Here is a 72,089-nt window from a genome sequence, read left to right as displayed (position 1 = left end):
GCAAAATTGTTAATCATATGTGTCATAACCTTGAAAAATGTTATCAAACCAGATCATAATATCATTGAAAATCCCAAATGACTTATTTTATAATAAATAGTTGAAATATTTTTAAATGAATTTTGTAACATTTTCGCGCATGCGCAAACCCTGTATGTGTCAAATATTCATGTCTAGTGAATTATTCACATGTGAGGAAGGTAGCTACCAAACCTGATAGTAGTTTTTCACTAAAAGAAGGTAAACGAAAAGTTTTCCAGAAAAAATCAGTATTTTCAAACTGAAAAAACAGCCATTTTAGAAAACGGCGGTGGCCATCTTGAAAAAATGATTTTTGTAATGGCCAGCAGTTGTTTTTTTAAAAGTATATAATAATGATGCTTTGTGGTAATTTTCATGCTTGTATGATCCTTTGCACAATTCCCTCGATTTTGCCTGCTAATATCTTCCACTAGAGTGCCTAAGAAAAAATTAAAATCCAGATCAAAATGTCATTCCACTGTCAAATGTTAGGTTATTGTATGTCAATTACATAATTCGTTTCTATACACTTTTTATAAATAAGGAATACACTTTGGTACTTGCGGTAAAAGTCCAATGTCTTTATTATATAGTAATATGAAATTAAAGCAATGGTCAAATCAACTTTGTCCTTGCCATCAATGTCAAGATCATATTTTTATACGGGAAAAAGCTGACAAAAAAATCTTTGGATTCTTTTTCTTTAAATCAGTAATGCAGATTGTTAATATTCGTATACAACATTTTAAAGAACATTTTAATCTTAACAACATCCATAAAGACCCTATTTCGCGTATCAAACATAAACTAGCAGAACTAGCCAAGGAATTTGTTTGTGTCCCGGCTTATAAAGCTGCTAATAATTTCATTATTGTTTGACGTATTTACCGGGTTTGCAATAATATGAGCAACACTCTAGGTGACCCATGTGGAGCAGGATCTGCCTACCCTTCCGGAGCACCTGAGATCACCCCTAGTTTATGGTGGGGTTCGTGTTGTTTATTCTTTACTTTTATATGTTGTTTCTTGTGTACTATTATTTATCGGTTAGGCCTTTTCATTTTTAGTCATGGCGGTGTCCGTTTTTTGATTTATGAGCTTGACTGTACCTCTGGTATCTTTTACCCTCTTTTACGGCATTATTATAAATGAGACTTTCTATCTAAATTAGCAACATAAGTACTGTTTCACTTCATGAAAATCGGAGGGCACTCCTTTGTTTTGTTACGCAGTTTTCTATTGATTAGTTTAATTTCTGTTTAATGTATAAGCTCTTCATTTATCTTTAAAACATTTGGAATTTCAAATATTTTGGACTCACTTGAGGACCTTCCTTGTCGAAATGTACATCTGGTTCAGATAAATTGGTATCGATAATCTAATTTTAAAGAATTTTCACGATGTCATAATTTACAAAGTTCGATTTATCCACTACGTTTGACATTATCAAAGAGATTATGTATTATAAATTTTTTGCAAACGAATGAACTTGGTCATCAAGGTTTCAACATTTTAATATTTGTATTAGAGCACCTACTTCTTTTTCTTTTACTTATAAGGAACAACGTTAGAACCACTTCTATGTTTTTTTTTAATTCAAAGTTTATCAAACTTCAAACAGTTATGAACGTTTGAATAGTAATAAGATTTAAAAAGTTTAATACGAAGATAACAAAATACCTTAAATCAATTTACAACCTCTTTCCGTGTGTAAACAACATTTTATGGTATCTTAGTTTTGATAGTCACCATATCTAATGTTCATGATGTAATATGGTTTTTAAGTGCAAATAACAAAGCAGTGCGTAGGTTTTATAGATATGTTTAATTTTATTGGAAACGAAAGCCAATAAAACTATAATACATGTTTTAACAACAACTCTATAGCTGGAATTAGAAGATGTCAGGTAATTAATTTAACTTTTACTTACATAGAGATCTCAAATATAATGTGATGAAATAAATTTTGATTCCATATTATCGTTAGGTTTTTGTTTAACGTTTACAATAAAACGAAGTTGATGCATATAAAAAAAGATATGTATGCATGTCAATGAGTTTTCAACTCTCAATCCAAGTCTCAATGTTTAAAAAGTAAGAAAGTATAGATTAAAGCACGACTTCTAACAAAGGCCTTGGGTTCACATATAACAACAAGCTAAACACGGACCCAAATTAAATAACTACTAATATAAGAATAACTACGAATATTTTCCAAATGACAGTAACCACTATCATGACTACTTTTATCGATTGCATTATCTCTGATTAAGTAGTTACAATGAGTAACAGACAGGTTTTTAAAGGTGGAGAGAAGTCATAGATCAACCCAGTTTTTGTGGGTTTCTAGTTGTTGGTTTTGTCTGTAGCGGTTGTGAACTTTTTCATCGATTTTTGTTTCATGCGTTGGCGTTGTCAGATTTCAATCAGTAGTATACTGCTGTTCGAAAGTCATCAATCGATTGAGATTTAGTTTTTGATCTGCCTTTTAAAAACCCAAAACAGATATTTGTTTGACTATTAAAAATTCAAACAGCTTACGCACATAACCTTTGTTGTACTAATATCGATTAACAATTGCCATATCTTCCCTTTAAATTGAAACATCACAAGTTTGATAAATTATGGTATATTATATCATAAATCAGGCTTATTGATAGTAACATTACACGTTACTTGGTGCTGATTAAGAGTGCCTACGTTTCTTCTTTTGATTTTACTAAACGGAAACGGCGTTCAACAATGTACAAGGAGCAGTCATGATATCTGAAATAGTTTGTATAACATAAATGTTTGCTCCGGTTCATCTGTATACTTGTAAAAATGTATCGTTTAGTCAAATGGTCTGTTGATGAACAAACCAAAGTAATCGAGTAAAAGAATACTCAGGTCTTTCCACCCGCAACGAAATCGTTTGATAAGAAAAAATTAAAATCCAGATCAAAATGTCATTCCACTGTCAAATGTTAGGTTATTGTATGTCAATTACATAATTCGTTTCTATACACTTTTTACAAATAAGGAATACACTTTGGTAATTGCGGTAAAAGTCCAATGTATTTATTATATAGTAATATGAAATTAAAGCAATGGTCAAATCAACTTTGTCCTTGTCATCAATGTCAAGATCATAGTTTCATACGGGAAAAAGCTCACAAAAAATCTTTGGATTTTTCTTCTTTAAATCAGTAATGCAGATTGTTAATATTCGTATACAACATTTCAAAGAACATTTTAATCTTAACAACATCCATAAAGACCCTAGTTCGCGTATCAAACATAAACTATCAGAACTAGCCAAGGAATTTGTTTGTGTCCCGGCTGATAAAGCTGCTAATAATTTCATTATTGTTTGACGTATTTACCGGGTTTGCAATAATATAAGCAACATTCTGGGTGACCCATGTGGAGCAGGATCTGCCTACCCTTCCGGAACACCTGAGATCACCCCTAGTTTATGGTGGGGTTCGTGTTGTTTAATCTTTATTTTTATATGTTGTTTCTTGTGTACTATTATTTATCTGTGAGTCCTTTTCATTTTTAGTCATGAAGGTGTTTGATTTTTTTCTTCGATTTATGAGCTTGACCCACATCTGGTATCTTTTGCCCTTTATAATTTGTCATCTAAATTAGCAACATAAGTACTGTTTCACTCTATGAAAATTGGAGGGCACTCTTTTGTTTCGTTACGCAGTTTTCTATTGATTTGTTTAATTTCTGTTTAATGTATAAGCTCTTCATTTATCTTTAAAAAATTTGGAATTTCAAATATTTTGGACTCACTTCAGGACCTTCCCTATCGAAATGAACATTTGGTTCAGAAAAATTTAAGTCGATAATCTAATTTTAAAGAATTTTCACGATGTCATATTTCACAAAGTTCGATTTATCCCACTACGTTTGACATTATCAATGAGATTATGTGTTATAAATATTTTGCAAACGAATGAACTTGGTCATCAAGGTTTCAACATTTTAACATTTGTTTTAGGGCACCTACTTCTTTGACTTTTACTTATAAGGAACAACATTAGAACCACTTCTATTTGTTTGGTTTTTTTTTCAAAATTCAAAGTTTTTTATACTTTAAACAGTTATGAACGTTTGGATAGTAATAAGATTTAAAAAGTTTAATATGAAGATAACAAAAATACCTTAAATCAATTTATCTCCGTGTGTTAACAACATTTTATGGTATCTTAGTTTTCATTGCCACCATATTTAATGGAAAATGATGTAATAGGGTTTTTAAATTCAAATAATAAATCAGTGCTTAGGTGTTCTTAGTATATTTGATTGAATTGAAAAACGAAAGCTAACATAACGATACTACACGTTTCAATCACAACTCTATAGCGGGATTTAGAAGATGTCAGGTAAATAATTTATCTGTTTACTTACATAGAAATCTTAAGTACAATGTGATGAAATGAATTATGCTTGCATACTATCATAAGGTTCTTGTTTTACGTTTACAATAAACAACAGAAGTGCATACACATACAAAAAAGTGTATGAGTGCCAATGAGTTACAAAACTCCATTGAAGGCATAATGTATACAATGTAAGAAAGTATTAGATTAAAGCACGATTTTTCTAACAAAGAGCTTGGGTTAATAACTAACATATGTTTTTCAGTAGTAATTGTTGGAGCTCCTCATAGCTTGCTATTCGTTGTGAGCCACGGCTCCGTGTTGAATTACAAGAAAAAGATAGGGTATATCAGGGTAGCGACTGACGTCTGACTGAATAGTAGAATGGGGCTGAATATTGAAGTACTACTTTTACAAAAATATCCCTAAAGTAACGAACTAGAGAAGTTCTCGCTCGGACACACACTGCATAATCTAGTATATTATAAGAGCATAAACCTGAAGCACGGGGAGGCACTACAAGTAATCGATGCTTTGTTAAGACTGTTTTAAAATAAAATACCAGATCCCTGGGATTTTATTTAACAATACAAAACTATCCAACCAATACATTCAGGGAGAGATTACTCTAATAGAAAAGATATTTAAATTAATTCAAACAAAATAGGAAAATTTTGCGCGACTTTTACAGTTTGAGTATGAAAAATAGTACGGTCACTCATACTTTAATAGGCGTTTTGTAGAAAAAAATCTATATTATGCAAGAGTTTGAAGGAAATATGTTTTCACTAACGTTACGTTTAATTTGTGTCTCTTATTTCTTTGATTTGATTTGTAAGTCCACTTATGTATTTAAGAGCTTTTTCCTGACGCAAATTCATTTATTTTGAACTTTACTCTACGAATATTTTTATTATATCACATCATCTGCATATTCAAATCTCGTTGAAGTTTAATGTTCAAAACAAATGTACTGCAGAGAACTTAACTGTCAATAACACAAGTAAAGACATTATAAATGTACAGTTTTGGATATATACCTTGAACAATGTTTTTACCATGTTTGTTTTAATTTTCTAATTACAGAAAATATAACACCAAACATATCACTAGCTCTGTATAACTATCTATGTCACAACATCGTAGGAACAGAAGAACATGTTAAAACAATCAGATTAATGAACACGGTGAAAGATATTTTTTTAAGTAGCAAGTCATTAACATTTGTAACTAGTGGAAGCTATGGAGAAGGACTTGAAATGCGAGGAAGTGATTTAGATATAATGCAAGTAATAAAATCTATTAAGGTGAATGCGGATAAGCAACCCGACTTTGATACAAGTATAACTTATCTGTCCATGGATACAAACGATGTAAAACATGGTTTTACTCAATTAAGGCTAGAAGATAGCAGAATTCAGTATCATTTGGAATGCTGTGAAGAACATAATGGTAAACATTATTTTTCGAGTGCATTATGGAAGGGACATTTGTTATTGTTTGGGGATAAAGGCAAACAAATTCATGGACCATGTATAACTGACAAAAAAGGACATTATGGTGTTGCCTTTTCTTTACATTGTAAAACGTGGATATCTTCTGCTGTAAATTGAATAAAAAGATCAAGTAGCTCATGGCCTAGTCATAACGTCATACAAAGTATTTTAAAACACGGAGTACTTTATCTACCGATCGGAGTTAAGGGCTCACCAAAAGAAGATCTAGAATGGCGAGTATCTTTTTCAGTGGCTGAAAAACTTCTAATTAATACATTTACTCACACCCAATTAATGTGCTATGCTCTCTTAAAAATAATTTTGAAAGATGTTATAGTAAATGATTCTAAATGTAAAGATTTACTCTGTTCATATTTCCTTAAAACAATAATTTTGTGGATATCTGAAGAACTACCATCATCTGTATGGAAGCCTGATAATCTTATTCGTTGTTTTATGCGATGTTTTAACAGGCTGGTTTATTGTGTCGAGCATTCAGTTTGTTTACATTACTTCATTCCAGAAAACAACATGTTCGAGAACAAAATAGAGGGCCGTGCCCGTGATATACTTTTAAAAAAATTAAACACGTTACACAGCTATGGTTGGCGAGGCATTTTATTTTCAGATCAGATATGTAACTTTGATGTATCGATGTGGAATTTTCCAATTGAACCACTTACATTATATGTGAATGACGTTAAGAAAATATTGCAATCCAGTATTTTGTATTCTGCAAATGTTTTTTTAGAAATTTATTCTGAGTTAGATATATTCAACACAGGATTATTACACAACATACGGTGTCACAACTTTTCACTAAAAGCAATTATATGCATACTACATATCACAGTTGTGTAATATTCTAGCTCAGCGTTTACCACTTGATGGTGCAATTATCAACAATAAATACCAATACAGTCAATACAAAACCTGTTTTAGTACTCTGCTAACAAATGTCTATCATGACGCTGTTTCTGGATGGCTTATGGTTGCTTCGTTGTTTTACAAAACAAAGCAATACAGAAAAGCTTTATACACCATCAGGTATTCTATATCAAAATGTACTCCCGATAAACTGTTCTTTGGAATGAGTCTATCAGATATCAACTACCAATCACTAAAACTGCAAACATTTGACAAGAAAAGTGTTGCTTATCTGCTGAAATTTATGTTCGTAGATTCTATGCGATTTACGATAGATTCAACTTTAACACCAGATGAACTTTCAATAGAGGGAAGGACTATAACTCATTTATTTCCATCCACAGCGTATGCATACTTCCTTAGTTTTCTTTGTCATCATCACCTCAATAATGTTAGACCGTGTCAGGATTCCTTAGAAGGTCTAGAACTTGTTATAGCAGAAAGTTATTTGATACCAAATTGTAATACAGTCAATACCTACACTTTATTAGGGATTGCTTTAGAATTACTTGGCGACAAGGAATCCGCACGGCAAGCATTTTTACAATCTGTCGAATTATCCGAGGATTTATCTCATAGTTTAGCCGCATGGAGACTTTTGTCTTTCAATTGAATAACTCATTTGTGCTTTTGTTGATCTGTCCAACTGATGTTTGTGTAGTTTTGTACCTACAATATACTAGACAAAACCACATGAGTTAGAATATGCTAAAGATATGCATGTTGCTGATAAATTTTTTCAAATGCCTAGCTCCTTTATCTTATGGAACATGAACTCGCTGCTGTAAAATTTAAAAAAAAAACATTTTTTTTTACAGAGGTTTAATTTTAATATTATTTCTTTCTCTTGTAATTTTAATTCTTGTAATATGAAAAGAAAAAAAATCGATATCTCTTTCTATCATTCTCTCATATTTTATATTTCAGTTTTATAGATATCTTTTTCTAGACAAAACAAAATTAAAGCAAATCGTATTCATCGAAGGAATTCAACAGTCCGTTCCATTGTATTGCATGCAAATGACTCAGTTTTGTATATAGATTTTGATATCAAATGTATCAAAATATTAAAACATTTTGATCATTTGTAAGATCTGATATTTGTTATGGTGCAAACGGGACTTCTTCGTCAGTGAATTGAAGAATGTTTACTAGTCTTCTCAATGATGAAGTCGGGGAATTGAAATATACACTCCACAATGTGGTCCTGTTAATGATTTGTATGAAATTGTATGAAGCATAATTAGATGTACATTATCCGACACACTGCTTAATTATATGCCACATTGTTTAATTAGTTAACAAATTCCATTTCTATATTGTAGTATAAAACCAGTTTTTAAGACGTTTCGGCCTTTGCTTCTTCAGTTCCTTTATATTTTTTTCAACTACCTGGCAGCCTTTTTTTTTATTTTCAATCATTAAGATGTTATATCACATTTCGCTAGTATATAAATGTTTTGGCACTCTTAATCTCCCATTTGTAAGTACGACAGTTACTTCGTAAAAACACATATATATATGTAACCCTTCAAGTGATGGTGTTCGTCAATAAAGGGATTCAACGATGATGAAAGAGGGACGAAAGATACCAAAGGGACAGTCAAACTCATAAATCGAAAAAAAAAAACTGACAACGCCATGGATTAAAATGAAAAAGACAAACAGACAAAAAATAGCACACATGACACAACATAGAAAACTAAAGAATAAACAACACGAACCCCACCAAAAACTAGGGGTTACCTCAGGTGCTCCGGAAGGGTTATATATAACTTTTTCAAGATGTAAGCTATTCATTCATATATATTAAAGGATCAACATCAGATTTAACTTCCCTTTTCAGAAGTAAAGATAATAAAAGGAAAAGAACATAATAAAATCAATAATAAAAACTTACAAGACAGTTGAAACACCAAGAGGATATTTAGACGTATAAGTGAAAAACAACCATCATCTTTGAACGAGTATACATATTCGTTTAGGGGCCAGCTGAATAAGGCCTCCAACAAATTTTCGCTACATTGAAAAGTCACTGGTGGCTGTTGTCTGCATTATGATCGGGTTGTTGTCACTTTGACACATTCTCCATTTCCATTCTCAATTTTGATAATGCCAAGACATAGCAAAACAACCAATGGCCAAATAAAATATACAACAGAACAAGCCCCACCAAAACATACGTGTTAAATTTTCGGGGCACGAAGTGGGATTACTTTTTCCGTAAATTAGCATACCCCGAAATCCTCTTGTGATGCAGCTCCTCGTTGAAAAAAATCCTTTCATCACACAATACGTTCTTTGAAAATTTAACACTTTGGATACTGTTAATAACTCAATAGTTTTTACACATTTATTATATGGTCCAAATTAACACAAATGGTTAAGTTTTCTAAAATAGTCTAAGGTTTCAACTCCCTCAGGCAAAGTTAACTTTAGATGGATTTGTCTATTTATTTTAGGTATTTTATTTTATATAGCTCTTCAATGGGTTCGGTACTTTTACATCTTCGGATTTCAAATGTTTGGCTTTGCGCGATCTGAGGAAGGTAAATCAAGTAATCCAGAAATCCAAGAAATTATTTAACGCGTAGTTTTTAATTTTTTTTCAGGAACTTCTAAGAATAAAAACATGTCCAATATCACTACACAGAATGTGTTTGTTTACACAATTATAGATGCATTTCGATATTTTTATCAGTTTATGCAGAGGGTAGCCTATAGGGACATAAAACAGCTTGAAATTCCATTAGATAGAGAATTAAAACATATCACAGATGAAAACAACATTTAACCTCTCAAACCTTGATTTCCAATTCTTATAGTGTATCCCTAGTTATATTCTTTTTATAATTTTTTTTACATTCGGAAAGTCAAATTAAAAATACATATATATGCAATATGAAGTACGTTTAAAACATAAAAATATTTTTTTTACACAATTGATTACCTGATTGATGAGGAAAACATCCAGTAAATCGGACTCTGGAATAAATTGAAAAATTATGTCGAGTTCAATCGGTTCGACATTGTGAATTTTGGTAGACAATCGATTATAACTATAGATTACGACAAGTTTTATATATTATATTAGCCAAATGCGCTTTGTTTAAATATACTTTTCACTTTTTTGGTCTTTTGAAAAATGTTGTTTGTGCTGTATTTAGACCCATCTACAACGAAACTTTTTATACATGCACACGTATAAAAATTACGGTTTTTATCCAACGCAATCATAGGTTTGAACGTAGTTTTCAGTTTAGACTTCTGCATATTTTTTCGTTTGGGCATGAATCATAGTTTCCCTCTGGTTTATATGACCCGTTCATCCTATTGACTCTTGAAATTCAAGAGTTTATCAAAAAGTGAGGGTAAATTATATATGGCCTTCCAAATACCGTTTCGATCTCTAACATCACTGAAGAGACATTTATTGTCGAAATCCGGATCTGGTGTACATAAAATATATTGACACCTAATGTTTGTGGTATAACATCTTGGCCACTAGTTCATTGTTTTCTGTTTAGTATTAAAGTTAATATTAAGATCCATTTTAACCGCAATTTTTATACGTGTGCATGTAAAACAAATTTCGTTGTAGAAGGGTCTAAAACAGCACAAACAACATTTTCCAAAAGACCAAAAAAGTGAAAAAGTATATTTAAACAAAACGCATTTGACTAACAGGTCGAACAACTGATGTTCTTTAACCCTGCTGACTGCCATTGGCGATTGCCAAATAAATTTGATCACAAGATGTAACAAAATGGATCTTAATATAAATTTAATACTAAACAGAAAAAAAATTTAACTCACGGTGTCAATATTTTATTATACAACTTGTCTAAATATCAACCCAACAATATTAGATCTGTAAATTTGCTTTCGCAAGTTTTTTGTTCTTCCCTCGCCGGGATTGATTTGAACCCATGCTACTGGGATGTCGTGACACCAAATCGCCTGCACTGTAGCTGTCCCGCTAGACCACACGACCACTTGAGCTAAACATTTTAATAAAGCTTCAGGTGGCCGTGTGTTACCTTTCCTCGTCAGTTTTACTCTAGTGTTGTACAACAGTTTATTATATAGAATACTAACACAGAGGTTCCTGGTTCGATTCCCGTCTGGGATGAAAATTTCAGGAACTGAATTTTCGGCTCTCCCTTGACACCATTTGCGAGTATGGTCTCGAGGAAACGATGATAGTCCGTCGGAAGGGGACGATAAATGGCTGACCCGTGTTAAGAGAGAGCCATATCTCTTCCACGTTAAAGACACCCTTGTAGATTTTGAAAAAAGAGCAGGCTAATGCCGCTACAAGGCAGCACTCGCACCCGAAAATTGGACAGGGATTAATATAAGTTGCAAAACTTGTTTCCCAATCCACTATAAATAAATATGTTTAAACTAAACTAAAATATAAATATGGAGATGTTATTGTTACAGACCAGCTTAATTATCCAAAGTATTTATATGTATATATTTATACTTCTTTGGGAACGTTGAAAGTTTGGGATGTCCTTAAATTGAGAATCATCAATCCCTAAGGAAAATGAAATTTTAGATTTCACAACTTTGATGTACTTAGTTATATACTAATCAAAAAAGCAAGTTTATCCGATCATTTCACATAAGAATGTTTACTTTTAGTATGATCCAAAACAGTCAAAAGTCTGTATGATGCTTACTTTTTTGTATTATTATACAGTATTTTAAATTAAAGTGATTTATAATGACAAATATATTTGACGTATAAAATTTTCTGATGTCAGACACGCGTATCAATGAATGTGTTTGTGTTCTGTTAAATTGTTTCCTTTAAAATAGTTACACGATGAGTACTGCTGTAACCATATTTTGACTATTTTATTTAATATGCCTGTTTAGTTCACGCATCATTGTAAATATAACGGAATTTGATGAGACTGTCATCAAAGTGAGAGGGTTAGCGCTATCAAACCAGGTTTAATCCACCTTTTTCTACATTTGAAAATGCCTGTACCATGTCAGGAATATAACAGTTCTTGTCCATTCGTTTTTGATGAGTTTGTTATTTAATTTTGCCATGTGATTATGCACTTTTCGATATGATTTTCCACTAAGTTCAGTATTTTTTTTATTTTACTTTTTATATCCTTTCAGACTATCATTCGTCATGATGTGATTATGTAACCAGTTACTAAAATGTATTGCTACTTAAAAAATTCAAATATAAAAGTTATCGAATAGAAAATAACACAAAAAATAATATAAATTATTGTTACCAAAATAAAACAATTCCAAAGATATACTTACTGAGTTTCAAAATAAATCTATTAAAATTGATATTGATGTGTTCGTACATCTCGATAAAGTCTAAGGTGTAATATCCTATTTGTTATAAGTCTTCCAAAGGAAAAGACAAACTTCTAAACCAAAATGTTGATCTATGAAAGCTTTTATAAAGGTTTATAGCGAACTACGTGTATACTATATTGTCTCACTGTTTAGTTGCGTCCGGGCAAATAACAACAATGATGGCTTTGAAATTATAGATTGAAAAGAACTAAATCCTATTCTGGTGGTAAATTTAAGGGAAAGCTACTATCACACTGGACATAAATAAAGGCAACAGTAGTATACCATTGTTCGAAATTCATAAATCGATAAAGAAAAAAAAATCCGGGTTACAGACTTAAACTGAGGGAAACGTATCAAATATAAGAGAACTACGAAACAACAGAAACACAACACTAAAATGTAAAGCAAATACACGAACTATAATACAACAGTGGCCATTTTCTTGACTTGGTACAGGGCATTTTAAGAAGAAAATGGTGGGTTAAACCTGGTTTTGTGGTATGCCAAACCTCCCGCTTTAATGGCAATGTTACATGTAATTATAACACTGCAATAACAATATTACATGACAGGACTACAATACAAATTAATGAGAGAAAATATAGGGCAGAGAAACAAACGAATAATTGCAAAAAAAAGTACCAGGTTAAAAATTTAATACGCCAGACGCGCGCCACGTCTACACAAGACGTTAAGAAGAAAAAAGTTTGAAAACCAAAACAAGCACACAGCTGAAGATAACAGAGGACCAAAAAGTCAAAAAAGTTGTGACTAATACGGCCAGGGTGATCCGCCTTGGACAATAACAGCCTTATTATTAAGAATAATTCATACTTTTGCAAACGTGTTAGCCAAAGCCAGTGCTACGCTAGAAAGTGACGTCACATTTGAATTTCTGAATAAAGGCAACAGTAGTATACCGCTGTTCAAAACTCATCAATCCATGGACAAAAAACAAAAACGGGGTAACAAACTAAAACAGAGGGAAACGCATAAAATATAAGAGGAGAACAACGACATAACACTAAAATGTAACATAAATAGACAAAATCCAACGAGAATAACAAATATAACATATATATATATATAACATCAAAACCAAATACATGAATTTGGGATAGACAAGTACCGTGACACGTCTTATCGCAATGTGAATTTACACTAAAAAATAAGAGAAAACAAACGAGTTCCCAAAATTAAGAAAGAATTTGTATGAAATTCAAGATAAGATTTGTATGACTTAACCAACATTTATTAATGACAGTGAACACTACAAAACTAATTAATATCAAATTGTAGTTCTGTAGTAATTAAATAATTAATTGTATTATCTAGCTATGTCGGTGTTTTTATAAACAATTGAGATATAATGCGAGATTATGTAGATACATTTTTTTAATACAGAAAAGATCTTAAAATGGAATGAATTCCATGTATGAGTGTATAGAAATGGTGGCATTCATTTTAACCTGTATTTTAGTTGTTAGTATTTTATAACCTGATATATAAAGTAATGATTTACAAGTTATATATGGAAGTAGTGTTTGAATAGGTTAAATACAAAGAAACGCGTTTAACTTCACCTATTCTATTGAGCTAATATTGTATGCAATGAAGTAACGTCCTTTTAAAATGCTTAATCTATATAAACAGAAGCATATGTTTTGTATTTTACAATAAAGCATGTCTGTCGTGTAAAATGATCTGATACATTTTTCCATAATATAAACATTAACAACTAATTAATTAAGAGATATATTGATAAAAGTGTATCTTTTCAAATGGGCTGTATTCTAAGTATTTCTAAAAAGATACCTTAATTAGAAAGACCTAATTTTCAAGACGAAGTATATACGATAAGAGCAAAAAAATAGATATTGCATCAATAGTAAGTTTATTCAAGGTTTACGTTTTTAAAATTATGATAATTTTATTGAACTGGTTAATATGATCTCGACATCTTTAAACAATTGTATATAAGCACTTTATCGACAACGACGTGTCACCTATACTAGCATACCTTGTACAAATACATTTTGTGATACATGTTTTGATATGGTTAAATTGTTCCATATACCGAAGAGCATAGCTAGTATGATTCGAATATAGTTTTGTTCATTCCTTTGATGAACATAGTGTTCATCATGTTTCCATTATGACCGTGTACGTTTTTTGATATTTTACTATAACTACATATGTTTCTGACTGACAAATTTAAAGCAATTGTGCAATGTAAAATTTTAGTTATAAAAGTTTTGAATTGTTTCGATTGAAAAGAAAACTGTTGACGACACTGGTCCTCAATAACGATTCATTGCTTGATCTAGACATTTCCAAACAATAATATTCTTATTTAATGTGTCTTTTTTACGAATTTGATCGTTTGCGTCTAATGACATCATCTGAAGAACACATTGCGGTATTTCTGTTTTTGTTATATTTTTCAGGTTTATAACAATTATTCTTGATGTAATCTCAGGAAATGTTCAATTCCAGTAGTAGCTTTATTGTATGCCCAATCATTGTTAACAAACTCTTTTCAAATCATTAAAACTATCTTTTTGCATTTGGGAATTGAATTGTTTAAAGCAAACAGCCTTTGTTCACCAGAAGGACATCACCTCTATCTAACAAAAGAAGTTTATAATTTCTTCTGTCATCGAGAAATAAGCGCAAAGGTCCATATACTCATGTATAGTCGCCATCGCAATAAGCTACATATGCATCATATTTAAGTGCTTCTTCTTTTGACTTCCGGAAAAGTGGATTGGCCATTCCGATAAATAAACAAAAGTATTGTAGGTGCAATTTGTAACGATATCCAAATAGAATTAATATAAGAAGCACACTAAATAAAGTTGCAGAAAAAATATCCCATATTGACGTTATACATCTAATTCTAAAAATTCGCAAGTGATTGCAAATTGCATTTGTGGTTGTAATATTTCCATCGTTTCCGACACACGAATAACTACCATTGCTGTCAAGTTTTACTTTAGTAGTAAATAACCATTCTATAAAATTTAATGAAGCACAAGATCAGACAACATGATTTCCCTCTAATAAGACTGTCATTGTTCTATTACATTTTACAAAAAGCACGTCAATGGCGTCAATTTCCTGTGTAGTTAAATACGCCATCTTGTTGATTCTCAGGTTAAGATGACTAAGTCGTTTAAAGTCTTTCAGCTTAACTGGAATACTTGTGAATAAATTTCCTTCAAGTATCAAAGATTTCAAACTATCAAGTTGACTTTTAAATGTTGAAATTCTTAATCGGTCTTCAAATGCATTTCTTGAAAAGTCTATATACTGCAAACGTTTGAGTCCTGATAAGATTTTACTGCGGTGATCATCATATAGACCGATACTAAGTCAAGAGCTTTCTATTATCAACTGTTTTAAATTGACGGCATATTTAAGAAGGTTGTGGTTTAAAAGTCCGCATCTGAAATGTGAAATATTAAGTATATCCACGTTCTGAAGTCTATTTATTGTGTAATTGCAGTCAAACAATGAGGAGTATGCTAAATCAAGTATTTGCAGGTCTTTGATTCCTTTCAATGTAAGGCTGTTGATTGGGTTCCCTACTACCTTGATAGAAGATATATTCAGGATTTCAAGTTTCGAAGGAAACCATAATACAATATCTGAAGGATAAAATGGAGGACTAATGTTAAAGGATTTGTTATCAGATAGATCACTTTTATCACGTGTATGTTTTATTCCATCTATCTTAACTTTATTCTAATTAAATTGATTGTTGTTATCCGACATGTCTAACCTCCTCAGATGTGTAAACAAATTGAAAAACCATATTGTTAAAAGCTGGTGAAAATCAAAATCATTGTTACTTAAGTTTAAACTCTCAAGACAATGTTTGTATTTCATCTTCTGAATGGCGTCGGCGTTTATCATTCTAAAGCCATTGAAGGCTACAGATAACATCTTTTATGCAAATTTTACCGATATTTGTAAAAAAAAATCACTTGTTATAACGACTGCACCATGCACTCTTAAATTATTGTTTTAATTTAGTTCAACCATCTGTCGATTTTTAAACACGTGCAAAGCTGGTAAAGTATTTGATAGTTTTTTAGGAAACGTGCATTTGGAATAACAAGACTACAGTAAAATTCTAATGGTGAAAAAGTATCTTTTTCTATCTTCATTAATTTGCCTTTTATCTCTAGATATTTTAATGGCGTCTTTGCAAAGGCATGAAACGAATAGTTGCGTAAAACATAAATTGTAATCTCACAATATAAGTACTCTAGAATTTCATGACAGAAAATATCTCCGAAATTACCCATTTGACGATCCACCATAAGTAAACACCTTTGTTAAATGTAAAACATCCGACCACGATTCTCTTGGATACTTTGACAGTAAGTCATAGGATATATGAAGCACTTGCAGTTTACCTAGTGGTGCAAATATATTCCCTACGAAAGTTTTCATTGGATTATTTAATAAACTCAGTTCTTTTAAATGTGTTAAATTATCAAATGCTGATTGGTCGATTGATGTCACATGACAATTACCTAAATCCAGATATCTTAGCTGTGTAAATTTAGTGAAAGCTTTCTTTGATATAATTTCCAGATTATTATCAGACAAATCTAAATCTGTTGTGTTTGATGGACAATCTGTTGTTATATGTGTTAAGTCCTTTGAGCTGCAGTTACATCTAACGTCCTCTTTAGTTAATGCAACATCACAATGATTCGGTAACACACAAAGACTGATACCTATAATCCAAAGAAACAATAAAAACTGACAGAAAATCATTTCGCAAAAATCTTTCATGAAACATTCTGAATATCACTGTTAGATAATAAAAAAAAATAATGTGTTTTCAAAAGTTTAAAATTGTATTCAAACACAAATATAACCAGTCATACAAAACATTACAAAACAAATAGTAAAGTTTGATATTAACATATAACTCAAGTTTCTTATTGATGAAGTAAACAATAAAACAATTGTTTTACAAAATATGAACACACTCAAAAGAAATTCGGTTTAGATAACCATTACAATTTCCCGAGCTACTTATTGTACAGTTCAAACAAAATTAAGACTACAAAAAACAAACATGTAATACTTTCTGTCGATACGATATTTGCTATCAAAACGATAAATGACTTCTTTTTAACCTTAAGAACAAATGTGTATACTTTAAGTTCAGAATGATTACAACAGGTGAGAAAAAATAGAACAGAAAGAATACAATTGATCGCATATGAATATTTTGCTTGCCAATGAGACATGTTTCTGCGATGTCTGTTGATTTTCACTTCGGATGTCTCAATGGTAATACGAATTACTTTATTTCTGTTTTATTCGTCAATTTGATGTTCAACTATTCAGCGACAATGCAGTTTAAATTTCTACTATTTTACTTTTAATTTCCGGTTTATTAAGCCGTCCCTGGACAAGATCCGGTAACAGGAGGTCGTATTTGACCAGATAGGTGGAAGCTGGAGCATTGTCTCGCCCTATTTGTTGTACCGCCAAAACAAACGCGATGTAAATTAGTGCACACAGATACACTTTATCAGCTAGAGTACAACTGTTTCATATCAAATAGATTCCAATCGTATGTTGCTGATATTTTTGTTTTCTTGCTAAACAATATAACACAATGCTACATATACAACAGACATGCAGAGTCACGGTATGGTCTCATTTTGGCTAGAGATCATCATCCGCAACCCCATGAGAAGGAATAAAAGAAAATATCGTGCTATCTTTGATCGAATTATATGAAAAAAATGAGAGAGCTAAGCATAGTGTCAAATATTAATTTGTAAACTTAAAGTTATAGTGTAACACAAACTTACCAATTGCAATATGCTTAGGGGCATACAACAGGCGGCGGGTTTTTACTAGTAAATGTAGACCTAATATTTCCACTATGTGAAGTCAGAGATGAAATTAAAAATCACTATGCATGGCAAAATAAGAATGCACATGTGGCGCAGAAAAAGATGGTGCCGTTAATATGTTTTCAGTTTTACCAAAAATACATTTCAATTTAAACATGGTTCATTAAAGCGGATAATCCCCTCATACCTTTGGCCTTTACCTTAAAACCCTTTGGATTGTACCACTAAAAAAAAAGTTTTTTTTACAACAAATGGTGTGACTATCGGTTGAAAAACACAAACTCTATCAGACAAAATACAGTCCAGTGTTAAAATGTCCCTTCCGTAAATTTCATGAATCAAGTAGCATAACAAAACCAAATAATTGCTATTGGAATTTGGAACAATCGGTGTTGACATTCTCGTTTTCATCTTAATACTCACTGATAAAATGTAAGAAAAAAGAAAAAATGCAGATTTAATATGATTGTTTTAAATGATTACAGTAATTATTTACTTTAATGAAGGTTTAATAAATTCAATGTAAAAATATGTTATTTCGTCAAAATAGTGTAAAACGATAATTCGAAGGTGTAAACGTAAAACTATGCATGGACGATTTTTTTTATTTTGAGATAACTGACGACATACTTGATATTTTTTTAATTTTTGACAGCTTCTTTAAATGAATATCGGTCAAACATGTCAACTCATCATGAAACACAATAACTACAGTAAGGCTCAGGTGGTTGTCGTTTTGCATTTATCTGTTTTGTCATGGCGTTATTTTCGGATTATGATTTTAAACACGGTTTAGCATGGTACCAGAATTTTTGAATTATTTCGTCTTTTCCGCACTAATCGGGTTTTGGATTTAAGACAGCATGGCACACAAGGAGCCTCACAGACGATAAGAATTGTTGACTACGTAAGACACCAATGATCTAAGTTTGCAATGTTCTTCATTTTGTTTCGGTACCACTTATTGCTTTTTTAAACAGTTCCCTAAAAAAGAGGACTTTTGCAGTGCTGTTACGTATATGTATCATTTAGCTTTGGTGAAATTGTGACAATATTTAACAATGGCAGTCCTGATTCATTTCTTTAGTTACTTATACGTGTTAGAATATCTTTACAGCCAAAGATGAATAACTGGATCTTCCATTACCGTTTTGGATACCTTAACTACATAAGTGTCCTTACAAACAACGGTATATTGCTGAGTCTTCAAAGTGCTGGCTTTGGTTTCATGTAATGTCCGTTTTTTTTTTGTTTTTTTTTTTATAAGTTTTGGAAATCTAAATATTTTAGACTCGAGTATCACTGAAGAGACATTTTAGTCGAAATGTGCATATGATGAAGAAAAATTGAAATCCATCAAAGGCATTCAGAGAATTTTTTTATTTGAAACGAAGTGATGTATTTTACAAAGTACATGTACGATTTAATTGTCCCTGAGACAAAACGTTTGTAGCTACATTTTACATTATTCATTAGATTATTTGTAAAATCAAAGTTTTGACAGACATATCATAAAAATTTTAACACTTCAAAATTGGCTGAAATTTAGGGAAATGCTCAAAAACTAAAATAACAAAAATACCAAACGTTGAAGAAAATTCAAAACGGAAAATCCCAAATGACAAAATCAATACATCAAAGGAATCGATAACAAATGTCATATTCCTGATTTGATACAGGTATATGGAAAAAGGTGGATTGAGTCAAGTCAGAAAAATGGCCATTGTAATATTATAGTTCGTTTATGTGTGTGTTACATTTTAATGTTATGTTTCTCTTGTGTCGTAGTTCTCCTCTTATATTTGATGTGTTTCTCTCAGGTTTAGTTTGTTACCAGGAAATGGTTTTTTTCTCAATCGATATATGAATTTCGAACAGCGGTATACTACTGTTGTCTTTATTAAGGCTGGTTTTATAGTTATCGAAATCTCTCATTTGTATGACAGTTGTATAAATTTCAAGCATATTGAAATGATGTGTAAACAAAGCAAACAGAATTAAAAGGTGAAAAAAGTAAGAAATGGGGGTACAGCTGTCAACATTGTGTTATAACCTTAATCATTATCATGATTATGAAAACAAATGACTATATTAACAAAATTAAACAGAAAGGGATATGGATAGAGCACATTAGTAAGACAAAAGACAAGAATAATCAATTTGACATAGCTCATTAATCAGAGACTTCTTTTGTTTTTATCCAAACTCTAAGGTAGTTTTATTCAATGTAATCAACATTACATAGCGAATCGTTATGAACTACTGCCCATGTTAAAACATTTAAATAATATGACAGATTTATCTGAAACAAAGACAAGATCTAATTACAACCTTATTCGCCGTGTGTGTAAACAATTTTCTAATATACATTAGTTTTTAATTTTCACTGTATTTATTGAACCTTGATATTTAAAAGAAAGTTACAAGGCAGTGGTTTGGCGTTATAGATACGTGTAAATTAAATGGAAACGAAAGAACATATAACGGGAAAATCTGTTTCAGACCAATCCCTATAACAGGCTAAGAAGATGTCAGGTAAATAATTTATTTTTAGATAGAAATAATGTGATCAAATAGTTATACACTGCAATCTATACACATGGAAAACACCTTGATTTTTTTTAAACTTAAAAAATTAGCCTCTTATTTTGGATGGAATATGATAAAATATTTGTAAAAAAATATTGAAACATGGTTGATGATAACACTAGCATTAAAACGAACAAAGAATGTATGAAAAAAAAGGATTTAATAACTTTTACTGTAGTCGAACTTTACAATGTCAGACATGTCAAAATTCATCTTAAGATGATTTTTCACATCATGGCTGATCGTTATACGCCAAAGAATAAGAACTTTGTGCCCAGCCTCCATTCAAACGGATAACCGCCTCTTAACGTCTTCTGATTCCTGCTATAAGTCGACTAATTTGATGCTGACGTAGCAGCAACCATTCCTGATGAAGGGCATTATTTATTTCACGACGTGTTTGAACTGGGGTGTCCTTTAGCGTACTTTAAGTGTAATAGTGTCCCATATAATTTTTCGAAAAACTAAGGATTTTCTTATTCCAGGGAAAGATTACCTTAGCCGTACTTGGCACAACTTTTTGGAATTTTGGATCCTCAGTGCTCTTCAACTTCAACGCGCATCTGGCGTACTAAATTATAATACTGGTACCTTTGATAACTATTTCAAAATTATGACTTTTGTGTTAATTTGAATAAACAGGTTAAATAATCTCGATAATGTGTTCACAAACTCTTGTGGGATGTCACCTCATAAAATGTCAAACTCATGTATTTGACTTAAAACGCCATTTCAATTTTATAGTGGTTTTTTTTATAAAAATACATGTATATATAAGCGTTTACCGATAATGATATTTTACACAGTCATCATGGTCATATGATCGTCTGTTATAAGATTTTCAAATACATTTTTGTTAAGGTAAAATTGTTGCTCATACCTGCAAGCTATATCTAGTCGTAGTTCAATGTCACTGGTTTCTTTTATTCCCGTCGTTAATATAGTGGTAATCATATCTATAGTACCACCGTGCAGGTTTTTAATGTTTACTTTATTTGCATACCCTTTAGACTGACAACGCATTTGTACAATGAAAAAACATTTGTTGAATAACTCAATTGAAAAAAGCCTAACGACACTGTCGTCATTGCTTGATCTAAACATTTCCAGAATATGTTAATTTACTTTAATGTGTCTGTTTTGCGATTATGATCGTTGTCGTCCAATGACATCATTTGAAGATGAAGAACACATTGCGGTATTTCTGTTTTTGTTATATTTTCCAGGTTTATAACAATAATTCTCGCTTGTAATCCACGGAAATGTTCAATTCCTACAGTAGCTTCATAGTGTGCCCAATCATTGTTAACAAACTCTTTTGAAATCACTAAGATTATCTTTTTGCATTTTGGAATAGAATTGTTTAAATTTAAGTTTCACGTGGCTCGGTACTTATCGATTCGTCAATGTGTTTGTATTTGCTTTCATTTTTTTGTGGTTTGTATTGTATTTGCAACTTTTTGTATTTTTTTTGTTCTTATTAAGTGACTCTGTACTTTAAAAGATCCCGTCAATATGATATTGTTCTATTATATGTCATTATGATATATTTCTATTATGTTTTACAATATACGTTGGACCACAAACGTCAAAATCATTCAATCGCGTAGTGGAATTAACTATTTTTGGATTCTTATAAATTCTATATATAACTTTTTGACTAGTTTAAATCTCGGTCTATTTCTTAAATTTATTCTTACATACTTTTGATTTTTTAACCCTGCATGCTAACATTCCCATGAAAATTTTAAAATTGTTTGTACGCACATTGAACGACAAATTTATGTGACGTATAACATTTTCTGACGTCAGACACTCAAATCAATAAATGTGTTCGTAGATAGTAGATGTTTTTGTGTTCTGTTAAATTGTTCCTTTTAAAATTGTTAAACGATGATGACTGATGTACCCATATTTTGACTATTATATTTATTTTGTTTGTTTATTTAACGCATCAATGTAAAAATATCGGAAATTGATGAGACTGTCATTAAAGTGAAAGGGTTAGCGCTATTGAACCAGGTTTAATCCACCATGTTCTACATTTGAAAATGCCTGTACCAAGTCAGGAATATGACAGTTTTTGTCCATTCGTTTCTGATGCGTTTTGTTATTTGATTTTGCCATGTGATTATTGACTTTCCCAATTGATCTTCCTCTAAGTTCAGTATTTTTGTGATTTTACTTTTTAAATCAAAAAGTCTATGTTCCTAAACAGACATCTCCTCTATCTAACAAAACAAGTTTATAATTTCGTGTCTCTTCGAGAAATATGTGGAAAGGTCAATATATCCATTCAACATTATATTAAAATAAAGTATGTCAATAAAGGTTTTGATTTTGTAAATATTGCCGGTATATTTAACGACCATTGTCATGATTGTGTTAAAGAACAAATTCCTGGATATTATGACAATACTGAACTACCTCTTATTTGTTATATTTACAAGAAATCTACCCGGAAATTGGTGTTTAATTATAGTCAATTGTGTAAAGATGTTAATATCAGTGAAAATACACCTACTTCATGTAATTGTAATAATTCCAAATATATTTATGGACCCATTTCCCATGTTATAACAGGAGATCTTAACATCGTTCAAGACCGAGAGTTAAAATCATTCCTCAGTAAAGGACCTACATATCGTCCCCCGTCAATTATTAATTGAAATGAGTGTCGTAATATCATACACGACTCACTCCATACTTACTGTGTGAAATGGATAAAACGGGAAAAAAATGACAAAAAATCTTGGGACTCTTGATATACGTATTCAACATTCTAAAGAACATTTTACTATTAACAATAACCACAATAAACCTATTTCTCATATCAAACATAAACTAAAAGAATTTGTTTTTGTCCCGGCCGATAAAGCTGCTAATAATATTATCATTGTTTGACGTAAATTTTACTTTGAGGTTCTGAAAAAAGAAATCCCCAATTCACCAACATTCCAACTGACTCCATTTTCAGAAAACGAAATCTGTAACAAACATAAACTTTTAGCTACCGCTTTACAAGAAGAACCAAATCCAAGAGTCTGATGTCAGAAGATGTAACCAAAGAAAATAAACAAAATGACAATAATACATAAGTAACATCAGACTTCTAGCAGCTAACTGACATGCCAGCTCCAGACTTCAATTAAACTGTTTACTGAAAGATTATCTTCATCATATGAATATCAGGCACAATCCTTCTTGTTTGGGGTTTAGTATCATACCATCATAACATATATTAGAAGAAAATAACCCGTGTTATGCCAACTGTTTTTTTTTTAAATAATTGTGTTTAGTTCCGATGCAAAACCTTATAGGTGAATCAATATTAACGCCAAAATATGCAATTTTTAATGACCTGACAACAGTATCGTAACTATATCATGCATATCTCTCCTTAATACGTATATTTAAATGTTTATAAAGAATATTTTCATAAAATATTGGATGTGAAATACCCGAACGTATAAGAAGTCTGTATGTTGAGCTATATTTACGAATGATGTCTTTATATCGATGATAAAAATTAGTAAATGTTTTGACTAGTTTTTGATATCGAAAACCCTGGTGTAATAATTTTTTCAGTAATACATAAATATCTCTCGTCAAAATCTAAAACATTGTTACATACACGAGCTAATCTTACACGTTGAGATATATAAACACCGTAAGATGGTGACAAGGGAACGTCACCATCTAAAAATAAATAATTAACGATAGGAAATGAGAAATCATCTCTTTTATCATAAATTTTAGTATTCAGCTTTCCGTTAATGATATAGATATCAAGGAAAGGACAGTGGTCATTGTTAGTATTAGCTTTATTTAAAGTAAGTTCAACAGGATAAATTTCTTTAGTATAAATACTGAAGTCGTCATTATTGAGAGCCAAAATATCATCCAAATATCTAAAAGTATTATTAAATTTGTTTATTATATACTTAGTAGTAAATACACATAAATTGTATGTGTAATACAAATATTGGCAAGCGTGCTGTATCAGCCATTCGTGACGATTTCGATATCAGCACGGTTGCAAAAGCTTTATCACACCTTTAATCTGTATGACGTCACGTCATCGATTGCAACCACTGTTGCAAAGTCTTTGTCAAATCCCTAATCTGTATGACATCATGTCAAACCTATAATCTGTATGACGTCATTTCAAACCTCCTTATCTGTATGACGTCATGTCACATAAAAAATCATCTTGAGTTATATGTATATAATAAAGTGTATATGATATGGCTTTTTCAATATCACATACCGTATCAACCCTCAACCAATATAATACCTCGAGCAGAGCTCTTGGGATTATATTGGTGTCTCGTGTTGATACGGATTGAAAAAGCCATATGTTTCGATGGGTCTTTGCTGATTTTTGTCATCAATTGTAACTCATAGCAATACGAAAACAGGTCAGCAATAAGTGGTGCACAGTTAGTCCCCATTGATACTCCGATAACCTGGCGAATCTGCAAAGCGAACAAAAATGTTATGTAGTATAAATTCAAGGGCAGATATAGTATCAAAGCATGTTCAATTGACATAGTTTTTTTGTTTATTGCTACTAAAAATGACCTAATAGAGTTTGAACATATATATTCACATTTTGACTTTTAAATGCCCATTTAATTAAGTGTGTGATTTTTCTCTTAATGAGAATGTGAGGCAATGATATATAGGGTATAAACAACCAAACTTTGAACAGATTCAAAATCACCAATATAAGCATGCAATTTATCAAGTACTTCCCACGAGTTTTTCACACTCCAAAAGTAATTAATTCCAATATTTTAGAAGGCCTTATGTGAACAATTTATTATCAGGTTTTTGACTGTACCAAGTGTACTGGTAAGACGAATAGATAATTTAGTAGTGGAACAATGGCTTGAAGTAAATAAATCTATATGTGTAAGGTGTTTTGTGTAGCTTCGGAAGCAAATACATAGTTCGGACTTTCACTGTTTTTGGTTCTGCTTGTACAGCGGTAGCTAAAAGTTTATGTTTGTTACAGATGTTGTTTTCTGAAAATGGAGTCGGTTGGAGTTTTGGTGAATTGGTGATTTCTTTTTGTAGAACCTCAATGTAAAATTTACGTCAAACTATTATAATATGATTAGCAGCTTTATCCGCCGGGACAAAAACAAATTCCTTGGCTAGTTCTTTTAGTTTATGTTTGATACGCGAAATAGGTTTATTGTGGTTATTCTTAAGGATAAAATGTTCTTTTAAATGTTACATACGTATATCAACTATGTTCATTACTGAATTAAAAAAAAGAGTTCAAAGATTTTTTTGTCAGCTTTTTCCCGTTTTATCTATTTCAAACAGTAAGTACTGAGTGAGTCGTGGATTATATTACGACACTCATTCCAATTAATAATTGACGGGGGACAGTATTGATGTCCTTTACTGAGGAATGATTTTCACTCTTGTCTGGAACGATGTTAAGATATCCTGTTATAACATGGGAAATGGGTCCATAAATGTATTCGGAATTACTGCAATTACATGAAGTAGGTGTATTTTTTCTGATATTAACATCTTAAAAATTGGCTATAATTAAACACAAATTTCCGGGTAGATTTCTTTTAAATATAACAAATGAGAGGGAGCTCAGTATTATCAAAATATCTAGGAATTTGTTCTTTAACAGATTGATCGTTTAAAATACAGGCAATATTTACACAATCAAAACCTTTTTGACATAATTTATTTTAATAAAATGATTTTATGATCTTCAGGACGATCAATTTTTGGAAACAGTTTAGAGTAACAATATGCCATTATAATTTGAACGATTTCATACTTAGGACTACTATATGAAATTGTGTAGCAATCCTCTAAAATTTTATTTAACCTATTAATCGATAATGAACAGAGCTTTGTTAACAGATAATGTCTGCCATTGTTTTTTGAAATAGAAATTAGGTCCGAAATATTGTTATGATTAGTCCAAAATTTTCTTTGATTGCGATTTTGTCTACGACCATGAACACGGTTTTTTCGAACAGTTTTAGAAACTATATCCAAAATGTTAACATAATCGGTTCTTGATATATTGCCAATTCCCATGATATTATCATTAAGAACAAGAGGGCAGACTGTCTGTATTGTTTTAATCCAATTTAATTATTTTCCGTGATCATACAAACTTTGAATGAGATTCACCAGGATGCTTATTTACTACTTCCAAAGGTTGAACTACTAAATGTTTAATAGGATGATTGTGCTTCTTAAGGTGTTGATAAATGATACTTTTGAATTTATTAGGTCTTTTAAAACGATACAGATGTTCTTGAGTGCGTTTAGATAAATATCGTCCAGTTTCACCTACGTACTGAATACCGCATCCCGGTTTGTTTCATGTGAGTAAATAAATAATACTGTTTGATTTTCAAGTTATATCAGTTTAAAATTTTAAAGAAAATGTGCGACCATTAAACGCTGACTTTATCGTATTGTTGGTGGAAAGATGGGGACATGTAAGTCATTATTTGGCACGACACTTGTCGATAGAAGGGTGTCGAGGATTGCGCGAACGTTATGCGTTCTTTTGTTTGCCGTCGCCACTGACGATGTGACGTCGCGTTTCTTTGTATATTGTACTTATGATTCTATGCTTGTTTGAATGAACAAAGTACTAACACACTCAAAACCCGACATTGGAGCCTTGACTAACGGAGAGAGCTAATGGACATAATTAGATTGAAATCGTTAAGAGAGGGGAACAGAGCAGCGGTGACGAAAGTTTTTAACAAACTGGAGGACGCCATCGTTCATACGCCTTTAGACCCGGAGGAAAAGTGTACATTATTGGAAGCAGTTGAAAAGAAAAAGAAAACTTTAGCCAATATCGACTATTTAGAGTTAGAAAGTAAAATTCGAAAATACAAAAAGTTCTTGAAACCCGTCGCCACCGCCACTTCTTCAATTCAAGATAGCAATGCCCAAGAATTTATTCTACATTCAAACCCATTTACGTATTCCAGTCGGGAGCTATCACAAACAAGTTCAACCTCAAGCCAAAATCATCGCCTACCCAAGTTAACGCTACCAAATGTTAGCGGTGATATATTAGAATGGCAATATTTCTTGGTTCATCTGAATCGACTATTCATCATAACAGTACACTATCCGACATTCACAAATTTTCATATTTGAAGTCCTTATTGCAATCAGATGCCGCACACGTAGTTTCAGGCCTCACCATGACCAACCCAAATTACTACAAGGCTATTGAGCTTTTAAAGAATCGTTTTGGTCAAACCCACAAGATAATCAATGCATACATGAGATCACTTTTGGATATGCCGGTGCCTGATGAGCGTTTAGAGAGTTTAAGAGCATTTTACGATAAGTCGGAGGCATACATCTAGAATCATTAGGACCATGCCAAGAAATGTTTGGTTCATTACTGATTCCAGTTTTTCTAGGGAAATTGCCGCCAGATTTCAGGAAAAATATTACAAGGGAAAACGGAAGTGATGATTGGAATATACAGAAACTACGAGACGCTATTTGCAGAGAACTTTCAATTCAAGAATCAGGACATAATGAATACATGTATCAAACGCCGACGGCTAATCACACCGCAAATTTTGTAGCAAGTGTTTAAGAAGGATTTTGGCAAAAATCGCTCACAAGGGAAAACATCGACGTATCAAGGTATGAAAAAAAACAATTAATTCCGCACAATAAAAAGCATGCATATTCTGTGAGGGGGACCACTTTTCCAATGACTGCACGAATGTCGCCAAACATGAAAAAAGAATAGCCATTATTATAGAGAAGAAATTGTGCTTTAATTGTTTTGGTACGCACAGAGTATCAGAATGTCGCTCTAAATACGACTGTATAAGTTGCCATCGTAAACATCATACATCAATTCGCAAGAAAAATACAACACATCAATCATTTGTCAATCAGAAGATAAAGACAACACAGAAACGTCAATGTTGTACACATCGGCAAGTCAAAAAACTTCAACCGTTTTGCTGAAAACAGCAGTAGCTCAGGCAATGTCGGTGAAAAATACAGCAGAGGCAAACATACTTTTCGACGAGGGTGCACAACGGTTTGTATTACTGCAGACTTAGCTACTAAATTAAATATACAGAAAGAGGGATCCGAAAATCTGAATATATTTCTTTCGGGAATAAAACTAGCGGTATTAGAAATTTAGACAAAACCACGGTACAGTTGAAAGCCAATAATGGAGAGATTATACCTATAAAAGTACTAAAAGTACCCACCATAGCATCACCGCTTCAGAGCCAGAGTAGAAAAGTCACGCAGGGACTTCACTATCTACATGGATTTTCTCTAGCCCACCCCGTTACAGACGCAGAGTCGTTTGAACTTACTCTTCTAATTGGAGCAGACTTTTATTGGAATATAGTGCAAGATAAAGTTAAACGTGGAAATGGTTCGACTGCTGTAAATAGTTACCAGGATTATAATTTAGTACGCCAGACGCGCGTTTCGTCTACATAAGACTCATCAGTGACGCTCATATCAAAATATTTATAAAGCCAAACAAGTACAAACTTGAAGAGCATTGAAGATCCAAAATTCCCAAAAGCTCTAAACTCGGATATTTGTTGTCAGGCACAGTTCCAGTCAAGAACAATAACCAGTAAACTTCAATGATGATATTTCAAACTTTCATAATTCTAACCATTCGTCTTGTAACAAAAAACTTCAAAGACAACATAAACTAATTGAACATTTCCGTACACGTTGGAGGAATGAATACTTAACATCCTTACGAGAATTCCACCATGCAACTGGTAATAACGTTCAAACTATTGAAGTAGGACACATCGTCCAAGTTCACAACGATTCCAATAGACTTATGTGGAGGTTAGCCGTCGTGAAGGAGTTGATTCGTGGAAAAGATGGATTTATCCGCACTGCTATCATCAAAACAGATAGTGGTATTACAAACCGACCAATTGTTAAATTATATCCGTTGGAATTGCAAGGACCAACTAGTAAAAATAGTAAAACGCACTATTCACTTCGTTCCCGACAAAAGTAGACAAAAAAGGACTTTTACGTATCAATTAAATTCAATGACGGAGGAGAAAATTGAAAGACAATTGTGAATTAGTTAAAGTAATTTTCAGGAGTAATTTTAAGTATCGTAAATTACAGAGACAGTGAAAGTAAAATCTTTTTGTATTTTTAGTGATTGTAAATTTTATCATTTTTCTTTAGTAATTTTCATTTCGGTTGCCCTCAGGATGTCGAGGATTGCGGGAACGTTATGTGTTCGTTTGTGTTCCGTCGCCACTGACGATGTGACGTCGCGTTTCTATGTATATTGTACTTATGATTCTCTGCTTGTTTGAATGAACGAAGTAGTAACACACTCAAAACCCAATAAAGGGTAACCAAATTATGTAAAAATGATAAATCTTTTCGGCTAAAGATGTCAAACGCTATCCGTATTAATTACCCGAAAAAGATATGGTATAGCGACAGACGTCTGACTAAAAAGTAGAATGGGGCTGAATATTGAAATACTACTTTTAGAAAAATATTCCTAAAGTAATGAACTAGAGAAGTTCTCGCTCAGACACACACTCCATAATCTAGTGTATTATAAGAGCATAAACCTGAAGCATGGGGAGGCACTACAAGTAATCGATTCCTTGTTAAGATGTTTTAAAAATATCCAACTAATATATTCAGGGAGAGATTACTTTAACAGGAAATATAATTAAAGTAATTCAAACAAAATAGGAAAATTTTGCACGACTTTTACAGTTTGAGTATGAAAAATAGTACCGTCACCCATACTTTAATAGGCGTTTTAAAAAGAAAAAAAAATGAAAATCTATATTATGGAAGAGTTTGAAGGAAATACGTTTTCTCCAACATTACGTTTAATTTGTGTCTCTTATTTCTTTATTTTGATTTGTAAGTCCACTTATGTATTTAAGAACTTTTTCCTGACGCAAATTCATTTATTTTGAACTTTACTCTACTAATATTTTTATTATGTCACATCATCTGCATATTCAAATCTCGTTTGATTTAAGTTTAATGTTCAAAACAAATGTACTGTGGAGAACTTAACTGTCAACAAAATTAGTTAAGAGATTATAAATGTACAGTATTTGATATAAACCCTTGAACAATGTTTTTACCATGTTTGTTTTATTTTTCTAATTACAGACACTAGTATACCAAACATATCACTAGCTCTGTATAACTATCTGTGTCAAAACATCGTAGGAACAGAAGAACATGTTAAAACAGTCAGATTAATGAACACGGTGAGAGATAATTTGTCAAGTAGCAAGTCATTTACATGTATAACAAGTGGAAGCTACGGGGAAGGACTTGAAATGCGAGGAAGTGATTTAGATATAATGCAAGTAATAAAATATATTAAGGTGAATGCGGATAAACAACCCGACTTTGATCCAAGTATAACTTATCTGTCCATGGATACAGACGATGTAAAGCCTGGTTTTACTCAATTAAGACTAGAATATAGCAGGAATCAGTATAATTTGGAATGCTGTGAAGAACATAATGGTAAACGTTATTTTTCGAGTGCATTACATAAGGGAAAATTTTTAGTGTTTGGGGATAAAGGCAAACAAATTCATGGACCGTGTATAACTAACAAAAAAGGAGATTTAGATTACGCCTTATCTTTACATTGTAAAACGTGGATACCTTCTGCTGTAAATTGGATGACAAGATCAAGTAGCTCATGGCCAAGTCATAATGTCAAACAAAGTATTATAAATCACGGGGTACTTTTTGTACCGATCGGATTTCACGGATCACCAAAAGAAGATCTAGAATGGCGAATATCTTTTTCAGTGGCTGAAAAATTTCTAATCAATACATTTACTCACACCCAATTAATGTGCTATGCTCTCTTGAAAATAACTTTGAAAGATGTTATAGCAAATGATTCTGAATGTAAAGATTTACTCTGTTCGTATTTCCTTAAAACAATTATTTTCTGGACATCTGAAGAGCTACCATCATCTGTATGGAAGCCTGATAATCTTATACCTTGTTTTATGCGATGTTTCAGCCGGTTAGTCTATTGTGTCGAGCATTCAGTTTGTTCACATTACTTCATTCCAGAAAACAACATGTTCGAGAACAAAATAGAGGGCCGTGCTCGTGATGTACTTTTAAAAAAATTAAACACGTTACACAGCTATGGTTGGCGATGCATTTTATTTTCAGATCAAATATCTAACTTTGATGTAGCGATGTGGAGTTTTCCAATTGAACCATTTACATTATATATAAATGACGTTAAGAAAATAGTGCAATCCAGTATTTTGTATCTTGCAAATGTTTTCTTACAAACTGATTCTGAGTTGGATATATTCAACACAGGATTATTACACAACATATGGTGTCACCATTTTTCACTAAAGCAACTATATCCGTACTTCATTTCACATAGGTGCAGGATTCTAGCTCAGCGTTTACCACTTAATGGTGCAATTATCAATAATAAATACCAATACAAACAGTACAAATCCTGTTTAAGTACTCTGCTAACAAATGTCTATCATGACGCTGTTTCTGGATGGCTTATGATAGCTTCATTGTTTTACAAAACAAAGCAATACAGAAAAGCTTTACACATCATTAGGTATTCTATATCGAAATGTACTTCCGATAAACTGTTCTTCTTCGGATTGACTTTGTCAGATATCCATTACGAGTCATTTAAACTGCTGCCATTCAACAAGAAGAGTGTTGTATATCTTCTGAAAATAATATTCGTAGATCTTATACGATATCATGTGAATTCAACGTTAACACCAGACGAACTTGTAATGGAGGGATGGAATAAACCATGTTTCTTCCCATCCGCAGCGTATGCATACTTCCTGAGTGTTCTTTGTCATTATCATCTCAATAATGTTAGACAGTGTCAGGATTCCTTAGAAGGTCTAGAACGTGTTATAGGAGAGAAATATTTGATGTCAGATGTGAGGAGTACAGCAGAGGCCTACACTTTATTGGGAATTACTTTACAATTATTTGGCGACAAGGAATCCGCGCGACAAGCGTTCTTACAGTCTTTGGAAATATTCCCGGATGAAACGCTCAATTCTGCCTCAAGGAGACTTTTGTTTTAGTTTTAGTTATAGTTTGTTACCCCAATTTTGTTTTTTATCCATAGATTTACGAGTTTTGAACAGCGGTATACTACTGTCACCTTTATTTGTAATACTGTGAAGAGGATAATGGTAAACACTATTTTTCAGTGCATTATATAAAATAAGTTATATTCTTGTTGGGTGTATAACTGACGCCAAAAAAACTTTTGATTTTGCTTGCTATTTACATTGTTAAACGTAGGTATCTCTTGCAGTTCAGTGGGTAACATGATAAAGGAGCTCATGGCAAAGTCATAACGTCAAACAAAAGTATTATAAATCACGTTGTACTTTTTGTACCAGTCGGAGATAACGAATCGCCTAAAGAGGGTCTAGAATGGCGAGTATCTTTTTCGGTGGCTGAAAAACTTCTAATTAATACATTTATTCACATTAAATTACTCTGATATGCTCTCATGAAAATTATTCTAAAAGATGTTATAGTAAACTACTCTGAATGTAAAGATTAACTCTGTTCTTAGTTCCTGAAAACAATTATTTTCTGGATATCTGAAGAGCTACCATCATCTGTATGGAAGCCTGATAATCTTATACCTTGTTTTATGCATTGTTTCAGCAGGTTAGTATATTGTGTCGAGTACTCAGTTTGTTCACATTACTTCATTCCAGAAAACGACATGTTCGAGAACAAAATAGAGGGCCGTGCTCGTGATGTACTTTTAAACAAATTAAACACGTTACACAGCTATGGTTGGCAATGCATTTTATTTTCAGATAAAATATCTAACTTTGATGTATTGATGTGGAATTTTCCAATTGAATCATTTACATTTTATATAAATGACGTTAAGAAAATAGTGCAATCCAGTATTGTGTATTTGGCAAATATTTTTTTTTGAAACTTATTTTTTGTTAGATATAATCAACACAGGATTATTCCACAACATATGGTGTCACCATTTTTCAATAAAGCAATTATATGCATATTACATTTCACAGAGGTGCAGAAGATTAGCTCAGCGTTTACCACTCGATGGTGCAATTATCAACAATAAATACCAATACAAACAGTACAAATCCTGTTTAAGTACTCTTCTAACAAATATCTATCATGACGCTGTTTCTGGATGGCTTACGATAGCTTCATTGTTTTACAAAACAAAGCAATACAGGAACGCTTTACACATCATTGGGTATTCTATATCGAAATGTACTCCCGATAAACTGTTCTTTGGAATGACTCTATCAGAAATCCATTACCAGTCGCTTAAACTGCTGTCATTCAACAAGACGAGTGTGGCATATCTTCTGAAAATACTATTCGTAGATCTTATACAATTAAAATTGAATTCAACGTTAACACCAGATGAACTTTTAATGGAGGGATGTAATAACACATATTATATTCCATCCACAGGGTATGTTTATTTCCTTAGTGTTCTTTGTCATTATCACCTCAATGATGTTAGACATTGTCAGGATTCTATTCAAGATTTAAAAATTGTTATAGGAAAAATATATTTGATGGCAGATGTGAGGAGTACAGCGGAGTCCTACACTTTATTGGGCATTGCTTTACAATTATTTGGCGACAAGGAATCCGCACGACAAGCTTTCTTACAGTCTTTGGAAATCTAACCGGATGAATCGAACAATTCTGCCGCAATGCGACTTTTGTAATATTGTGAAGATGAACACTTAATTTTCGAGTGCATTAAATAAAAAAATATATTCTTGTTTGGAAATGATATGCGCATGACAATTCATAGACCTTGTTTGGAAATATCCTCGGATGAATTGACAATTCTGCCTCAAAGAGACTTTTGTAATGATGTGAAGACGATAATGGTAAACACTATTGTTCGAATGCATTATATACAAAAAATAATATTCTTGTTTGAAATTGATATGCGCATGACAATTCATAGACCGTGTATAAATGACGAAAAAAGAAATTTTGATTTGCCTGCTCTCTGCATTGTAAAACGTAGATATTTCCTTCAGTATATTGGATAACACGATCAAATAACTCATGGCCAAGTCATAGTGTCAAACAAACTATTATAAAACACGGGGTACTTTTTGTACCGAATGCTAGCGCTCGTCACTTTCGTAATTTACGAAAGGGTTTTCGGATTGACGAAAGTATTTTAAATAAATTTCATCACTAAAATTTTAAAAGTGTAAAAATAATTTCGCATTAAGAAACAATAAATTTACCTGTCTTCATGTTTTTGACAAGTTTATTACCCCAGGTAATTAACATCTTCAACATGTGTTACAAGTTGTGATTACAACCAATCCGATTATCGCCATCAGAAGGGTCACTAATCCGTTAATTATTGATAAACCTCATAATTGACCATCATAATTATTATTCCAGAAAAATCAGTCAGTTGGAATTTCAACAACCATGAGTATACTATAGTTTTCGTCATTTGATGGAAATTGTTTCCCGGGACAGTTCGCATTTGAATTTCAATATTTCTCAAACGATCACAATTTGAAGTTCGTTTGTCGTAGATTCTTCATTCAAATGCATTTGTGTCATAATTGATATAAATTGCCATCAAAAAACTTTCGACAATTTCCATTTCAAATATAGAAATGTATTCAAACTTTTTTTAGGGAAGTCTTCACGAGTTAAACATGTACTTCCTGTACTGAGTGCTACGCATGCGTGAAAGTATTTATGAATATTTATAGACCCTGATTAAAATTGTAAAATACGAAATCATTTAAAATCAATTAAACGAGAGATACAAAGATAAATCTTTTACTAAAAGAACTTAAACCGAACAATAATAATTTCCTGATAAATCCGGACTCGTTTCGATTTGTCAACCACGTGTCACTTCCCGTTTTCGTCTCTTTTTAAAACCAAAAATAGTAAATGTGATCTGTTCTTGATTTCTTTATTACCTCATTTCAGTCGTTATACTCGTGGATGAACGCTTATGTAAGTTTTGTAACAGCAATTCCATGGAGGATGAGTGTCACTTTATTCTCCACTGCTCCTTATATAATGACTTGAGACAATCTACTTTTAATGATATATTTTCTGGCAATGAACTATTAAATATGACAAACGATGAAAAAATTATCCTTTTGATGACAAACTATCCTAGAAAGCTGTCTAAGTATACAGTGAAAGCGTTCCGGCATAGACGTGAAGTGTTATATACATGAACAGTTTGATAAACATTATATTGCAATTCCAGTTGACAGTATTGATTGTATTTGACTGTAATATGAAAATGTAAAAAGGTTACTTCGTGGTCAATCTGAATATTTCCAGTTTTTTTATTATTAATATTAATTTATTATGCATTCAACTTGACATTTACTAAATTGATCTTCTAATAACTTCACTTTTTTTATATAAGTTTGAATATTTCAGTTTGAATTAATTATTTTGAAATTTAGTTTAATCTTATCTTTGACTGTCCCTTTGGTATCTTTCGTCCCTCTTTCATTAATTTGTTTGAAATCCGTGATAAAAGAATTACGTTTTATGATTTGAAAGTGACTTATAGACCCAATGGGTCGGGTGTATTTGATTGTGTATGTAATATATTTGTACTTTACTGAAATGTGATTACACATGTCACTATAATAAACATTTACTTACTTACTTACTTACTTACTTACTTACTTACTTACTTACTTACTTACTTACTCGTTTCAAAAAGGATTGTATACAGTTCCAACTTATTAGAAATGATTTCTAAATATCGATTTAAACGTTTTATTAGAATACGGATTATGCAGTGATATAATCATTGCAAGTTAATTTCTGTTGTTATTCCTTGAATCAAACTTTTGTTGATCAGGAATGTCCTCTGGAACAAACTGAAGAGAAATTGTGAACTAAGTTTCCACATCGCATGTCAGAATCTTTCATTATAAGGGCCACAGAGGTGGATTAAGGGAGGACCTCTCCCCTTTTTGGAAAAAAAAATAGGTTGCTTATATGAGGGTTTTGATTGGGTTAAATGATTGAAAAATAATGCCCTTAAAAAATGAAGATTAGAGAAATGAGTGGTCTAATTTTTTGAAGATTAGTGAAAAAAGGGCTTAAGTTTTTGAAAATTAGAGAAAAAAAGGAGTGAAAATTAAATGTTTACAGATAACAGACCTCCCCCCCCAAAAAAAAAAATCCAGACCCTCTTAAATAGGGAATCACTGAAACGTGACTAGAGCGGGCCCCCTCTTAGGCAGTTAGTGATCCCCCACTTTTAAAAATTTCAGGATCGCCACTGGGCCAATACAGTCAAATCATACAATACTGACTGCAAATCATGCCTAAGTCCTTTAAAATCTGGCAAATCAAAGATGAGGCTAGTAATATATATCCTTGGTCCCTTGCTGTTGCACATAAAACAAAGGTTGATTTTCATAGCGCGCAAAAGTGACTAAAGCTCTCAAAATCCTAGCTTCAATGGAGTTTATGGATCGTCTAAACAAGGTTAAGAATGGCGAATATCTGTTTCAGTGGCTGAGAAATTTCTAATTAATACATTTACTCACACTCAATTACTCTTTTATTCTCTCTTAAAAAATATTTTAAAAGATGTAATAGAAAATTTCTCAGAATGTTATGATTTACTATGCTCTTTTTTCCAGAAAACAATTATTTTCTGGATATCACTAGCTCTATGGATGCTTGATAAACTTATACCTTGTTTTTGCGATGTTTCAGCAGGTTACAAATCCGAATTAAACTATTTACCGCCTTTGTTATCACATAAACAACACGACGGGTGCCATATGTGGAACAGGATCTGCTTACCCTTCCGAAGCACTTGAGATCACCCCTAGTTTTTGGTGGGGTTCGTGTTGTGTATTATTTAGTTTTCTATGTTGTGTCATGTGTACTATTGTTTGTCTGTTTGTCTTTTTTCATTTTTAGCCTTGGCGTTGTCAGTTTGTTTTAGATTTATGAGTTTGACTGTCCCTTTGGTATCTTTCGTCCCTCTTTTATTACCACTGGATCGATGTTTCTGCTGGTGGACATTTTGTCCCGAGGACATCATCCGCCCAGTAGCAATACTACAATTGCATGAATTTGCGAAGATCAAACAGGAAACTGGCTCGGACATCGCCCAGTATAAAAAGGTCCGAAACAGACGTCACCATGGACAAGGTGTCGTCTGATACGGCAGGTGTCCCTCATCACCAGACATGACAAATATCGCAAACATGACTCATTCAAATCATCTTCCTAGTGACAATAGCAATATTACACATATACAGCCATGTTCAGTTCTCCTTGAAGACATTTTAGTTTTTGATGAAACAGTACAACACTGTCGCATCTCGAAATGTTGGACCAAAGGCTGCAAAACTTGTGCAATTTTCATTACAGATGCTGAATTCACTAGCAATTTGACCAAGAACTCATATTTTATCAGAAGTTACGGTGATCTGAATTGTAAATCGATAAATGTCGTCTACGGATTAGAGTTCAACCTTTGCGGATTGGTATACGTCGGTGAAACGAAAGTAAGGCTGAACAAACGTATGTGCGGTCATAGATCAGACATTAACCTCAATGCTAACGACATTCTATACCAGCATTTCAATCAGCCCAATCATTCCATCGTTTCTATGACAGTTCGCATTCTCGAAAAGATATATACCATAGCTCTAACAATCCTAATCTTTCGATGACTCTCCGTAGACAAAAAGAGGACTACTGGATTATACAATTGGGAACTGCGACACCTTATGGTTGCAATGACAAAATTGATGGTACAGGTATTCTATCAAGTCCTTCGTGTAACTCGGTGAATGTGATGAATATTTTCAACTCGACTCCTCAACGAAGACGCAGTCATGGTCATCGTCATTATACGTCACCTTCTCTGCATGATTTCTCTATTAATGACTTGTAGCCATTTATACAAAAGCCGTTAGGTAATCATCATATTCGCACCAAACGTAATTCATTACGCCTTCCAGAAAATGAAATACAGAAACTGTCTTGAGACTTTAGACTTAAGTAAGAATATATTTGATTTTCACCAGGAATATATCTTTTTATATTTCAATTTATTTATCAATATCAAGAGAATAGACATATCTTTAATTAGTAGTAACTTTATTTAAAATATTCAAAAACAAAAGAGTGAGAGTTCTAGACGAACGAGAGACCATAGTCTTAAAACTGATAAGCAAAAAGATTACTCAATAAGACTTCCTTCTTCTCTCGAATTCTTAAACGCCTCCTTTATAATTGGCCATGATTTTGGCATGATCAACAGTAGATAACATTCAAGGGTATCACACGATTGAAAATCATTGATTTTACATACACATCACTTGCGGACTGCAACTACACAGTTAATGGACTTCAGAGTGTGGTAATACTTAATGTTTCACATTTCAAATGCGGACTTTTAAAACCCAACCTTCTGAAATCTGCCGTCAATTTGGAACAGTTAATAATGCAAAGTTCTTCACTAACTGTTGGTCTTAAAGAGGATCACCAAGGTAAATTCCTTGACGGACTGAAACATTTGCAGAATATAGGCTTTTCAAGAAATGCATTCGAAAACCAATTCAGAACTTCAACATTTAAAAGTCAATTAGACAGTTTACAATGTTTGATACTTGAAGGAAATTTGTTCACAAGTATTCCATTAAATCTAGAAGACTTGAACATTCTTAGTTTCCTTAACATCAGAAACAACAAAATAGCGTATTTAACAACTAAAGAAACTGACGCGATTGAAGTGCTATTTGAAAAATCAAACAGAACAATGACAGTCTTATTAGAGGGCAACCCTCTTGTGTGTACTTGTGCTTCATTAGATTTTGTAGACTGGTTATTTACTACTAAAGTGAAACTTGACAGCAATGGTAGTTATTCGTGTGTCGGAAGCGATGGAAATATTACAACAAAAGTTGTCTACAATCAATTGCAAATTATGAGAATAAGATGTATTACGACAGTATGGTTAATTTTTTCTGCAACTTTATTCGGTGTACTTCTATTATTTATCCTACTTGGATATCGCTACAAATTGCACCTACAATACTTTTGTTTATTTATTGGAATGGCCAATCCACTTTTCCAGAAGTCAAAAGAAGAAACACTTGAATATGATGCATATATAGCTTATTGCGAAGGCGAATATGAATGGGTGTAGGGACCGCTGCGTTCATTTCTAGAAGAGAGACGCAATTATAAACTTCTTTTGTCAGACAGAGGAGATGGGGATGTACGGCCTGGTAAAAATAGACCTGCCATAAGTAATTCCATTTCAAAATGTAAAAAGATGATCTTAATTATTTCAAATGAGTTTGTGAACAATGAATGGGCGAGCTATGAAGCTACTGTTGGAATTGAGCATTTTATTGGGTTACAAGCAAAAATAATTGTTATAAGCTTGGAGAGGATTACCAAATCAGAAATACCGCAATGTGTAATGCAAATGGTGTCATTGGACGCCAATGACCACATTCGTAAAACAGACACATTAAATGAAAATAACATTTTCTGGAAAACTTTGGATCTAGCCATGAAACGTTAGTGAAGACAACTTTGTCATTTATAAAAGATAGATGATTAAATTACGATATTAAATAATTTTTGAATTCATACTTTTTTAATTTATATATATGCTGAGATATCTAAATTAGTGGGCTTTGTATTAATATAAAAAAAAGATAAAGACATCAATATATTACATTTATCATACTTTTTTGTTAAATGGGGAACACTAACCCCTAAGAAAAATAATTGTCGAATATTTTTTAAATCATGTAGAGATAAAATTTTACATCTATTTGGAACGATAACTGTATTTATCAAAGTTTTCACACGAAAAAGGAAAGAGGAAGTACCAATATTCAACGCATCAATCACCAACATCCAAATACCCAACGAAAAAGTAAAAGAGGAAGTACCAAAATTCAACGCATCAATCACCAACATCCAAGTACCCAACGAATAAAGAAAAAAGGAAGTACCAAAACTCAGCGCATCAATCACCAATATTGAAGTACCCAACGGAAAAAATAAACAAAGATCACGTGACTGTCATTGGAGAATGTGAAATTATTTTGTACAATATGTGTTTGATATAAGTTCCTTGTACCGTGACGCATACAAACCATGTGTATTTTGTTCAATGAAAATTAAATATTCTAACAGGATGTGACAACGTTGCATGCAATAGTAAAGTTTCATGTTTTTAAACGATGACGTTTTTCTTTCATTTTAAATACCACTTCCTTATACCTAAATCTATTTTGTATAAAATTACCTATTTTAACAGGTAAACGAATTCGAACAAATTGAAATAAAGGTTTGAAATAGTAAAATTTCTTTTATCTAAAAATGTAACTGCTTGTGTCCTTTTATTAGATTCAAGATAACATACTTAACACTTCCACCAAATATCATTTGGAAAATCTAAAGTGAAATTTTTAAATAGCCATTACTGTTTTTATACGTATATATATATAATGATAGTGCATTGTTCTGGTATGGAACGCCAACCCTGTCTTTTTATAACCATTGTCTTTATATGATGTGCATTTACCTTTATATGATGTGCAATTGTCATTATATGATGTGCAAATATCCTTACATGATGTGCAAACATCATTATATGATGTGCATGTATACTTATATGATGTGCATATATACTTATATGATGTGTTTATATACTTATATGATGTGCAAATATACTTATATGATGTGCATATGTACTTATATGATGTGCGAATGTACTTATATGATGTGCAAACATTCTTATATGATGTGCAAACGTACTTATATTATGTACTACGATCCTTATATGATGTGCAAATATACTTATGCCATGTGCAAATATACTTATATCATGTGTACATATATTTATATATGATGTGCAGTTACCATTATATTATGTGCAAATATCTTTACATGATGTGGTTGTGTCATTATATTATGTGCTTGTAATCTTATATTATGTGGTTTTGTTTACTTCATTATATAATGTCGGAACGTCATTATATGATGTACTTTCATCGTCCTTATGGTCAATGAACATGATTACGATTAGAATGATTACTGTCTACGTCATAACTGATTCCGATCTGCTTCTGTAAACTATAAACCCGGCTCAAATATGTGTCCATCGCTAGCGAGAGTGCAATTAATAGGAAAAATGAGACAACGCAATTTAACAAAATCAACGTTTTATACAGTTCAGAGGGAGATAATTTAAAGATCAATTAATGCAGGAGCTAATTTGAAAAAATTGCGGCTGTGGCAAAAATATGATAAAATAAATTTTGAGGCTCTTTATAGGTTGCTATTTGGGTTTAGCAAAAGCTACGTGTTGCAGGTCGTACTTTGACCTATGAGTGTTTACTTTTACAAATTATGACTTGGACGGAGAGTTTTCTCATTGGCTCTCATACCACATCTTCTTATTTCTATTAATTGCAAAATGCATCATTGAACTCACAGTCAGTTTTAAAAATATTTCACAACAATAGCTATAAAATTATCTACTCATGCATAATATGGCGAGATGGTTTGTTTTATAAAATTTTATTGAATAATATAGGTGGTATTAAAGATGTATAATGACTATGTAGTGTTACTCCTCCAAAACCATACAAAGTCGGATATATTTGTGATATGACGTATACATGTAGTGTTTTGTACTTTTTTTGTCTTTGAAACAATCTTTTTTTCCTCAGAATAAGCCAAAATATCACAATTCGGAGACTGCATGCTTAATCCACGTACTGCCCGCGAAATGCAAAATGGTCAGGTTTGGTAATGTTCACATATTTGTATATACAGATTGTTTATTTTCAACTTATTTCAATGGAGATTTTTTTAACGTATTGAGAAAGTTGTGTGTAATTGTTCTCTTGTATTTCTTTTAGGGGGGGGGGGGGGGGGAGTCGTGAAAAGTTTATGTCTTTGGAATGATTGCTTTTTCCCTATTTCACGGTAAAACTTGGAAAATAAATTAGAGGAATTCCCATCTTTCCTACGCCGTCCTCACCACCTATGATGAAAATGACAATAATTATAATTTACTTATTTTTAAATCTGTTCTTATAATATAAAAAAGAAGACGTGGTATGATTGCCAATGAGACAACTCTCCACACGAGACTAAAATGAAACAGAAATTAACACTGAAATAGACAACTGTAAGGCCTTCAACAATGAGCAAAGCCCATACCACATAGTCAGTACAAAAGGCCCCGAAATGACAATGTAAAACAATTCAAACGAGAAACCTCAAAATTTACCATAAACTATATTCAGACACATTGCAGCATTTTTTTTTAATCTATTGTAGTTTTAAAGGTAAACCTAAAATATTAAAAGTCACCGCCGTAAATCTTCACTAAAAAAAAAAAAAAAAACACAACTCTCTATATGTCAGAGACCACCAGGCCTCAGTAAACAAAAAATAAATATAGTATTTCTATGTTCATTCAGACACAAATCTAATTAAATCACAGCTATTGTGTGTCCAAGCTATGCTTACGCGGATCTGAAAACGCTCCATTCTATATTCTGTTTAAAGACCATTTGGGATTCTCGGTTTTGTCGGATTTATATACACCTTCAAAAATTTGAAGGCTGAATGTCATTGGCTTATGTAATATTTACTGAAACAGAAAGTATCAAAGGACTGAAGTACTGAACATCGGATGACCACAAGTTCTCGTTGATGGTCACACGCACTTGTCTTAAAGAAAATCACATCACAATACCTGAAAGTGAGGTTAACTTACAGAGATATATTTTTTTCTGAGACAAGTTCTTGCGTGGAGGATGAACGGGTTCGTCTAGATATTCAACATGATATAGTCAGTATCAAAAACGAAACTACCTATTATTCTATATATAACAGTTACATGTATACATAATTTTTATCCAAATGCTATAGCATTCTATTCTACTATTCTAATAATAGTGCAGTGCAAGTGCATGATGAAAACACTTCATAATAATTCGGATTTTCAAATAGTTTGGATTTATGTAGGCATTCATTTTTCCCGTATTTATAAACGTTTTTGAGATGTTCTTCCGAATGCGTTAACACAATTGTCCTGTATGTGTGCCTAGATATAACTTACTTATAACTTAAAAATATATTTCTAACGACGCAACATTTTCATATAATTAATTTAATATGTTCTAAAAAATATTTTTTTATGAGTATTACTTGCAGCGACAAAGAATGCTATTTTGCACTGGCTTATGTCTGCGTTTTTATACGATCGGTAACATGTACCACTCAAAGTCGAAAGTCAAATCTCTGTTGCGACAATACATCGGAATGCCCTCACGGTCATCGTGATGTAAACATGAAGTGTTGGCAGGAGGACGTGTGCTTCCTTGTTCCAGGACAAACACTATTGTTTTATTTTTTCTCTCATTTTCTCATATTTATCAGAATAATCTGTCCGGGTAAGGTGAAATGGATTTCTGTGAAGTAGCATGTTAAAAATCCGACTCAGGGTATTGGTCTATTACAAAACAGGGTTAATATTCATTTCACATTAATATGTTCCCGTACGAATATGCACCTGTCCCAAGTCTGGAGCCTGTAATTCAGTGGGGTGTCGTCTGTTGATGTGTTACATACCGGTTTTTGTTTTTCATTCATTTTTTGTACATAAGTTATGTCGTCAGTTTTCTCGTTTGAATTGTTTTACATTTGTCATTAAGGGGCCTTTTATAACTGATTATGCGGTATGGGCTTTGCTCATTGTTGAAGGCCGTACGGTGACCTATAGTTGTTAATTTCTGTGCCATTTGGTGATTTGTGGAGAGTTGTCTCATTGGCAATCATAACACATAGTCTTTTATATATATATATATATATATATATACTCGGTTGGCGAGTAGTCCAAGTATCTAGCCTGTCAACACTTACATGAAGGTTGTGAGTTCGAATCCCACACGTGGCAGGTAAGCTCGACTCCAATCTTAATTTAACAGAATTATTAGTTTTTCCTACCGAAAGTCTTTCCGGGGACTTCGGCCTCTTCCATCAATATAAACTCACCGCCACGATATAGCATGATAGTGTTGAAAGTGGCGTTAAAAAGCAATCAATCAACAAGTTAATCAACCAATCATCCATACCGGTACAATTATAAATGCAAGAGAGGATAATTTTGTAGCTATCGTTATTAAATATTTTTAAAACTGACTCTGAGTTCATTGGTGTCTTTTGCAATGAAAAGAAATAAGAAGATATGATATGAGTGCCAATGAGACTACTCTACATCTAAGTCATACTGTGTAAAAGGAAACAATTATAGGTTAAATTACGGCCTTCAACACGGAGCTTTTACTTAAACCGAACAGCAAGCCATAAATAAGAGCCACACAATTTGTTTTATCATATTTTCGCCGCTGCAGGAAAATTCTTCAACTAGTTCCTGTATCAATTGATCTTAATCTTCCGCCGAAATGTTTGAAACGTTATTTTTTTTTTAAATGCATTGTCTCACTTTATCTTGAAAATGCACTTTCGCTTAAAAGATTAAAGATCTATTTCTAAAACGTAATAAGTTAACTACATATGCTCAATATTGTAGATCCCGTATATTCATTATTGTAGACCCGTCGATAAAAATTCATAATTTGACAATTTTCCATCAATAATATCTGGTGTGATTTTTAAAATGCATTTTCTCACTTTATCTTAAAAATGCCCTTTCGCTTAAAAGATTAAAGATCTATTTCTAAAACGTAATAAGTTAACTACATATCCTCATTATTGTAGATCCCGTATATTCATTATTGTAGACCCATCGATAAAAATTCATAATTTGACAATTTTTCCATCAATAATATCTGGTGTGATTTTTTTCATCTTTAATTATGTTAATCAAGGAACAAACATGTCAAGGTTTTTTCTTTTTACATCTCAACCATTTTCCAAACGATAGCTAAAGATTTGATCCGGGTTTAAATTTATTCTGCAGAAGCAGATCGGAATCAGTTCTGACGTAGTGAGTAATCGCTTTAATCGTAATCATGTTCATTGACCATCAGGACGATGAATGCACATCATCATAATGATGTTTCGACATCATCATAATGCTGTTCTGACACCCTATAAAGATGTAAACCGAACCACACCCTATGATGTTACATTGTCATAATATAATGACATTACCACATCATATAACGATGTTAGCACATAACATAAGGATACGTTCACATAATATAAAGAAGTTTGCACATAATATAAAGATATCTGTACATGATATAAGACCATTTGCACATCATATAAGATAATTTGCACATCATATAATATAATTTGCACATCAGATAACGTCAAATTGTCATCATATAAAGATGATTGCACATCACATAATGCCGTTTCTACATCGTATAAGGAAAGCATCACATAATATTAGGACGCAATCACATGACATAATGGAGAAAGCACATTGTTTAATGAATTGGGGACATGATATAAAGATGTTTGTACCTCTTATAAATGTGTTTGGAGAGCATATAAGGACAACTTCACATCATATAATGACAAGTGTACATCATATAAGGACAAGTTCACATCACATAATGACAAGTGTACATCATATAAGGACAAGTGCACATCATATAATGTCATTTGCACATCATATAAGGGTAAAATAACATCATATAAAGGCAAATGAACATCATATAATGAGAAATGTCACAATAAGACATTGTCGGCGTTCCATATTCTGGGGACACAAGCTACGAGATACATACAAACTTTTGTTCAATCATTTATTAAACTGAATACAATTCGCTATTAGCAGTCAGAATGCTTATATTTTGTCAAAATAAGCTAGAAAAACATCGATGATGAATTATTCACTTGCAAGAGAATAATAAGACCTCATTGAATTCGTATCCAATTCAACTTCAATTTAACCCTTTAGCTAGAGATGGATTATACATGACTAATGATTGTTATGATATATAAAGGAAAAGAATGTCAGCATTCATTGAAAGTGAAACAGAGGTAAATAATTTGATGTGTCTGATTCGATCAACTAAAAACCGTTCTAATACAGGTTATATCGAAAATGTACATCCTTTTAACCTCAAAATTGAAATCACAATGACATAGAAAAATCCATTTGCATTAGGTCCATATATCTAGTTATATTTATGTTTATATGGTGTTATGTGACAGTCGGTTGTTTTATTAGTCATCTCGATAGTTATTTAGATGGCGCTTAGACTAAAATACACACAAAACCAAGCTGCATGTTTTTAATCGCATGCCTTGTGAATTGCTTAGTTTTCATTCCGAAACAAAAGTATTGAATTTAAGGATCTCAATACATCGAGTATAAATAAATAGTTTTAGCATGGCATGATAAACATGATTATTATAAAAGAACTTACTTTTTGGCGATGAATGAGCCGCATCTTTAAAAATAATATGCACTAACAATTAAACAAAGGGAAGTATGATTGCCATTAAAACCACTGAAGACCACTAGAGACCAAATGAAATGCATATAAGTAACCAAAGATGCCCGTATGCACTTGCATTGCGCTTATCTTTAGTTACAAGAGTATGCAAAAGTAACAACAGAGATGCTATAAGAAGAAAGTGAATTGTTACTAAAGTGTTCACTAATATTTGAAATTAATATCTTACATACAAAATTGAACAGATTTTAAAGAGATCGGTTATTGACTTTTTTCTATAAAATTCACAGATAAGAACATGTGGTATGAGTGCTAATGAAACTACTCTTTATCCAGTTCACAATTGAAGATGAACCCAGAAAAGCGCCTCGGACCCACTAAATTATTAAACGTGTTTCTTTTTTTTTTTTTTTTTAATTACAGCACTGGGTCGATACCTCTGCTGGTGGACAACCAGTCCCCGAGGGTAGCATAAGCTCAGTAGTCAGTACTACGTACGGTACTGACATAATTTATAACAAACCTTTCTAAAATTGTCCATTGATAAATTTTGAAATAATACAGAAACTAAGGTTTCAACTCTCTCCGGCAAAGTTTACCTTAGATGGATTAGGCTTTATTTAGGTATTTTTTGTTATATAATTTTTCAACTGTTTTGGTATTTATACAGCATCGGCTTTCAAATATTTGGCTCTGAACGTCACTGATAAAAGTAAATTTAGAAATGCGCTTAGGACTCATTAAATAATTAAACGTGTTGTTTTCAGTTTTTGTTATTTGTAAAAAGTAAACCATTAAAGGCGAAGACCCGAAATATGTTACTGTGATGCATGACATGTATATGTAGAAAAAAAATTAAATCAGTTTGCTTGATACTTATACAAGATTGAGTAATTGTATAATAAGGAGTATACATCGATGAGACAGTTTTCACCAAGAAATGAAATACACATAATTTTCGTTTTTCTAATATATAATGACTATCTGTTTAGTGGTATTTTAAGATTGTTTTAATGTTCCAAAACTAAGCTATCCTATACAGTTACATATGGCATTACATTAACACATATTATATACATGGTTACGTTTGTGAAATACTTGAGTGTAGTTTTGTTGTCCTACTGTTTAAACGTTATTGGTTTTTGTAATTTGTCATTTTTCTCTGCCATTAGATTATCAGTATGTTTTTGACTTATGAGCCTCAATATGTTCTTGGTGTCTTTCGCCTCTCTGGTTAGTTTAAGATCAAATTATGCTTGAGATACTATTTTTAATTGACTACCGTTCTGACAATAAACTCATCATAGATACAAGGATTAAATTTTGTATTAACGCAAGGTGCACATTTCGTCTACCAAAGACTCATCAGTGACGGTCAATATCCAAAAAGTTAAAAAGGTCAAATAAAATACGAAGTTGAACATTGTTGAAGAGCATTGAAACCAAAATTCCTAAAAGTTGTGCCAAATACAGCTAAGGTAAACTATTTCCGAGGTAGAAAAGACTTAGTATTTTAAAAATTCAAAAGACAAAAGAGTTCTAATAAGCAAACAGTTCTACATCAGAAAGTTTGATATGTTTATCAAAAGGATCGTTCGTTGAATACACTAGCAATGTTGTGTGTTCCCTGTTTTAGGTACAATTAATTTGGATATAACTTGAACTACTCAAAATCAAATTAAAACTTTGCGTTAAGATATCCACAACCTGTATTAATATATTTCAATTTCCCTAATTTATCACACCTGATAAAAGATCTCTATTTTTGTCATTCATTGTCGCATATCGAGCGGTTTTGCTAAATTGGTTTACATTGTCCTGTCATGAATCTGATGTTGTAGTTGTCGTTTATTGATGCGGTTCATAAGTGTTTCTCGTTTCTTGTTTTTTTTTGTAATAAATAAGACCGTTGGTTTTCCCGTTTGAATGGTTTGACACTTATCTAGTAATATTTTGGGACCTTTTTTTTCGCGTGTGGTTCGGTGTGACCCAAGACTTCGTGTTGAAGACCGTACTTTATTTGGCCTTTTTAATTTTTCGTCACCGATGAGTCTTTTTCAGACGAAACGCACGTCTGGCGTAAATACATAATTTAATCATGGTATCTATGATGAGTTTATTTAATAAATTGTGACTTTGATGGAGAGTTGTCTCATTGGCACTCATACCATATCTTCTTATAACTATTTACGTGGGGAAAACAGTTTTCGATTTTGTGTATCCTGGTCAATACAAATCATGGACAGTGACACTGTCTTGGAGGACACGTTTCGTTTTATCTTCCTTTCGCCAAAAAAAAGACATATTGTTCATTTACTTTATAACCTTTGTTTTGAAAAATAAATTAATTTGGGATTTTTCGTTTTGAATTTTCCGCGGAGTTTAGTATTTTTTTGAGATTTTTTTGTAACAACGTTTTCTTAAAACGAAACATAAAAGTAAAGACAGGGATCTTGAAATTATAAATTTAATATCGAAACTAACAACACATGAATACATTATTAATCAACATATATTTATTAATCTGCTCTTTTATTTTCGTTCTTCAACTAAAATATAAATTATACGATGCAAACAGATAGCTAAGTAACTCAGTATGAATTTCGTTAGTTCTTATATCACGTCTTTTGTTAGTCAAAAACATTGAAATCAATTTGATTTTATGTAGTTGCTACATCTTTATTTCGAAAGTTCAACTTAATATACCGATCTCATATACATATTCAATAACAACAGTCTCCATGTGGCAGATTGATACGCTTCAACCGGGATTCATTATACAGACTGTTAGAATACTTCGGGTGAGGAGTCATTGTAGCAGAATGGTACGCTTCATCCGGGATTCATTTTACAGACTGTTAGAATACTTCTTGCCGTCAATAATTCTTTAGCAATTCACAATACAGCCAGTGTTGTATAGAAAAAAAAAACGTTGTTCTGTAACCAGTTGTAGACCTTCATAAAATCATGATATTGTCTAGCATTATTGACATGATAATGAGATGGTATACATATAGATAAACTTCCACGGTGGAATGAAAAAAACTAATTTATTCCACCCCTCAAAAGGGGAACGAAAGATACCAGACGGACAATCAAACTCATAAATCGAAAATAAACTGAAAACGTCATGGCTAAAATGAAAAGGACAAACAGACAAACAAGAGTACACATGACACTACATAGAAAAATAAAGAATAACCAACACGAACTCCACCAAAAAACTAGGAGTGATCTCAGGTGCTCCGGAACGATAAGCAGATCCTGCTCTACATGTGGCACTCGTTCGTCTGGTATTCATCCTGTAAGATCTACGAACAATTATTTTGCAGAACACTATTCTATTAGAATAATGCATTGGTACAGTTTAAAGGTAAAACTTTCTTGCATTGTTTGGTCTAACAAAATAAGCTATTTTTAGTCTTAGACGCATGTTTTATGTCAGTTCATATTATTGTCTATGAACTAGCTGTCAGTACTTGAGAGTTCTGTCAGATCTGTACTGAATGTCTTTTTGATCCATTCTCAATTTTGTATTGATTTGCTCTTTGCCAATGAGTATACGTGCATATTCAGTAACTAACTTGTATTTGGTCTTTCGCAGTCTTAATGGGGCTCGCGGGTATACATTCATATTTTGTTTAAATATAGGATTTTTCTTCTTTTTCTATAAATGAAATTTATCATATAATTAGTAGAAAAATAAAATAAAGTAGTGGGGTCACCGTTCATTTAAGCCCATGATCTGCCTTCGAAATTGCATGCATCTTTGTGAAGCTTAAAGGAAAAATAGAGGCATTTTCGAAATTAAAAAAAAACTCAATTACAGAAATCGTTAAAATTTTACGTTTGATTAGTTTAAGTACAGCTTATCTGATGAAAAAAAAAATATATAGGTCATTGATGAGTTTAAAAAGATATTTGAATTTTAATAAAAAAAAATACATTTCTGCATCAAAGGGAGATCCTTTAGAGCTTTTTCAAAATAAAAACATTTAAAAAGAAATCTGGGGCCAAAACGAATCGATCTTTTTGGTTGATTTTGTACCATATTATAGAGTGACAACTGATAGTGTAAGAAATACATTTTTTAATGAAAAAAAAATGTTTAAGTTGTTTCTGAATTTGTTGTACACTCGCGCCTCCTTAAGAAGTTTTTGGCAATCATATTACTTTTGCGATAAAATAAGAAAGTAAGGTCCACTATTTTCATGTTCGTCATATATATTGTACTAAAGCCATTCCATGATATAAACTTGTTCTTTTGACAATTTATTACATTTATTGCAGAGAGCATGCGAATTCGAAATGCAACACTTTTTTTCAGGAATAATTTACATGTATTACCAAACAAATCTAAAAGGTGTAAAGAGGCTTAAGTGAATGTATGATTTTTCATCCTCGACTATTGAAATAACTAAAAGCCTGTGAGTTGGAGTGCGAGCGAGGACATTTAAAATATTAAGTGGTTGACTCATTTTGAATGCAGCAATACTTGAGTAAGTTTCCAATGACCAGACTGTTTGTTAATGTTTTCAGCATTTGTCAACGAGCTTGCCGCAAAACGTGCAGTGCCTTTGTGAATAGAAAGACTTTCTGTGATGTTCTACAAAAGATTGTCAGGTCTTTATTCTTCTAAAGCATATAATATAATTTGAGACTGTATCAATAACTATCAAATAACAAGCTTTGGTTATGGAAAAATATTGATTTAAATATACAAAATAATATTCGGGTTGTAGATTTGTATTTATCACACTGCACAAAACAATTAAACTGTTAGAATAAGTCAATTCACATTCATTTTTGTAATACATATAGGAGGAAAAGAGGAGCTATTAAAACGATGGATTTCAAATTATGCGTGTATTAAAAAAGGTGTCATTTATTTTAACCTATAATTCAAATTGTTCGTACTTGTTTACCTGATATATAAGGTAATGGTCAACACCTAAGATCTTCATCTGAATATTGATATAAGGAAGTGGTATTTAAATGGGAAAAAACACAAACAACATCGCTTTACTTTACATAATTTCGTGACCTTGTACTGTATGTAATATTGCTACGTCCTGTTAAAATATGAAAATATTAAATCTTAAAATAACAAACACATGATTAGCGTACAATCAAGCATGACTGTTTGACAACATGATGTGCCATTTTTTTATAATTACAAACAGAGGTAAACATTTGTTCATACCTGCAAGCACATCTAGTCGGATTTTTATATCATTTGTTTCTTTTATTCCTTTCTTGAATTTAGTGCTCATCATATCTATATTACCACCGTTTACTTTATTTGCATATGCTTTACATATGCATTACATATGCATTAATCTAACAAACCACCTGTGCAATAAAAAAAAATGAAATTGTTGAATAGTATCAATTGAAAAAAAGCTATAACGACACTGTCCTTCATTATCGTTTCATGGCGTGATCCAAACATTTCCAGAAAATGTTATTTTCATTTAATATGTCTGTTTTACGAATGTGGTCGTTGGCGTCCAATGACATCATTTGAAGAACACATTGCGGTATTTCTGTTTTGGTTATATTTTCCAGGTTTATAACAATTATTCTTGCTTGTAATCACAGGAAATGTTCAATTCCAACAGTCGCTTCATAGTAAGCCCAATCATTGTTCACAAACTCATTTGAAATCACTAAGATTATCTTTTTGCATTTTGGAATTGAATTGTTTAAGGCAAAAAGTCTATGTTCTCCAGCAAGGACAACCCTCTATCTAACAACAGAAGTTTATAATTTCGTCTCTCTTCTAGAAATATGCGCAAAGGTCCATATACCCATGTGTAGTCGCCCTCGCAATAAGCTACATATGCATCATATTGAAGTGCTTCTTCTTTTGACTAAAAGACACACCGAACAAAGTTGCAGAAAAAAATTAACCATACTGTAGTGACACATTTTATTCTCATAATTCGCAAGTGGTTGTAGACGATATTTGTTGTTGTAATATTGCCATCGTTTTCGACACACGAATAACTGCCATTGCTGGCAAGTTTCACTTTAGTAGTAAATAACAATTCTACAAAATCTAACGAAGCACAAGTACACACAAGAGGGTTGCCCTCTAATAAGACTGTCATTGTTCTATTTGATTTTCTAAATAGCACTTTAATGGCGTCAATTTCTTCAGTTGTCAAGTAGGCTATCTTGTTGTTTCTGATATTAAGAAAACTTAGTCTTGTAAAGTCCTCCAGACATAATGGAATGTTTGTGAATAAATTTCCTTCAAGTATCAATGATTGCACACTGTCTAATTGACTTTTAAATGTTTAAATTCTGAATCGGTTTGTAAATGCATTTCTTGAAAAGTCTATATACTGCAAACATTTGAGTCCAAGGAGGAATTTACTGTGGTGATCATATTTAAGGCCGATACTTAGTAAAGAGCTTTCCTTTATCAACTGTTCCAAATTGACGGCAGATTGAAGAAGGTTGTGATTTAAATGTACGCATCTGAAATGTGAAATATTAAGTATTTTCACGTTCTGAAGTCCATTAACTGTGTAATTGCAGTGAAACAATGAAGAGTAAGCTACGTCAATTATTTGCAGGTCTTTGATTCCCTTCAATGTAAGGCTGTTGATTGGGTTTCCTACTATTTTGATACACGATATATTCAGGATTTCAAGTGTCGACGGAAACCATAATACAATATCTTCAGGATAATATGAGGCAACAATGTTAAAGGATTTGTTATCAAACAGATCAGTATTATCACGTGTATGTTTTATTCCATCTATCTTAACTTTATTTTGACTAAATTGATTGTTGTTATCGGACATGTCTGACCTCCTCAGATGTGTAAACAAATTGAAAAACCATATTGTTAAAAGCTGGTGAAAATCAAAGTCATTGTTACTTAAGTTTAAACTCTCCAAACAATGTTTGTATTTCATCTTCTGAACAGCGTCGGCATTGATCATTCTTATGCCATTGAAGGTCAAAGATAACTTGTTTACACAAATGTTACCGATATATGTAAATAAATCAGTTGTTATAATGAATTCACCATGTACTCTAAAATTATTGTTTAAATTTAGTTCGTCCATTTGTCTATTTTCAAACACGAGCAACGCTGGCACGTATTTGACAGTTTAAGGAAACGTGCATTTGGAATAACAAGACTAGACAAAAATCGTAATGGTGAGAAAGTATCTTTTTCTATCGTCATTAATTTACCTTTTATCTCTAAATATTTTAATGGGGTTTTATCAAAGGCATGAAACATACAGTTACGCAGAACATGAATTTGTATATCACTATGTAAATACTCCAGACTTTTCATCACAGAAAATATCTCTGCAAATGATCCATTTGACGGTCCACCATAAGTAAACACCTTTGTTAAATGTAAAACATCCGACCACGATTCTCTTGGATACGTTGACAGCAAGTCATGTGATATCTGTAGTACTTGTAGTTTAACAAGTGGTGCGAATATATTCCATTGAAACGTTTTCATTGGATTATCGAATAAACTCAGTTCTTTTAAATGTGGTAAATTTTCAAACGCTGATTAGTCGATTGAATTCAAGTTACAATCACTTATATCCAGATATCTTAGCTGTGTATAATTAACGAAAGCTTTCTTAGATATACTTTCCAGATTATTGTTAGACAAATACAAATCTGTTGTGTTTGATGGACAATCTGTTGGTACATTTGTTAAATTATTTGAGCTGCAATAACACCTCACTTCCTTTTTAGTAAATGCAATATCACAAGGTTTCTGTAACATATAAGAACTAACACAAACAATCCAAATAACCAATAGAAATTGAATGCAAATCATTTCGAAAAAATCTTCTATTAAACTGCTAAGTATCACCGTTAGATTATAAAAATGATAATGTTTTTTCAAAAGCTTAAAGTTGTATTTTAACACAAATATAACGAGTCATACAAAACAATATAAAACAAATATTAACCTATGACTTTACCCATGTAACTCAAGTTTCTTATTGATGAAGTAAACAATAAAACAATTGTACAAAAAATAATACACTTAAAAGAAACAAGGTAAAGATAACAATTACAATTTGAGCTATTTGTTCTATTTACATTTCACAAAATTTTAAGATTACGAAAAACAAACACGTAATACTTCCTGTCGATACGAGATTTGTTAATATATAAACGACAAATGACTTCTTTTTAACCTTTACAACATATATGTAGTAAACTCTTGTAAATAGGTAATACTTATATGTTAATTCACTATTTTTTTGGAATGTTGGAAGAGGAGAGGTCCGTTGTATTACGCACACGCACTAAGTCCTGGAACAATATACAGATAAAAACGCCGAAAATAGTAAATCTTATTTTAAATTAAAAGCACTAATTTCACAAGTTAAAACATGCTAAAAAATATACGTAGTAAGCTTGATTTTTGCCGGATGCCCAAATACTCAAGAAAAATTAATACCTTTGCAGTTTTTTACTATGCATCTTTTTGAAATAACCCCTGACCTTATTGTTTTGTCTTTACGGGGAGTAATTCAATCGTCAACAAATGACCCCTTTCCCCTGGCTGATTTGTTTATGCGTTTGTCCTGGTGTAATTTTACAAACTGAATACAGTTATTCATTACATTGTAATTTGTTCTAATAATGGAACACAGTGATATTTACTCTGAAATATTCGAAAATATAAGCAAAGGCGGCGCGCAAACAGAAACATATCCCATAATGCGCTCAAATCTAATGCGCCCTAAAATACGTACACTATATTCTTTATAATATGTCTGATTTATCCGATTTTTTTTCTGAATTTCTCGTTGATCGGATACACCTTTAAAAGAATATGCGAACATCTATCCATGACTTTGGTACGTTTGCAAGGCTAAAGATTACAGACATACATGTTCAACTATTATAGATAAAAAAACATAAAGGTCTTGACAGTTTTGTGCAGGTCTATCAATGTTAAAAGTGCAAATGTCATTCAGTGTTACAAGTATTTAAACACACACACACACAAACGTCCTGCGTCTATCTTGTCATGCATTGTCTTTCACGATCAATTTTAATGAACAATAAGCAAAATTCAGTGTTTTTAAAAATAAAGTGAACGGTTTGAAAGGAAAAAACTTTACTTTTATTGTTTTATCGGTCACGCAAAAGATTCAGTTTCAAATTATCAATTATATATTAGAATGCAGTCAGTATACTGTAGGTAATAAACGTGTTCTTTTTTGATAAATTTCATAGACTTGTGTTGCGCCTTTTGTGTTTTCTTTTAAAGAACTGCATATTTTATTCAAATAAATGCACAGTGTTATTGCGAAAGGTTTTTTTCCGGATTTGTTCTGGGTTTTGAAAATAAAACATATTCTCACAGATTTAAAATAAAACTTCAATAAAATCATTCACGATCCGATACCAGATCTTTCAAGATCGTATCGCAATGCTTGGCCAGCGTTAGGTATTTTTTCACGATCATGTGTCTCGATGAACCGATTGACAGCCGTGGATTCGCTTATGGTCTTAAATGCTCTTCAACTTTGTACTTTATTTGGCCTTTTTGACTTTTTTGGATTCGAGCATCACTGATGAGTCTTTTTGTAGACAAAACGCGCGTCTGGCGTATATACAAAATTTTGTCCTGGTATCTATGATGAGTTTAATTATATCTCAATATTCACACAATCTTAAAGGAGTAGGTCCGGTAAGGGCCGATTTTGGCCTCAAATTTTAGGTCCATTTGACGAAAGATTTGGGACACTTTTCAAACACCTAAGTGTGTATTTCAATTGATTCAATGAGTTTATGTGAAAAATTTGAATAGACTTAGTCATTAAAAACGACCAGATTCAGGCTTAGATATGAAAAATCTATCAAATATGCACAAAAAAAAACGTCACTTTTCAGATGTTTTTTTGTCAAAAATGAAAATGGCCGCATTCGTGTTCATCCTCAACTTTTATTTATGTTATTTATTATTATCAAATACAACTAACAAGTCAATATAAAGAATGAACACAAATGCGGCCTCTTTCATTTAAGACGTAAACCGTCTAAAGTTTAACCAAAATGCTAAAACTGTTAAGATTTCAGTAATTTAGAATCATTTAATGATGCAAGTACCGGATATATGCACATTGTATTTTTCAAAAACAGCTTGTTCTAATGTTGCAGAAGGATTCTACTTTCCAATAAATAGCTAAAAGTTTACATTTTAACAATTCTGTAAAACTGCTATATTTTGGGGCCACAAAGGGGTCTTCCTGAACCTTCTCCTTTAAGAAGACGAAAATGCAGATTATGTTAAATGACTGTAGTAATTATTTTCGTTATTGAAGAAGTAATAGATTCAACGTAAAATGTCGTATAAATACATGTAATACGAATGTTATACAAAAAAGAGAGATTTAATTCGAATTCGTTTGACAAATGTTCTTTCGTCAAAATAGACAACGATAAATCACAGGTGTAATTGTCCTAGTATTCATGAATGATTTTTTTTTTATTTTGAGATAGCTGACAACATATACTTGATATTTTTTTTTATTGTGAACAGCTTCCTCTATATGTTATATATGAATGTTTGGTCAAGAATGTAAAAACCATCATAAAAGAATAATAACTGTGTTGCGATGTGGCCATGGATTTATTTTATTTACATGACCAATACGACGGGTGCCACATGTTGAACAGTATTTGATTTTCCTTTCCGCTATGCTTCACCCGAGATCCTTGATTTTGGTATGCTCGGTTTGTCAGCCTTTTTGATTTTTTGTTTTGTTTTGCCATGGCGTTTATTTTCGGATTATGAGTTCCAACACTGTGAAGAATGGTAACGGTATAATGTTTTGTTCGGCTTTTCCGTCCCTATCGGGTTTGGCAACGGACTAACCTCGTTTTGAATCAAGACACCAAAACACACAATGAGCCAAATAGACAATACGAAATCGTAGGTGTTTATTTTTTTTGTTACAGAAGGCACACATGAACTAAGTTTGCAGTACACTTCTTTTTGCTTCGGTAGCACTTATGACTTTTTCAAACAGCTTCACACTAGACAGGACTGTTACAGTATTGTTATTAATATGTGAATTACAGTATGCAGATGGAGTGATTAAATTTGATAACACTCATATTGAAATATAAACCTTATTGCTCAAACATATTTGGTAATCCTAAGATAGAATAACTCATATAAAAGAGTATATACACATTATGATTTTCCTTGTAATAAAAAACATAGGTACAGACATCGGAAACTGATAGTAATCTTATTTAACACATTGGTTTTTGATTTTTGTAAGAGTAATATCCAAAATCAGTGGACATATAAACCAAATGTCTTTTTCACGCAGGTCATGTTATGGAATTCCAGCAGACATTATACATGTACTGTTACCTCTCATTGTGTGGTGGTGCCTGGCATGATTTATATACCACAAGTATGATAAGGAATGTTTAACATGTTCTAGTTTGTGTTGATCATGTGTATTTTGTAACTGTTTAGTGTGTTAATTTGAAAATTTACTTGAAACTACATTGTTTTGCATTTGTGTGAATATTTTGGAACACTAACATTAAGATTCGTAAGGCTTATACTTAAGGAATAACAGTACTGTAGTTGCAGAGTTGCCACCATCAATTGTCGATTTGCCGGTGCAATTCTTCAGCTACAGTACTGTTATTCCGATTGTAATGCATTATTACAAAAAGAAATAATATCTTAGAGCTTGAAATAATGTATAATTCCGTTAAATCACATTAAAACGGCGAATTCGAGGTAGTTGTTGTTTTATTTTCGATAATATTGTAGTAATCGAACATTTGTTGAACCAATCAATTCAAAATGGCGGGTCCTTCCTTAATTACGCCTGGTCAACTGTGGATTTTAGCCAATGAAAAAAATTGTATCATAAAAATTGCATTATAATTTATGTTTTACTCTATAACACATTATTATGAGACTTGATGTGTGCATTTGAACACAACGGTAGCTACGTTTTAAGCAGAATCTGCTTTCCCTTCCGGAGCACCGGATATTACCCTGAATTTTGATGTGGTTCGTGTTGCTTAGTCTTAAGTTTTCTATGTTGTGTCTTGTGTACTGTTGTTTGTCTTTTCTTTAAGGTATGGTGTTGTCGGTTTCTTTTTATCTATAAGTTTGAATGACCCTCTGGTATCTTATGCCCCTCTTTTCAAATAGGATTAATACTTCCTGAAAATCGATAGTAGTTTTCCTTAAGGATTGAAGTATAAATTCAAAAACACGTTATTGTATATTTCAAATACTTAAAAATAACAGACAATTATGACTTAAACAGTTGCTATTTTTTAACTGCTTTGATCATGGACCACCGTTTGTGTTTGTTAGGATGTACATCTGACCCATACACAATTTGTTTTTAATTATAAACTTATTTTTTAAAGAAGGGAGGTGCCAATCCTTATAAGAAGGAAAAGGACCATGATAGATAGTTGTATATTGAACTTTTGAAGCTTTGTTGCGTTGAATAAACGGCAATGTCTTCGGACGCAAGAAAATTGAAAACGTGTTGTTTTCAATTTTTTGTACATTTTTATGCGAAACATAAGATATAAAATTGTTTACTTTGTGGACCAAACATTAGGCCTCATTTACCCTAATTCTTTTTGATTAAGTAAAATTTAATTGATAATGGAAATGGGAAATATGTCAAAGAAACAACAATCTACCAAAGAGCAGGAAACAGTCGAAGTTCACCAATTTGTCTCAACACTGCGAGAAAATTCTGCAACTTGAGGCGGGATTCAGCTGGCTTCTAAATGAATAAGTGTTCTACTTTACTGAAAATGGACGTCATACTAAACTCCAAACATAAATGAACATAAATGAACTATGATTAAAGAACTAACAAGACTAACAAGAGATAGAGGATCCTGACTTTGGACAGGCGCAATCACGCGGCGGGATTAAACATGTTTTGTAAGATCTAAACTCCCTATTCTTCTAGTCAATTTATAATAATCATACACACAGCAATATGCACAGTATAACTCAGTTTAAAGGGAGATCGAGTCCGATGTCAGAAAAGGTAACAAAGGAAGCTTAGCAAATTGATAATGTTACATAAATCAACAAAAACTACTTGTAGTTAAGGACATGCCAGCTGCAGATTTCAAGTATTCAATTCAAGCAAATATTATTTTCGTTATTGCGCAATCAAACGTTTGGCAGTATCAACATGCGTTTTCCGAAGTGATTTGACATGTAAAGTCAGATTTGAGTACCGAGTACCGAGTACCAAGTCAGTTTTGCTTCGTCTTTATATGCTATTTCATGCTTTGAAGACTTTATTTATTTGGTTCTCTGTTAATTGTAACGTGAGGTTTTCAGTTTCTCCGTTCTTCGATATTGGCATCCTTTAGGTGTAATACAACCAAATCATGACACGTTACATCCGGTTGTATACGAAAGTAGGTCTAAAAAATATTCCCTTGAATTTGACAGTTGTAGGTAATTAATCCTACATTTTATTGCAGTAAAAACATTTCTGTGTCATAAACATATGTCTTGGGTATTTCAAAACATCATTATTTTTTATTTGGTATTGCTATAGAAAATTTTGTAATCTTGAGGTTACATGGTGACTAAACCTTGTACACAGATGAAATTAAGGGGAGACATTTGATTGGTTAACTTCCAATGATGGTTATTTTCTTATATGCAATGACATGTTATGTGAATTGTTTTCTATAGTACTGGACAGGATAAAACTTTACTCATGCCAAGTATTTCTTTATTTGAAACAAAGATAAATTCTGCACATTTTTTTGACTAAGACTAATAGGGGAAAATCAATGGTGGTATTACACCGTTAGGTTGTATGTTTTGTGTCGATTGTTACATGGGGTTTTGTTATTTTCCCCACTGTTTGATATGTGTCACCCTTAATGTTGTGTTCAACATGTTTATTTTTGCGTACATTAACCTATAAAAATCATAAACTGCCCGGACTCCTCAACCAGTGCGCGCTTTTGTTTTATGTTTTTCTTTTTCTTCATTGTAGTGACCTGATGATTTGGGCACCATTAAATGTTTGACATTATCACTTAGATATATTGTCAGGCTATCAATGGTTTGACAAAAGAATAAATAATCTGTTCCAATTTACCTACTTCCTTCTCTAAACTGTAATTACTTATAAGGAACATATCTATAATCAATATTAGGCAAATGTTTAAATCCAACTGTAAATGTTTTGTATTCACATTCTTAGGTGGGTTTTAAGGCATTTAAATCTTTAAAAAACTATGAAAAATTATGAACTGCTGCTTATGTTACAAAATATTGAAAAGCTTAAATATCAACAGAAATATAAATAAAGGCAACAATAGTTTACCGCTGTCCGAAATTCATAAATCGACTGAGAAAAAACAAATCCGGAATACAAGCTAAAACTGAGGGAAAAACATCAACTATACGAAAAGAAAAACGACACAAACCACCTCTATAAACCAAATATATATCCAACCCCGTGAGTACACATTTTTATGACTATGTTAGTTTGTCACCATGTTTAATGTGCCTGAGTTTTAAAATGCAAATTGAAAAATAGTTCATCTACATACAGGTGTTATAAGTTTGTTCAAGTTAAATGGAAACAAAAGTTATAACGGAAATACACATTTCATGTAAAAATTCTGTAACAGGCTGAAAGGATGGCAGGTAAACAATTTAACTTTAATTTATATCAACAAATTAAAACATACAGTGATAAATATTAACGTTCTACTGTCCATGTAAACACATATTTGAATAATATTAAAGTGTAATATGAAGATAAACAAACACACAAATACCTCATTTGTCACGTGTGTACACATTTTTTTATTATATCTTAGTTTTCCTTTACACCATGTTTGATATACCTGGGTTTTTAAATTCAAATAATAAAGTATTGCGTAGGTGTTATAACTACGTGTTATTCAAATAAAAACGAAAGTTGATATTTCGGGAAAACACATTTCTATAACAAGCTGAGAGAATGACAGGTAAACAATTTAACTTAACTTAACATAGACAATCTTATCAATAATGTGATAGAATAGTTACCAACGGCTGTTGTTTTATTTTAATGTAAAATCTTGTGTACGTGTTGTACATGTACAAGTACATATTATTAAAATTGGAAACGAAAGCAGATATTACGAGTATTCACCATGTTCATGGTTCAGCCCCAAATGTATATAACAGACTAAGATAATCAAAGGTAAACAATTTAAATTTATTTCATAAAAAAAATCTTTAAGTTCTTTTATCACCTTATTGGCTACTAAAAAGGAATTCTTAATTCATTATTTGAGTTTCATTATTGTTTGGGCCAAAAAATAATAATATATATTTGACATCTCGTAACTAGTGCCCCTTTAAGGAAGCCATGTTTTAAAAAGTCCCATTTATCCCTCCCCAAGACAATATGTGTGTACCATCGTCTGACATTATCACTTAGATATATTGTCGTGATATCAATGGTTTGACAAAGAAATTAATGATATGTTCTTAATAACCCACTTCCCTCTCTAAACTGTAATTACTTATATGGAACCTATCTAGAATCAATATAAGGCAGATGTGTAAATCCAACTCTAAATGTATTTATTCACATTCTTAGGTAGGTTTTAGCTTAGACGTATTTGGTACAACTTTTTGGAATTTTAGATCCTCAATGCTCTTCAACTTTGTACTTGTTTGGCTTTATAACTATTTTGATATGAGCGTCACTGATGAGTCTTTTGTAGACGAAACGCGCGTCTGGCGTACTAATTTATAATCCTGATACTTTTGATAACTATTAAGGCATTTCCATCTTTAATATACTATTAATAATTATTAACTGCTACCTATGTTACAAAATATTGCATAACTTAAATATCAACAGTAACATAAATGAATAACAGTAGTATACCGCTGCTCGATGTTCATAAATCGATTGAGAAAAACAAATCCGGGTTACAAACTAGAACTGAGGGAAACACACAAACTATAAGAGGAGAACAACGACACAAATCCGATCTGTAAAACAAGATCTATATACAACCTAATTCACCCCGTGTGTACACATTTTTTATTGATATGTTTGTTTGTCACAATGTGTAATGTACCTGAGTTTTTAAATGCAAATTACAAAATAATTTTGTCTACATACAGGTGTTATCAGTTGGTATAAGTTAAATGGAAACGAAAGTTGGTATAACGGAAATACACATTTCATATAAAATCGTATAACAGGCTGAAAGGATGGCAGGTAAACAATCTAACTTTAATTTATATCAACAAACTTAAACATGAAGTGAAAATGAAGTAACGGTCTGCTGTCTATGTAAAACATACATATATTAAAGTTCAATATGAAGATAAACATACACACTAATATCTAATTTGTCACGTGTGTATACAATTTTTGTTTTTATATCTTAGTTGTCATTTTCGCCATATTGATAAACCTGGGTTTTTAAATTCAAATTACAAAGTATTGCGTAGGTGCTATATCTACGTGGAATTCAAATGAAAACGAAAGTTGATATTAAGGGAAAACATATTTCATATCAAATCCTATAACAAGCTGAGAGAATGGCAGGTAAACGATTTAACTTTAATAAGCATAGACAATCTTATTTATAATGTGATAGAATAGTAACCAACTGCTTTTTTTTTTTAATGTAAATCTTGTTGTGTTGTATGTACATGTACATGTCTTTAGAATTTGAAACGAAAGCAATTATTACGAAAATTCACGGTTAAGCCCCAAATGTATGTAAGAGACTAAGAGGATGAAAGATAAACAATTTTAATTTATTTCATATAAAAACAATCATATTATCTTTAGGTTCTTTTATCACAAAACCACGAATAAATTTATACACATGAACAATCTCGAATACATCATTATCACAACCCGTCATCTTTTTTTGATTGTGATATCAGCTAATAAGACTTATCCCCGAACTTAAATTATCAACATACCGATTGCAACTGGTGTAATATGTTCTACTTACCCTGAGATAAACCAAGTTCTGGAAGGGTTCGTGTCAATTTTTCTGTTTTTATCTTGAGGTAGTTAGAAAAATACCCCAATTGCAATGTTTCTTGTCGTTTATAACCGAATTACAAAGTTAAAAGTATATTGCGTAGTGGGTATTTTTAGTACGTCAGTAAACTGCAGGCTTACGAGACTGTAGGTAAGCAACAACCTTAATTTGTATATCCTTTAATTTGTTAAATGAGTACGAGCAAAGATCATTTTTAAATTATTCTGTTGTCACATGAAAAATGCAATTTTAATATAATCGCATCAACATAGCTGAAAAATGACTTATTTATATTGAAAACAAATAATTCACAGATTAACAGGTTATTTTGAGATATATAACGATGAAGGAAATTGTACACAAGAAACTAAAATTAAAAAAATACAAGATTAACAAAGGCCAGAGGCTCCTGACAAGGGACAGGCGCAAAAATGCGGCGGGGTTAAACATGTTTATGAGATCTCAATTCTCCCCTATACCTTTAGCCATTTCAGAAAAATAAACGCATAACAATACGCACATTAAAATTCAGTTCAAGAGATGTCCGAGTCTGATGTCAGAAGATGTAAGCAAAGAAAATAAACAAAATGACAATAATACATAAATAACATCAGATTACTAGCAGTTAACTAACATACCAGACTTCAAGTAAACTGATTGAAAGATTATGATTTCATCATATGAATATCAGGCACAATCCTTCCCGTCCGAAATCCTGAACTTAATTGCATAATATTAATTTGCGCACAATCCATGTAAAAAGGAAACTTGTATGTTATATTTTTTATAGCAATCTAAAAGAAAAAATTGCCGTGAAAAGACAATTCCATGATACACATATCAGTGATCAACAGCGTGTGCACGTGGTTGAACTTTAACTTGACTCCACTCACAATAATATTGAATGATAATAAAAGATATTAAAGATCGATTTTGTCCACTGCATGATATTTTTATATGGCGGGAAATGTCGTAACAGTAAACACAGGTGACCTTACTGACCGACCGTGGGAAAATTCATTCATGATTACATTTGATGTGGAATGATTGACAGTATTGTGCTTTATATTTGAGGCTCTTGATCGATTTACCAGAATAGAAATTTAATCGATTTACATACATGTATAATCAAAACACGATTTAGTCTTCTTTAACTATTTTTTGTTTTATTTATCAGTCATTTCCCGGATTCTCATTTAAATAATCTATTTGGAGACCTCCTTTAAACTTCGGAAATAATACAACATCGATTTAAAAAATCATACTGACTGCGCGAGGTTTAGAATGACTACAAGAAGTACGACGAAAAAGTAAAGACAGCTGATCATGACTAGTACGACTAGCCTTCAACCCCAATGGGGTTTAAATGTGCATTTAGTCAATAAACTATATAAGATTAAACTTTGATTTTCGTGTATCGATTTGATACAATTTGTAAAACATATTTATAACACCGGCGATTTTCATAAAAAATTTCAGACATGAAAATAGAAAGGCATATTATCTCGGGTGTCAACAATTTTAAATAAAATAAAAAAAAGTAGGAATCGAAATATGATCTCGGCGTTATCAATATTGAAGGAAACCAATTGTTTGACTTTCAAAGAGATTAACGGGAAATATGTCAAAATAGAAAGTACGAGTGATATGTCTGACCAAAATGTTTCACTTGCGAGAAATGATTGACAGGTGTGAATACATGTAGAGGCTCCGACGGGGAAAGTTGTATCAAAAGGAAAATAACTTAATTCACAATGCCTATACATATTTCATAAATACGATATGTTGGCCTTATACTTGGATATTGCACAGCAGGTGTTTATTACACTGGGACAACTGTCCGACCAGTCTGACATCTAGACGGATTAAGACATCCATAAAAATAAGTCCCTACCCGTACTGTACACGAACGAATCGTACAAGTGAAGATATATAAACACCGTAAAATGGTGACAAGGGAACGTCACCATCTGAAAATGGATAATTAACGATAGGAAACGAGAAATCATCTCTTTTATCATAAATTTTAGTATTAAGCTTTCCGTTAATGATATAGATATCAAGATCGAGGAAAGGGCAGTGGCCATTGTTAGTATTAGCTTTATTTGAAGTCAGTTCAACAGAATAAATTTCTTTAGTATACATACTGAAGTCGTCATTATTGAGAGCAAAAATATCATCCAAATATCTAAAAGTACTATTAAATTTGTGTATCAGATGCTGTTCGATGGGTCTTTGCTGATTTTTGTCATAAAATTGTAACTCATAGCAATACAAAAACAGATCCGCAATCAGTGGTGCACAGTTAGTCCCCATTGGAACTCCTATAACCTGGCGATATACAGAATCGCTAAAGCGAACAAACATGTTATCTTGTAAAAATTCAAGTGCAGATATAGTATCAAAGCATGTCCAATTGACATTGCTACTAAAAAATGACCTAATAGAGTTTGAATATATATATTCACATTCTGACTTTTTAAATGCCCATTTAATTAGGTGTGTGATTTTTTTCCAAATGAAAATGTGAGGCAATGTGGTATATAGGGTAGAAAAATCAAAACTTTGAATAGATTCAAAATCACCGAAATAAGCATGCAATTTATCAATTACTTCCAATGAGTTTCAGACACACCAAAAGTAATTAATTCCACTTTTTTCGAAGGCCTTATTTGCACAATTCATTATCAGGTTTTTGATTGTACAAAGTGCACTGGTAAGAAGAATAGATAATTTAGTAGTGGAACAATGGCTTGAAGACGAAATAAATCTATATTTGTATGGTGTTTTATGTAGCTTCGGAAGCCATTACATAGTTGGGACTTTCATTGTTTTTGGTTCTGCTTGTACAGCGGTAGCTGAAAGTTTATAGATATAGGAAGATGTGGTGTGAGTGCCAATGAGACAACTCTCCATCCAAATAACAATTTAAAAAAAAGGTAAACCATTATAGGTCAATGTACGGCCTTCAACAAGGAGCCTTGGCTTACATCGAACAACAAGCTATAAAGGGCCTCAAAATTACTAGTGTAAAACCATTCAAACGGGAAAACCAACGGTCTAATCTATATGAAAAAAACGAGAAATGTTTGTTAAAGATGATGCTTCTGAAAATGAAGTCAGTTGGAATGTTGGTGATTTAGTGATTTCTTTTTGAAGAACCTCAATGTAAAAATTACGTCAAACGATTATAATATTATCAGCAGCTTTATCGGCCGGTACAAAAACAAATTCCTTGGCTAGTTCTTTAAGTGTATGTTTGACAAGCGAAATAAGTTTATTGTGGTTATTGTAAAGAGTAAAATGTTCATTAAAATGTTGAATACGTATATCAACTATGTTCATTACTAAATAAAAAAAAAAGAGTCCAAAGATTTTTTGTCAGATTTTTCCCGTTTTATCCATTTCAAACAGTAAGTTCTGAGTGAGTCGTGGATGATATTACGACACTTATTCCAATTAATAATTGACGGGGGACGGTATTTAGGTCCTTTACTGAGGAACGATTTTTTACAGTACTTAATTTGTACTTGAAATTTGTGTATTATAGATTTTTGGTTAACACCGTTACATTCTCAGTATTTTGAAAGTTTTTCTATTTCAAATCTCTTAAAATTAAGATTTTCAAACATGGAATATTGTATCATTTCTGTACCAAAATATTTAGTACAAATTAAGTACTGTAAAATGCAAGTACCTAAATGTTACAATAATTTTAAAGTAAAGAAATAGTACTAAATATTAAAACTAAATTTCCAGTACTACATATTTTTAGTACAGAAATAGTACCTATGCAAAAGTAGCTGTGTACGACCATGAGAACAGTTTTTTCGAACAGTTTTAGAAACTATATCCAAAATGTTAACAGAATCGGTTCCTGATATATTGCCAATTCCCATGATATTATCATTAAGACCGAGAGGGTAGACTGTCGGTAATTTTTTAATCCAATTTATTTCAATTATTTTCCGTGATCGTACAAACTTTGATAAGATTCACCAGGCTGCTTATTTACTACTTCCAAAGGTTAAACTACTAAATATTTAATAGGATGATTGTGCTTCTTAAGGTTTTGATAAATTATACTTTTGAATGTTGTGGGTCTTTTTGAACGTTACAGATGTTCTTGAGTGCGTTTAGATAAATATCGTCTAGTTTCACATGTTTCACCTACGTACCGAATACCGCATCCCGGTTTGTTTCATGTGAGTAAATACATCATACTGTTTGTTTTTCAAGTTATATCAGTTTCAAATTTAAAGAAAATGTGCGACCATTAAACGCAGACTTTAGCGTATTGTTGATGGAAAGACGGGGACATGTAAGTCATTTTTTGGCATGACACTAATCGATAGAAGGGAACCACGATTTGTATTGTTAAAAATGTTAGCGATGTTTCTTTTAGATAAGCGATTTGAAAGATTGAGACGTGTAGATACCTTTTGAATAATGTTAAACGAGCTTAGTATTTAATAGTTTTCCATTTCTAAGCCTCATATTTGTTTTTTGTTTGTGAATTATATTAGAAAGGAGCAAAGACTGGCGTCCAGAATATGAACCAACATATAATGAATTAAATTATGTTAAAATGATTAATCTGTTCGGCTAAAGATGGTTTGGCTAAAAATGTCAAACGCTATCCGTATTAATTACCCGAAAGATATAGGGTATATCAGGGTAGCGACTGACGTCTGACTAAATTGTAGAATGGGGCGGAATATTGAAGTACTACTTTTAGAAGAATATCACTAAAGTAACGAACTAGAGCAGTTCTCGCTCTGACACACACTCCATAATCTAGTATATTATAAGAGCATAAACCTGAAGCACGGGAGGCACTACAAGTAATCGATGCCTTGTTAAGACTGTTTAAAAAAAATACCAGATCCTTGGGATTTTATTTAACAATATAAAACTATCCAACCAATATATTCAGGGAGAGATTACTTTAATAGAAAACATATTTAAATTAATTCAAACAAAATAGGTAAATTTTGAGCGACTTTTACAGTTTGAGTATGAAAAATAGTTCGGTCACCCATACTTTAATAGGCGTTTTGAAGAAGAAGAAAAACAATGAAAATCTATATTATGGAATAGTTTGAAGGAAATACGTTTTCCCCAACGTTACGTTTTATTTGTGTCTCTTATTTCCTTGTTTTGATTTGTAAGTCCACTTATGTATTTAAGAGCTTTTTCCTGACGCAAATTCATTTATTTTGAACTTTACTCTACTAATATTTTTATTATATCACATCATCTGCATAGTCAACTCTCGTTTGATTTAAGTTTAATGTTCAAAACAAATGTACTGTGGAGAACTTAACTGTCAACATAATTAGTGAAGGCATTATACATGTACAGTTTTGGATATATACCATGAACAATGTTTTACCATGTTTGTTTTATTTTTCTAATTACAGACACTATAACACCAAACATATCACTAGCTCTGTATAACTATCTGTGTCATAACATCGTAGGTACAGAAGAACATGTTAAAACAGTCAGATTAATGAACACGGTGAGAGATAATTTGTCAAGTAACAAGTCACTTACATGGATAACAAGTGGAAGCTACGGAGAAGGACTTGAAATGCGAGGAAGTGATTTAGATATAATGCAAGTAAGAAAATTTATTAAGGTGAATGCGGATAAACAACCCGACTTCGATCCAAGTATAACTTATCTGTCCATGGATACAGACGATGTTAAGCCTGGTTTTACTCAATTAAGACTAGAATATAGCAGAAGTCAGTATATTTTGAAACGTTGTGAAGAACATAATGGTAAACATTATTTTTCGAGTGCATTATGGAAGGGAAATTTGTTATTGGTTGGGGTTGATAAAGGCACAACAATTCATGGACCGTGTATAACTGACAAAACAGGAGATATTGATGTTGCCGTATCTTTACATTGTAAAACTTGGATATCTTCTGCTGTAAATTGGATAACAAGATCAAGTAGCTCATGGCCAAGTCATAACGTCACACAAAGTATTTTAAAGCACGGAGTACTTTTTGTACCGATCGGAGTTCACGGATCACAAAAAGAAGATCGAGAATGGCGAGTATCTTTTTCAGTGGCTGAAAAACTTCTAATTAATACATTTTCTCACACCCAATTAATGTGCTATGCTCTCTTAAAAATTATTTTGAAAGATGTTATAGCAAATGATTCTGAATGTAAAGATTTACTGTGTTCATATTTCCTTAAAACAATTATTTTCTGGATATCTGAAGAACTACCATCATCTGTATGGAAACCTGATAATCTTATACCTTGTTTTATGCGATGTTTCAGCAGGTTAGTGTATTGTGTAGAGCATTCTGTTTGTTCACATTACTTTATTCCAGAAAACAACATGTTTGAGAACAAAATAGAGGGCCGTGCTCGTGATGTACTTTTACAAAAATTAAACACGTTACACAGCTATGGTTGGCGATGCATTTTATTTTCAGATCAAATATGTAACTTTGATGTATCGATGTGGAATGACGTTAAGAAAATAGTGGAATCCAGAATGTTGCATAATGCTAATGGTTTATTAGAAATTAATTTTGAGTTAGATATATTCAACTCAGAATTGTTACACAACATTTGGTGTCACCATTTTCCACTAAAGCAATTATATGCGTACTACATATCACAGAGGTGTAATATTCTAGCTCAGCGTTTACTACTTGATGGTGCAATTATCAACAATAAATACCAATACAAACAGTACAAATCCTGTTTGAGTACTCTGCTAACAAATGTCTATCATGACGCTGTTTCTGGGTGGCTTATGGTAGCTTCATTTTTTTACAAAACAAAGCAATACAGGAAAGCTTTACACATCATTCGGTATTCTATATCGAAATGTACTTTCGACAAACTGTTCTTTGGAATGACTCTATCAAATAATCATTGCCATTCACTTAAACTGCTGTCATTCAACAAGAAAAGTGTTGTTTATCTTCTGAAAATAATATTAGTAGATCTGATAGAATTAGAAGTGAATTCAACGTTAACACCAGAAGAACTTTTAATGGAGGGATGGAATAAAAATTATTCCGTTTCATCCACAGCGTATGCATACTTCCTTAGTGTTCTTTGTCATTATCACCTCAATAATGTTAGATATTGTCAGGATTCTATTCAAGATTTGAAACTTGTCATCGGAGAAAGATATTTAATGACAGATGGGAGTAGTACAGCGGAGGCCTACACTTTATTGGGAGTTGCTTTACAATTATTTGGCGACAAGGAATCCGCGCGACAAGCGTTCTTACAGTCTTTGGAAATTTTCCCGGATGAATCGTACAATTCTGCCTCAAGGAGACTTTTGTTTTAGTTTTAGTTTGTTACCCCAATTTAGTTTCATGTCCATAGATTTACGAGTTTTGAACAGCGGTATACTACTGTTGCCTTTATTTGTAATATTGTGAGGATAAGGGTAAACACTATTTGTGAGTGCATTATATAAAATAATTTATATTCTTGTTGAGAAATGATTTGTGCATGACAATTCATAGACCATGTATAACTGACGACAAAAAAAACTTTTAATTTTGCTTGCTATTTACATTGTAAAACGTAGGTATCTCCCGCAGTTCAGTTGGTAACACGATAAAGGAGCTCATGGCCTAGTCATAACGTCAACCAAAAAGTATTATAAATCACGGGGTACTTTTTGTACCAGTCGGAGATAACGAATTGCTTAAAGAGGTTCTAGAATGGCGAGTATCTTTTCGGTGGCTGAAAAACTTCTAATTAATACATTTATTCACATTAAATTACTCTGCTATGCTCTCATGGAAATTATTCTGAAAGATGTTATAGCAAACTACTCTGAATGTA

At 32.1% G+C, this 72,089-nt stretch overlaps 3 protein-coding genes across 3 annotated transcripts; 2 read left to right on the top strand and 1 right to left on the bottom strand.

The window, feature by feature from the left end:
• Positions 1-16,462: 16,462 nt before the first annotated feature.
• Positions 16,463-16,948, bottom strand: LOC139501930 (amphoterin-induced protein 1-like). Its single transcript, XM_071291232.1, has one exon. It carries the CDS (start codon positions 16,946-16,948, stop codon positions 16,463-16,465), a length of 486 nt encoding a protein of 161 aa, XP_071147333.1.
• A 10,388-nt stretch (positions 16,949-27,336) lies between these two features.
• Positions 27,337-34,976, top strand: LOC139501929 (uncharacterized). Its single transcript, XM_071291231.1, has 3 exons — positions 27,337-27,520; positions 30,829-32,512; positions 34,177-34,976. Exons 1-3 carry the CDS (start codon positions 27,337-27,339, stop codon positions 34,193-34,195), a joined length of 1,887 nt encoding a protein of 628 aa, XP_071147332.1. The 3' UTR covers positions 34,196-34,976.
• A 4,232-nt stretch (positions 34,977-39,208) lies between these two features.
• On the top strand, positions 39,209-71,583 carry LOC139501928 (uncharacterized). The gene is made up of 2 exons (XM_071291230.1): positions 39,209-39,254; positions 69,668-71,583. Exons 1-2 carry the CDS (start codon positions 39,209-39,211, stop codon positions 71,581-71,583), a joined length of 1,962 nt encoding a protein of 653 aa, XP_071147331.1.
• Positions 71,584-72,089: the final 506 nt, after the last annotated feature.

The sequence above is a fragment of the Mytilus edulis genome, chromosome 13 (genome assembly GCF_963676685.1).
Source record: "Mytilus edulis chromosome 13, xbMytEdul2.2, whole genome shotgun sequence".
Lineage (NCBI taxonomy): Eukaryota > Metazoa > Mollusca > Bivalvia > Mytilida > Mytilidae > Mytilus > Mytilus edulis.
This window is presented reverse-complemented; position numbering and strand designations above follow the sequence as displayed.

What these genes read in the sequence shown, in the direction of transcription:
- LOC139501929 (XM_071291231.1), top strand. Translation starts at nt 27,337, where the DNA reads ATGGACATAATTAGATTGAAATCGTTAAGAGAGGGGAACAGAGCAGCG. An exon ending in CGACTATTTAGAGTTAGAAA is followed by an intron (nt 27,521 to 30,828) that starts GTAAAATTCGAA and finishes TTCTAATTACAG; the next exon opens with ACACTAGTATACCAAACATA.
- LOC139501930 (XM_071291232.1), bottom strand. Translation starts at nt 16,948, where the DNA reads ATGATTTTCTGTCAGTTTTTATTGTTTCTTTGGATTATAGGTATCAGT.
- LOC139501928 (XM_071291230.1), top strand. Translation starts at nt 39,209, where the DNA reads ATGCAAAGTTCTTCACTAACTGTTGGTCTTAAAGAGGATCACCAAG. An exon ending in TCTTAAAGAGGATCACCAAG is followed by an intron (nt 39,255 to 69,667) that starts GTAAATTCCTTG and finishes TTCTAATTACAG; the next exon opens with ACACTATAACACCAAACATA.